General features: G+C 36.0%; 3 protein-coding genes and 2 pseudogenes across 4 annotated transcripts; all 5 read right to left on the reverse strand.

Annotated features, from left to right (window-relative positions):
• Window positions 1-23,945: 23,945 nt before the first annotated feature.
• On the reverse strand, window positions 23,946-24,683 carry LOC113735736 (probable polyamine transporter At3g13620; annotated as a pseudogene).
• A 5,507-nt stretch (window positions 24,684-30,190) lies between these two features.
• LOC113735737 (putative F-box protein At1g47730) lies at window positions 30,191-31,039 on the reverse strand. The gene has a single exon (XM_027262730.1). The coding sequence runs from the start codon at window positions 31,037-31,039 to the stop codon at window positions 30,191-30,193; it is 849 nt and encodes a 282-aa protein (XP_027118531.1).
• A 220-nt stretch (window positions 31,040-31,259) lies between these two features.
• LOC113735738 (uncharacterized) lies at window positions 31,260-31,970 on the reverse strand. Its single transcript, XM_027262731.1, has 2 exons — window positions 31,736-31,970; window positions 31,260-31,684 (listed from the first exon to the last, which is right to left on the reverse strand). Exons 1-2 carry the CDS (start codon window positions 31,968-31,970, stop codon window positions 31,260-31,262), a joined length of 660 nt encoding a protein of 219 aa, XP_027118532.1.
• A 2,830-nt stretch (window positions 31,971-34,800) lies between these two features.
• On the reverse strand, window positions 34,801-54,839 carry LOC113735739 (PTI1-like tyrosine-protein kinase 2; annotated as a pseudogene).
• LOC113734862 (uncharacterized) lies at window positions 52,547-54,887 on the reverse strand. Of its 2 annotated transcripts, none has more exons than XM_027261610.2 (2): window positions 54,747-54,887; window positions 52,547-54,557 (listed from the first exon to the last, which is right to left on the reverse strand). In XM_027261610.2, exon 2 carries the CDS (start codon window positions 54,252-54,254, stop codon window positions 52,917-52,919), a length of 1,338 nt encoding a protein of 445 aa, XP_027117411.1. In that variant the 5' UTR covers window positions 54,255-54,557; window positions 54,747-54,887; the 3' UTR covers window positions 52,547-52,916. The 2 variants fall into 2 exon arrangements, with proteins under 2 accessions (XP_027117411.1, XP_071938602.1); XM_072082501.1 differs by having other exon boundaries at window positions 52,547-54,409; window positions 54,747-54,881.
• Between the last annotated feature and the right edge of the window lie 17,202 nt (window positions 54,888-72,089).

Below are 72,089 nucleotides of genomic sequence, written 5' to 3' on the forward strand. Positions count from 1 at the left end.
CGTTGAAGCAAAACAGAACCAGAAGACAGCAACGGAAAACAAGTAATAGCTAAAGGAGACAGCTTTTAGCTATAAAAGATGAAAACAATACCTGGAGTGATGGTAACTCAGATGATCTTCCCGAGTATTGAACGCTGAAGATGGCTCCGTCACCTTCCCTTTCTGCAATCCCCTAGCCGAGAATCCTTCTTGCTTCGCTCTTTCGTTACCTCTTTTGCCAACTGCCGCCCAGATTTTTCAGTCTATTTCCCTCTCTCTCAAAACTGCGTTTTTTATGCTCAAAGCCTAGCCGCCACCTCTAGTTTTCTTTTCTGGTTTCTCTCTGTCTGGCTTTCCTTCACTCAGCCCCTCTCGTTTGCTCTCTCCTTAATCCACAGCCACCCATGTTTCCTCCCCCTCAGGTTTCTAGCTTTTTTCCAGGTCTTAAAACCCTCAGCTCTCCTTTTGTTTCTTGTTCTCACCCAGCCTTCATCCAACCTCCTCCCTTTTTAGGTTTTCAGCCGTCAATTTTTAATCCTCTCTCCTCTTTTTCGGCCAACCCTAGCTATCTCATCAAACTCTCGACTCTCCCCTCTTGCTCATTCTTCAAAAGCCTAGCCCTAATCTTTCTTGCTTCATCTGCCGTCCCTCTGTTTTTCTCCCCAGAACCCTCATAGCTCTTTTTCCTCTACAGCCGTCAACTCAAAAACTCTCCGTTGCGGCTGCCCCTTCAATCTTCCCTCTTGCTCTGTTTTCCTTCTCAAGGCTGAAGCTCCCTGCTTGGCTCTCCAGATTTTCCATCGTCCCCCGCTCTCTGTTTTTTCCTTCACTTTTCGTCGCCTCCCTCCTATCAGACTCCAACCACTATTTTTCTCTCCCCCTCGATTGGTTTTCCTTGCTTTCTTCTCCGACTCTCCCCTTTCCTCTGGTTGCCTTTTTGCTCTCAAAACCCTTTCTTTCTAGCCCGTCCGAAGCTCTCTGTCCTCTATGCAGCCGTCCGTCTCTTTTCTAGCCACTCCCTCAAAGCTGTCTTTTTTCTCTAGCCGCCCCACCTTCACCAGCCGTTCCCCCACACTTCTCTCTATCTCCCCAAAACTCCCCTTTTGCGGCTGTGTTTTCTTTTCTATTTATATGGGGCACTCCACCCTAAAACCCCAGCCATCTCTCCTATATTTGCAGCTAAGGGGCTCACCGAGCCCTCCCTTGCAAGCTGCGAAAAAACGCAGCTTGCACGTCGCGTATCACTTTTTTTTTTTTAAGAATAATATAAATAACAATAAAAATAATAATAATTCAAATAAACTTAAACTTAAATAAAATGTACAAAATATGCAACCGAAAGATAAAAAAAATAAAAACTAAGATTTTCCTCTTTTTCTTCTTTTTTTCATTTTCATTCATTTTTCCCTTTTTTTTTTCTTTTTTTCCAAGAAATTCTATGCTAAAAACTTAAAAATAAAAATAAAACTAGAAACTAAAAACTAAAAATCGAATAAAACTAACACGACAAATAAAAAACTAAAAATAAACAGTAAATGAAATTACACCAAAAATTTGGTGTCTACAGTTTGCCCCTCTTTGTCTGAGTTTTGAAAAAATTTGAGACAAAGAAGTAGACACCAAATATTTACCTGCATTATTCAGCTGCGAATTACTCAAACGATGGGGACTGACCCCTGACAGGAAATTTTAAAATCGGGACTGATCCGAGACAGGAATTTAGACGGGACTGACCCGAACTGGAATTTAGACGGGACTGACCCGAACAGAAATTTAAACGGGACTGATCCGAACAGGAATTTTAAACGGGACTGACCCGAACAGAAATTTAAACGGGACTAACCCGAACAGGAATGTAAACGGGACTGACCCGAACTGAAATTTAAACGGGACCGACCCGAACTGGAATTTAAACGGGACTGACCCGAACTGGAATTTAAAACGGGGCGGACCCGAAGCAGGAATTTAAAATCATGGGACTGCACGCTAGTGGGACTAACCCACGGCTAGCGGCAGGGGAAAATGAAAGGCGCACTAGTGGGACTGACCCAACGGCTAGTGGCGATGACAATGAAATGCACACTGGCGGGACTGACCCACGCTCCAGTGGCTGTGAAAATGAAATGTACACTGGCGGGACTAACCTCACGCTCCAGTGGCTGTGAAAATGAAATGTCTTGACAATCGGACAGTGGGATCAAACCCGAGCCTGTCGTGATGAACTTGATTGGATTTTTGATTTTTTGATTTTTTGATTTTTTGATTTTTTGATTTTTTGATTTTTTTGATTTTTGATTTTTTGATTCTTTTTTTTTTTTGATTTTTTTGATTTTTTTGATTTTTTTGATTTTTTTGATTTTTGATTTTTCTCTTTTTCTGATCTTTTGAGAGAATCTTTTCAAAATTTGCCCCAGTATGATGAATTGGTCAGTGGGACAACATCTGAGCCTAACGGGGTGTGGACGGTCAGCGGGATAAAACCCGGTCCTGCCAAGGTTGGCGGGATGAAACCCGGTCCCAACGAAGTAAGCGGTCAGCGGGATAAAACCCGGTCCTACCGAGGTTGGCGGGATAAAATCCGGTCCCAACGAAGTAAGCGGTCAGCGGGATAAAACCCGGTCCTGCCGAGGTTGGCGGGATAAAACCCGGTCCCAACGAAGTAAGCGGTCAGCGGGATAAAATCCGGTCCTACCGAGGTTGGCGGGATAAAATCCGATCCCAACGAAGTAAGCGGTCAACGGGATAAAACCCGGTCCTTCGAGGTAAGCGGTCAGCGGGATAAAACCCGATCCTGCCGAGGTTGGCGGGATGAAACCCGGTCCCAACGAAGTAAGCGGTCAGCGGGATAAAACCCGGTCCTGCTGTCCAATTGGTCAAGAAATTGAATTTGATTTGTTAAGAAACAAGAAATTAAATTTGACTTTCCAAGAATCAAGAATTTGAACTCGATTTTTGATTTTTGAATTTTTCTGATTTTTCGAGAGAATTTTTTTCAAAAATAATTTGCCCCCAGTGCAGGGCCCTTTTCCTTTCTTTTTTCTCTTTCCTCGACATCGGCCTTCCATATCACCAGATGCTCTTTCGTTGATTTCAACTATGAATACCTGCACAGGGGGGCTTAACAAAGCATGACATGCACTTAAATTCCATGAAAAGAACAGAAGGATTGATTCGAAAAATGTTATTATTTGATTTTTGGACAAAAATCTCAGATGTATTACAAAAAATTTGCCCCAGTATAGACTTATTTCATGAAATCTCACAAATAAAATTTTTGCCCCAATGTGGGCTCCCTTGATTGCAAAAATTTGTTCAGATGATTTCCCATTTATTTGAACAAAGAAAAACCGCACTTTCTAAAATTTAGAAAAGAATGCACATATACAACAATGTGAAGAAACTTTAAACGTCAAGTTTGAACTCATGCAGAAATTTCATGATGAATTCCTCGAAATAACACCAAATTCAAGAAGATTTCTTCCTCACTTTTAGCATTGGTGCTTAGGGTAACGGGTTACCACTTCTGGTTGGCTCATCTTTCAGGACCAATCAAGTGACTTTATTTTTGAAATGGCTAAGGAAATGGGAGGTCAGAATTTGTCTTATTTTTTGTGCCCAATATTGTATGTAATCCCTTCAATACCACATCTTAGTGAAAGCAAATAGTTTGTCACCCTTATTTCTTAAGAAAACGTAGTCCACATATGAGCTTTATAGGCTTGCAACAATATGGATAACGATAGCTAAACATGTGAAAACTGGTTATACCCCCATGATCACAAATGATTGATGGATTTCTTACGAGCATAATCCTCACTTTGGATTGTCATGAAGGAATAAGTCAACGATGGACTTTGTTAGCTTGTAATGTAGCTTGAAAACGATAGTTAAAGAAATAAGATTTTAAGGACATTGCACCGAAGATCGCATTTTTCTCAAAATTGCCCCTACGTTGGAACTCAAAGATCTCAGACTTTGATTGCATTTTTCTTATCATTCACCAGGGACTTCAGCGTCGAATTTTTCTGCATTTTCTTTTCTTGCTTTTCTTTCGCTTCTTTTCTTTTCCCTCGAGCTGATGGGTTTTCACATGGTGAGTAGCGTCAACCTCATACTCAAGCAATTCAGAAATACAGCTAAAATTTTCCGACATCAGAAATTTTCTTGACAGGGCCATTGCAAAGAACAGAAGTCAGGACTTTCGGCTTTTGTAATGGGTCTGGTGGGGTGTTTAGAAAAGTTAAGGCTTGAAGGCAGATTTCAAGAGTGGTTTAAGTAATCTGAGATCGCATTGTTGTGCCAACCCTATTTTAGGGTTAAATCAAGACTTGCCCCAGAGTTTATGCTCAATTGAGGCTTTTTCTCTTTCATTTTCTTTCTTCTTTTGATTTTCGGCCTTCTGCCATTCTTGAACTTTCACAAAATTTGCCCCAGTTTATTTGTGAACTGAGGTTCTCTTTTCTTCTTTTGCTTTTGATTTTGTGACTTTTCACTTTTTCACTTCTTGAAATTTTCCTTTTCAACTCAAACTTGCCCCCAGTGTGGGGTTTGCGATTCTCAGGGGTTGCCAAATGAAGTATTTTATTCTGAAGGCTCAAAAGGGATAACTAGGGATAGAATGCTTGATCTGAAAAGAAGAGGGCCTGACTTTTAATCCGTTCCTTACAATAACTCTGAAAGGAAACTTTCATTAATGCGAAATTTCTTGCATGTATCTGAATTAATTGACTGAGGAAGACCCTATTCATCGAAATCGGTGAAGCATAGGTGATCCACCGGACAAAACTCTTCCTTTTTCTTTTCTCTTCTTTTTCTCAAAATTGAAGCTCAGGTAGAGTCAAATTTCCCCAATTCGCGATTCCCTTTCCCCTTTTCTTTTTTTCTTTTTCAAAATTTCCCAATCTCCTTCCCCAAAGTGGGGTGCGATCATATGTGCACTCGAAAAGAACCACTAATTTTTTAGCTCAAATGAGGATGCAAGGGATGATCAGTGTTTAGGTTGTAGAAATGACGGCCAAAACATCATTCTTACACTTCATGACAATCAACGTAACACAATGCTCATTGAAAATCCACTCCCTTTTGATATTCGAAAATTTTCCATGTAGGGTAGTGATCATCAAGGCGCTTATTTGAAACGAAATTATTCTTTTAAAGGCTCAAACGGGAGAACAAATGATAAAATCCGTATAGGTAGAGAAATGAATGCTCAAAGTATCATTCCAAATTTTCAAAATAAACAAGAATAATGTACATTTTTGCTTTCACTTAGATGTGAATTGACCCGGGTTAAACCAATGGGCATTTTTCTAAGCAAAGTTCGCTCCAATTTGCCATTTATCAATCAATGTGACTGATTTTATTCTGGGCCAATAGAAGTGGGCAAAAATATGAATTGTACAGTGAAAGAGAAAAGGTATCTCATTGGGCCTTTTGAGTGACCTCTTTCAATCTTGAGCACTCTTATTGTGTAGCTCAGATCACCAATTTAGTGTACACAAGGATTTTAGAAAACATACACTTGCGAATTTTCAGGCTGGAGGTTGAAAACAAGTCCCAATTTAGTCTTATTTCTTAAAATTCATCATGAAATCTCCAATGAGCTCAAAAAAGAATGAAATGTACACGAGTATTATACAAAACAAATAATTGTCTGAACAAAAGCTTCATTATTGCCAATGTTTGAAAAAATTTTAAAAGTAATACATATGAAAAACATTCTAAGGAATTTCTTTACACATGTATACACACTTTTCCCTCTTAACAGCCCCCTTCTCCCTTTGAGCAATGAAATCTCTTAAATATTTTACACGAGCGGCTTCAGATGAATTTTCGAATTCACATTGTAGGGTCTGCCTAAGAATCATGTAATTTTCAAACTTTATCAGATCAGAATTGTTTTCAGATATAGAAAAATATTTTCACCTTATTGAAATATTTTTATGAATGCAGGGGGGAAGGAAAAAACAAAAGGAAAAATACCCAGAGTCAGTAAGTAAGAATAAAAAATCGGTATGCATGTCCTATGGGGGAATCCTTTTATGCCAAGGGTAAGTCTAGCATGAAAATGCAATCCTATAGGGTAGGCACTATACCATACCTGATGAATCCGATCAATTGATTGAGTGAAAAATGATTTGAAAAATTTGATCAATTGGAGTGACGAGAGACACTTGTCAAAATGAGGTCAACGTCCGAATGGATTGATCACTTTTGATCGATACAAGAATTTGCAAAACGCACGGGTTTGACCTTGACGAACTTCCTATCGAAGAGATTGGAATTCGTTGACCAAATTTTTCAGTGAAGCACGGGTCAAAACCCCAACTGATCAAATGGCTGGATGCAATGGATGGTTTTCTCAAAATCGACTAGATTTCCCAATTTGAAATTCGGCATTGAAACCCTGATCGGTCGAATGGGTTGAATGAAATTTATTTAAAATCGACCGCATTACCCTAAAAAGGGAAACGGGTCAAATGAATTGAGTAAAATTTAAAAACTTACTCAAAATTGACTGAATCATCCTAAAAAAGGAACTTGATTGACTGAAATTGAGAATTTTATTCAAAACGGACCGGATCATCCTAAAAAGGGAACTTGATCAAATGAATTGAATGAAATTGAGAATTTTATTCAAAATCGACCTGATCACCCTAAAAAAGGGTAACTGATCAAACGCATTGAATGGGAATTTGATAATTTATTTGAAATTGACTAGATCACCCTAAAAAGGGTAAGCTGGCCAAATGATTTGAATGAAATCGATGATTTATTAAAAGAATGACGTGATTGCCCTAAAAAAAGGCAAATTAGTCAAAAGAATTGAATGAAATTGATGATTTATTCAAAATTGCTCGAATTGCCTTAAAGTGAATGAATTGGCAAAATGGATCGATTGAATTGTCCAACCATTGGTGAATTCAAAATTATTGAGATGCATTAGTCTATGAGCCTTCTAAAAATTAAATTTTGGCCTCAATTCACTTATTGTCTCAATAGTGAGGAAATATTGGTAAATGTCTTCAAATTAATGTCCTTTACGCAAGGGATTTTTACCAATTTTGATAAAATGGCCAAAAAGTGATTATTAGACGCTCATATTCCAAAAAACGCTCTATGAAAATGATCGGATCCTACCTTACCTTGTGCACTACCCCTTTGGATGGTACAAAATGTAAACGTTCAAGTCTCCTTGGATTAAATATCCGAGACACAAGGTGGCTTATTCCTAACACGGGATCCCCTAAATGGCATTCCCTTCTAGGGTTTATGCATGATGCCAGTTTATTAAAGCAGTAAAACATGCAGTTTGAAATAAAATATGGCCTAAGGGACCCTTTATTTGCCAGGGTAAGCCTAAAATAATATGCAATTATTAATCTATGAATACCAAAATCTTTAAACGTGCAATAACTTATCTACAAGGGTAGGATCTAAAAGAAGGTCATGCCAGATCTCTTATTTGCTAGGGTTTATGAATGCAATGGGGACACAAAACCAAGAAAAGTTAGTTCAGCCAGATAAATACACATAACACATTGTGACAACGAGATAAAGTAATAAAATCAATACAAAGCAATAAAAGGGAAAAAGGGGTTGGATCCCTCCCCTCGTGAATAGTGTCCCTAATAGGCAAGGCAGACTCTACCCTAGGCAAGCTATCATGGATGCATGAGGTTAGGGTTTACTAATGCATCTAGACTCGATAAGCTCAGGTCCCCGAGCCTTCAGACTTAGAAACCAAGGGTCATCAATCCCAAGGTTCTTTGTCGGTGGCTCAAGCGATTCCCCAAACACCGCTACGCACACATCGTGTCGCGGCTACGTGTTTGAGTGAATCTATCAAAATCCTCAACCTTCGACTAAAAGCTAAAGGCTATCAACCCATAGCTTAAAGCGGAAGATTGAGTGACCCATCGGATCATGCTACACACACATCGTGTCGTGATCACACGTCCAAGTGGGTTGCCTAATCCTAATAGGGTGGAGTGGAGTGACAAGTCACTAAAAGAAAAATAAAGGAGGGATAAATAATAAAGCGTATGCACGTATGCTAGTGCTCGTTTGGAGGGGAGGGATCAAGAACCAACGCGAGGCTCTAGGGTATGTCCCCCCACCCAAATGCAATGCAAAGCGCGAGATAAAACAAACACAACATACATCCAAACAACCAAACATACATACGTGAGTGAGGGAATAGTTTGATGCGTACGTGAGACAAAAGGTCCCAAAAATGGAAGATGCAACCCTAATATCCACATGCCATGCATAAAAAGGGTAGAAAAAGGAAAAGAATGACTAAATCAAATGCTTGGACCCACTTAGGAAGTCGCCAGTGGAGTCGCCAACTGTCGCGCCCCACTTTTTGATGGTGGTGTGTGTGAAAGTAGTGCGTATGTGAACGTGTGTGAAAAAATGAAAATAAAAGGCCGTGGGACTTGAAAATGCGACGATTCGGCCAAATAAAGTTCAAAAAGAGTTTTGGATGAAAAAATGGAGTCGCCACTTGGTACGGAGTTAGGGTGTACCAAGTCACCCAAAAAATGATTTTGTTTTGTTTTTGAAAGAAAAAGTAAACAAACCCTTTTGAAGAACTTTTAGGTCTACGTAACCAAAGAAAGGAATCGGGGGTCACATTTGATAAGGGAGAAGGCAAAGGCAAATCTTAAGGCACTCCCTTACCCTAACCAAAGATAGTTGCGTGACTTAACCCCACTTTTCCTAATTTTTCTACCCAAGGTATGTATCGCATGTTGGATATGACTAATGGATGCGAAAAGAAAAGAAAAATGCAATTCTAAATCTAAAATGTTTCTTATGAGGCTTTTAGGTCCCAACCACATGAATTGTGGTGGCCAATGAGGAAAGCTCTCATGGAAGTCGTGATTAATGCAAGTGAGGACTCAAGTGCAAGTGTGCAAATGTGAGAAAATAAAGGTGTTTGTGTGTGCAAATGAATGAAAATAGGATATTAGATACGTAGAAGTGCAATTTGAGTGCCATTTGTGAGGTTGAAAATAAATGAGAGATAGGAAAAAGGTGGTGAGAAAATGGATTGAGAAAAATCTAAGTGGTGAGAAAACGTGGCTAAAAGAGTGTGAATGTGATATAAAAAGAATGCAAGTGTATGATCCTAAGGGAATGCATCAAGTCGGGTACGGGAAGGACTCCTAACTTTACGACTTTGATTTTCCCTTGGATTAGAAGGAAGAACTAACGTGCTAAGGCTATTTTGTAGCCAAACTCGCTCGTTTCCCCTATCGAAAGGGGACTCTCAAGCAAATGTACCTTATAACTAGCATGAGATGCAAAAACCTAAAATGAGGGGAAAAAGGGTTCGAGGAGCATGCCAAATGATAAAAACTAAGAAAAATGCATGAAATGTAGTGAACATGCAAGTATGCACTAACGAAAGGGGGACGGTCTATTGGGTCTAGCGTTGGACTAGCCCTTTCTATGAATTCCTAACGAAATAATGAGCCACAACTAGCATTGGACTAGTGTGGTGACGTACATTCATCCATCACATTCATCTACGACTATAGAAAGCAAGTAGACATGCCAAACACTCATAAACACATAGCACATAACACTTAGCATGCTCGACTAGATGCAAGAACCTAATAAAGCAAATTAAACACATAGCCACAAAAGTAAGCAACCAAGCTAATAGACCTATTACATTTGCTAGCTAGGCACACGTCTTCAAAAGGTCTTCATCAAATGCTCTCCAAACCCTATCTATTACAAGCCAAGAGGTGTACACATACCCCATAAATAAAAGAATGACTTAATAAAAGCAAAAGTAAATGAAATGAATTAAAGGAATTAAGGAAAGGCAAGGAAAGCAAGTAGACATGCAATTCTCACTTAGCACGTTGGATCACATAGGGGAGAAACAAAAAGATAAAAGAAGTTATACCTCCTTTGGAATGGTGCCCAAATGAAAGAAAGATGGCTTATTTATCCTTCAAAATAAAAGAAATTGTCAAGGTACCAATTTATTTGAGAAAATTAAAGAAAATAGGCAATCACAAGCTCACTTGGTCATAAAGCCCCCAAAGTCATGACTTAAGTGCAATTAATTAATTGAAACAAAGCATAGTAATTAATTGAAACAAACAAGCAATGAAGTTGTAGAATTAAAACTACCAAGGACCAAATTGAGGAGATTATTCAATTGATTGGGTCATAGCAGCATTAGTTGGAAGCCAAGGGGTCAAAAATGCAAATTTTTCTGGAAATTATTCATGCAAAATGCATGCAACCCACGTAGGAGACCTGTTTCTGCAACTAAGACATGAAGTCTACTGCCTTTTGTTTCCAAGCTTGTTGTTTCATCATGCAAACAGATTTATCAAACCAGAAATTACTGATGACCTTTGACACCAAGTTCCCAATCACGCACAGGACATTTCAGTCAAGCTACAAACCAAATCAAGCGTTTGAAACAAAGCCAAAGCTTCGGCCATCTAAGGAAAAGAAAAGGTATTCGCGCATGCTGCTGCAACAGGACCAAGAGCTTTAAACTCATTGCAGCAGAAGTCATGCGCAGGTTTCTGCAACTTGTGTCAAACAGAATCATAACTTGCGATTCTAACAAGTGAAACCATCCTAATCTTCTAACATGATTTGCCAACATCAACTCAGTCAACTAGCGTTTGTCAAACAGAAATTCTGGAGCAAAATGTGCAAAGAAAGAAAAGAAAACAACGAGAGGATGGGGGGAAACATTTCTGCAATGGTGGACCGGCCATGCTTGCTGCAGTTTTACATTCCAATCAAAACTCATTGACATGGAACAACTCAAACCAAGACCAACACCCATGTAATGGCCTTAAAACCATGTTGTTAACATCAATCCAAATATCATTATTTACCCCAAACATCAAGCAGGGAATTGGGTATGAAATCAGCAATAAGAAATGAACTTGGAACATTGAAGGTTTCAGTCATTGTCATCAACATCTCCTAAAATGCAATTGCCTATCCCCAGCAAACCCATGAAGCAAATGAATATGAATAATGCAGCAATGATATAAAGAAAGCAACTCCAACATTCTAAACCAAAAACCTAACTCCAAATCTGTTTCATGCCGAAAGATAAAAAACAATCAAAGTTGGAAACTTTTCATTGATCTACTTTCGGCTAAGACCCAACCACACAAGAGCTGACTTCTTACTCCAAACAAATGCCATCAAACCCAAGCAAAAGCCATCAATCAACGTTGAAGCAAAACAGAACCAGAAGACAGCAACGGAAAACAAGTAATAACTAAAGGAGACAGCTTTTAGCTATAAAAGATGAAAACAATACCTGGAGTGACGGTAACTCAGATGATCTTCCCGAGTATTGAGCGCTGAAGATGGCTCCGTCACCTTCCCTTTTTGCAATCCCCTAGCCGAGAATCCTTCTTGCTTCGCTCTTTCGTTACCTCTTTTGCCAACTGCCGCCCAGATTTTCAGTCTATCTCCCTCTCTCTCAAAACTGCGTTTTTTATGCTCAAAGCCTAGCCGCCACCTCTAGTTTTCTTTTCTGGTTTCTATTTGTCTGGCTTTCCTTCACTCAGCCCCTCTCGTTTGCTCTCTCCTTAATCCACAGCCACCCATGTTTCCTCCCCCTCAGGTTTCTAGCTTTTTTCCAGGCCTTAAAACCCTCAGCTCTCCTTTTGTTTCTTGTTCTCACCCAGCCTTCATCCAACCTCCTCCCTTTTTAGGTTTTCAGCCGTCAATCTTTAATCCTCTCTCCTCTTTTTCGGCCAACCCTAGCTATCTCATCAAACTCTCGACTCTCCCCTCTTGCTCATTCTTCAAAAGCCTAGCCCTAATCTTTCTTGCTTCATCTGCCGTCCCTCTGTTTTTCTCCCCAGAACCCTCGTAGCTCTTTTTCCTCTACAGCCGTCAACTCAAAAACTCTCCGTTGCGGCTGCCCCTTCAATCTTCCCTCTTGCTCTGTTTTCCTTCTCAAGGCTGAAGCTCCCTGCTTGGCTCTCCAGATTTTCCATCGTCCCCCGCTCTCTGTTTTTTCCTTCGCTTTTCGTCGCCTCCCTCCTATCAGACTCCAACCACTATTTTTCTCCCCCCCTCGATTGGTTTTCCTTGCTTTCTTCTCCGACTCTCCCCTTTCCTCTGGTTGCCTTTTTGCTCTCAAAACCCTTTCTTTCTAGCCCGTCCGAAGCTCTCTGTCCTCTATGCAGCCGTCCGTCTCTTTTCTAGCCACTCCCTCAAAGCTGCCTTTTTTCTCTAGCCGCCCCACCTTCACCAGCCGTTCCCCCACACTTCTCTCTATCTCCCCAAAACTCCCCTTTTGCGGCTGTGTTTTCTTTTCTATTTATATGGGGCACTCCACCCTAAAACCCCAGCCATCTCTCCTATATTTGCAGCTAAGGGGCTCATCGAGCCCTCCCTTGCAAGCTGCGAAAAAACGCAGCTTGCACGTCGCGTATCACTTTTTTTTTTTAAGAATAATATAAATAACAATAAAAACAATAATAATTCAAATAAACTTAAACTTAAATAAAATGTACAAAATTAGCAACCAAAAGATAAAATAAAATAAAAACTAAGATTTTCCTCTTTTTCTTCTTTTTTTCATTTTCATACACTTCTCTCTATCTCCCCAAAACTCCCCTTTTGCGGCTGTGTTTTCTTTTCTATTTATATGGGGCACTCCACCCTAAAACCCCAGCCATCTCTCCTATATTTGCAGCTAAGGGGCTCATCGAGCCCTCCCTTGCAAGCTGCGAAAAAACGCAGCTTGCACGTCGCGTATCACTTTTTTTTTTTAAGAATAATATAAATAACAATAAAAACAATAATAATTCAAATAAACTTAAACTTAAATAAAATGTACAAAATTAGCAACCAAAAGATAAAATAAAATAAAAACTAAGATTTTCCTCTTTTTCTTCTTTTTTTCATTTTCATTCATTTTTCCCTTTTTTTTTCTTTTTTTCCAAGAAATTCTATGCTAAAAACTTAAAAATAAAAATAAAACTAGAAACTAAAAACTAAAAATCGAATAAAACTAACACGACAAATAAAAAACTAAAAATAAACAGTAAATAAAATTACACCAAAAATTTGGTGTCTACACAGTGCCAACACAATGCACATTCAAGACATGCATCAAATTTCAAATTGAACCACCATCAATAGAAACCCTAACCAGGGATTTACTCACCTAGGCCACGAAAACCTTCATAATACCAATCTCTTCAATTTGTTCAGCCTTAGATCTAGCACTTAGATCTCTCATGTCCTAACTTTCTCCATTACACTTTATCAAACTTTAGCCTCTCCATTTTATCTCTTTGCTGTCTTTCCCTTTAGTCAATGCAGTTATAGAACTCGTAGAACTATCCACGAAATCATTAGTACACTTGCTCCTCAATCACACTAACTTCAGCCTTTCGGATGCGATCACTCTACATGTTTAAATCTTTCTTAGTTCTTACACCTGAAGATAGGCTCTCTCCTTGAAAATCAAGAATTTCATATTCAAATTTTGGATAAATTTTTTTTTTCAAAGCGGAAATTTTTTTTCCAGTAGGTAAATAAGTGGAAAATGCATTTTATTTCTTTGAAAACTCTTTTGTTTTTATTCAAAACCATCATATGTGAAATTAACTAGCAAATCTCAGTTTCTTATCTCTGATAACTAATACCACTATTTGCACCGATTCCTTTTATTCTTATAAGTATAAAGATAATTCGAATCTCATTCAATCTTTCACTACTAATCTCTCACATAATGTTTCCTTTCGATATAACACCACATAATTCCTCAGTTTTGTTTCCACCAATGCCATATAAGAAACTCTCAAGTACCAATTCTTTTTAACCACTATGACACAGTAAGTTCTCCAGTTCATGTAATATTCAAGTTAATCCCACAGTCCGGCATCCTAAACTTTAAACCTAAGATACACTACAAGATCTGAAGGCTAAAGCTCTGATACCAACTGTGGTGCCCCCACCTCTCCCTACGGCAAACCCTAGGGTATCAGCGAGGTGTCTGCCCAACTCTCGTCAGGACTCACGTACTCATTCTAGTTTAAAAGAACCACAAGTCAACCATCGACTTATAATTAAGAAATGTTTTGAATATATAAGTCCAAAACTCCCAAGACTGCCATTTACCATTACAATTTAAAATACTCAAATATAACAAAATTTACACTTTAAAAGTCTCTAATTTCATACAAAAGATATACTAACTTCTACCAAAAGCTGCTAGCCTAGAATTTCTCAACTTCCACTTCCAAACCTGTAAAGAAAAACAATTTAAAAGAATAAACTAACGCTCAGTGAGGCCAAGAAAATCAAGCAAGTAAGCAAGTAGCACAAATTAAATTAAATATCACACTTAAAACGATTTAACATGAAATTTTATTTAAGTGCGCAAATAGAAAGCAAAACACACGTAAAAGGATACAGGACCTCTCAGGAGCTATATCCACACGGCTTCACCGATAATCCTGATCCACAATTATCAAGTGTTGACACTCCGTCAACCGAGAAAGTAATAAGTCCATAGAACTCCACTTTTTATTAATTTTCATCCACCGTTACACCTCCTAATGGGCCCGAATATTAAACAAGTTTTGATATTACTCGAGTATATCCAAGCAAGTCAAGTATATGAACCCAAGGTTCACCAAGCTCCTCAATCAAACCCTTGCTGGCTTGAGTTGAATGGCTAGCCATTGGATTTTGGGCGTCCCCACGAGTATAAGTGGTCGATGAGACAATGCTCCAATTAACTTAAAATCGATCATAGTACTAAGTCAGTATGAGAAGCACCTCCCACCCGAATAGAGTGTGGTATATGCTGCCGCTTAGTACTCACGATTACAAGCATGTTCAAGTACAAGTTCAAGTCACGCAAATTCATATACAAGTAGTGAATATTCATGAGGGAGAGGACAAGGGAGATAAAGTACACTCTTGCCTCGACAAGTTCATAAATCATGACAATTTCACATAACACTTGTATACATATCATTTCAAACATAGTACATGAAACATGCACTTGACACTCACCAATTCCAAAAGCAAGCAAGCAAATAAGTCCTTTAATTGTCTGTGCCGGGATTCCATTCGAAATCCTCTTGAACACCTAAGAAAATATCAACTAGCTATCACTAAATGCAAACAACTTTTATACCAATTTCCCCTTAATCCATCACTCACGTATACACTAAGTCACTTGGCATACAAGGGAGAAAATTCATTTGTTTAGGCAACCAAAAAAATGCATCAAGAGAGGCTTAATCCTTTGGAAGTCAAGATTCAAAATGAAGGTCTAAACTCATAAGAAATCTTGTATCCATCCATGAAATCAAACTTAAAGCAGATTAACAATTTCAAAGGAACGTTGGAAGTTCTTAAGAAGGGCATTTTGTTTGAAACCAGAAAATTCCAGCTTTGTACGACAATACTTGAAAAATCACATCTTGAGTTCCGTAAGTCCAAAAATTGAAAACTTTACACCACTGGAAACTAGATTCAATGTAATAAAACTCTCAGAAGACACGTTTTCCAGAGTCAAATCAGAAATCATTCAAATCTCAGTTCCAACTTGCTGCTTCATTAAAACAGGGCAAAACAGTCTCGATTTTCAGTGAACTTTGAAAATTTAGCAAAATTCATAAGAACCAAATTAGCCTCTGAAATTTATAACACTTAAAGAACATCAAATCTAGTTTCAAACGCATAAGCGAAACGAAATTTGGATTTCTCTACACCAAGCTACAACAGTTTTACGAAAGCTGGTTTTTGAAACCTGATCCACGGATTTCCAGCCTTGGAGCATCAACACAGTTTTGAAATCAGGACATAACTAGAGCTACACAAGTCCAAATTTAGTGTAGTTTTTAGCGTTGAAAATTGCATTCAAAGTACTAAAAATCATTAGAAAAAATCATTTTCAAATTCATTTCACAAGAGGAGTGAAAATAAGCTACAAAATGCAACTGTGCAGGTTTCTTAGGTAAAACAGTAAGAGCAAATCAGTCAATTTTGCCGGATCGCCACGGTTCACAAAAAATGAATTAGCAGAGGTACTTTATATCGTTAGAAAGCCCTTGGAGTCTAATTTCAAATACCACAAACAGCACTTGATTTCGACTCTTGGACGACAATTTATTTGCTGTTGAGTGCAGATAGGCAGACTGCCCTGATCAATTTTCCAGATTTAATTTTTCTCTCTTTAGCCTAACTTTCAACCACACAAAAGAAATGATTTTTTAGAGATAATTTTTACACACACAATCCAACACATAACAAGTATTTTTGCAGCAATTTAACAACAAAGTTTGAAATTAAATCAAGAGAAATAAATCAGCAAAATTTCGGACAACACCTCCTCTCTTTCTCTTCAAATTTTCTCTCCAACATTCAAGCCAAAAAATTAAGCTAGAAATAACAAAAATAACAATTAAACAAACAAGAAATCCTCAAGTTCACTATCTAACCATCCACCTCAAGGCATCTACCTAAACAAAAATCAAGAAAACAACTGGTTTCCTCAAGTCATCTAACCTAGTTTTGGTTAAGGTTTCAAATACCCTTGCATAACAACCCAAAACCACTACTTACTCTTGTATAAAATTAAAGATCAAGGGAAGTGAAACTTGTTACCTCTCCAAAACTTCTTCAACCCTAGTTAGAGCCAAGATTTGCACCACCAAACCAGTCAGAAATCACCACAAGGTAAGAGCTTTCTTCTAGTTAGATCAACTTCCAAAGGTTTGAAGGTGTTAGATGAATTCTTGGAGCAAGATTTGTGAATGAAGTTGGAGTTTTTCTCCTCTTCTTTTGGAGCTTGGAGGTTCAGCCAATGAGAGAGGAAAAGGAGAGAAGATGAAGCTTTGAATTGTGATGTGAAGGTGAGAAGAAAGCTAGCTTTTGGTAGTTAAAAGGTCAACTAGGAATAGTAGCCCAAATAGTGTCATACACTACTAATTTCCTTCTTGTTTCCTACTTTCTAATACTAACCTTCCAAGGTAGTTTCCTTTATACTACTAATATTCATTCTTATTAGTCCGAGGTAAATTCTCCAAATCTCCAATTAATTGCGCCAGTGCGATTTTTTTTGAAATTTTTGACACGTAAGCGATAAAAATATGTTTTGAGTAAAATTCATGCTAAAATAATAAAATTAAATAACACCAATGCAAATAATTTTAAAATAAGTAAAATTTAAGAATAAAAATACAAGTCCTCGCAAATTATTAATTTATTTCCACTCTATTAAAATTCTAATTCTTTAAAATTTTTAATTTAATAAAAGTAGAGGTCGTTCCTAGCCTAGCAAAAAAGTTTTTTCAGCCACCACTTTTATCTAATAAATCTATATTTCCTTGCAAAGTTATTTCTCAATTCCTTCTTGCATGTTCAAAATTGCTGATTCCCTTTCTCCTAAATAGTTTAACACCTAAATGAGTATTTTAAATGGGTATTTTAGACACAATATAGAATTAGAAATCTTTCAAAATAATTTATAAGTTTAGCATATGAGATGGTTGATAAGAGGTCAGTTGAGTAGTCAAGGTTGAGACCCTTAGATCTAAAGGGTCTAGGTTCAAATCCCTCATCCTTTTTCCCAGCTAGAAATTTTTTTTTAGTCATATGGTTAAATAAGTTTTTGATATTAGATTATCTTCTTTAAAGAACTAGGTAACATACATGAAATATGATGCATCTATCATAATTTATTTGAAAGAAAAATATATTAAACTTTTACAAGAACTTGCTTACAAAATCAATTGATGTCAATTCTTACTACTTGAGAAGATTGTTAAATTGAATCTTGAAATATGTTGAAAAGAAAATTCTATTTATTATAATACAAATGTTACTATTCCAAGCGATTCGGGAGTTTATGTGCGGGGTGCCAATCCATAAGAGTTTTGCTAGCACGCTACTGATCTTGATCCCAAAGAGAGACTCGCCGCAGACTTTTGCCGATTTTCGACCCATCAGTTTGTGCACGTTTGTCAGCAAGGTTTTCACCAAGATCCTATGCAATCGGCTAAAGGTGGTCCTGCCCTCTATTATCTCCTTGGAACAATCAGTGTTTATACAGGGCAGAGAGATATCAGACAATATTTTGTTGGCACAGGAATTAGTGGGTGCAATTAACAAGCAAGTTCGCGGTCATAATACTATTTTCAAACTAGACATGATGAAAGCCTTTGACCGAGTTTCCTGGGACTTCTTATCTCGACTTCTTCTCAAATTTGGCTTCCATCCACGGTTTGTCCACATAGTGATGAACAATTTAACCTCCTCATAGTTCTCAATCCTAATTAACGGAGGACAGCATGATTTCTTCCAGCCCTCCAGATGATTGAGGCAGGGCAACCCCCTCTCTCCTTTTCTGTTTATCTTGGTGTCAGAGGCTCTTAGCCGGGGATTGATTAAGCTGGTAGATTCGGGTGCCGTCCACAGCTACGCACAGTCAAGGGGTACCTCGCCAGTGTCTCACCTAGCGTTCGCCGATGACATAATTATATTCATCACAGGAGACCGGCGATCGGTGAAAGTTCTTATGCATTTCTTGGACGTGTATTAGGATGGCTCGGGCCAAATGGTAAACAAGGACAAAAGCTTTTATATGACCTCCTCTAGGTGCCCCTCCTCCAGGAAACGCCTCATATCTAGATTGACAGGCATGCGACGCCAAACCCTACCCTTCGTGTATTTGGGGTGCTGACCACATATGTGATCCTTCCACCTGTTTTTTTTTTTTTTAATAATAGCACATGTTCCTACATTCTTTATCTAAACCTATTTTCTTTTTGTTAATAATTAATCTATTCTCTATAAATTCATTAAATACTATACATAAATGTTCATAATATTCATCTAGATTGTTGCTAAAAACTAGATATCATCTTTAATAGAATAAATAATTTTTATTTATCAAATATTCTATCCATCCTTCTCAAGAGTAGATGAAGCATTTTTTAATCCAAATGATATGATTATCCACTCATAATGACCTTCACTCATACCTTCAAGACAAGTGAAGAAGGTTTTCCATTAGTTATCCATTTTTATTTACCAAAATTCAAAAAAAATCAAATTGACTAAATACTCTTGCTTCTTGTATGCAATTTATTAATTGATATTTATCTAATATCTTGTACTGATCTTTATAGGAATATCATTAAATCTTTTGTAATTTGTTACAATTCTAACTTTCTCTCTTTTCATATTAGCATGATTTTTTACCATAATTGTTGTACTAATGTCTGCTACTATTTTGTCTAATTATTTCTAATTTTAATTCTTTCATTTGTATGCTAAATTCTATTATATCTTGGGAGCTATAGTGCTATTTTAATAGTAAAATCTACATTTTTAATATTTTTTTCGAAACGATTCTTGTTACATATTAATAATAAATTGAGCTTTACAATTTGGAACAAAGGCCCCTTATTTCTATACATAAGTGCTTAATAACACAGAGGATTGATCCATTCCTTATCATGTAAAATGCCTAAAGTATAGTCACCAATTCTATTACTAACATGGTTAATATTTTTAGTCAAAAAACAAAAAGAGCACATGGGAAATAGATCTTTCAAACTAAGTATATCCTCAACTAAAGTGTGCAGTTTGATGTTTGATGCACTTCTAGAATGGATTTGCTGGAGTAGTTGCTTATTGCAGCTCTGTATGATAATTTTCCTCCATTCCTTCACTGCTAGTTTACTCATGGCTAACTTGATTGCTTCAATTTTGTCCAATTGTGGATAATTGTAACTTCTATCGTATATTGCCCAAGCTGCCACTATAACATCTTCTTCAATCATAGCAGTCACTCCTGTACCAACCTCATTACTATTCGATCTCTACTTCTCCACTTCTCGACTTCTGTCTTTTTAATATCAAGGTGTGCTCGAAATTTGTTTCTATCCCAATATTTAATAGGATTTTCCCCTAAAACTTGAGTTTCTTTTGCTATCCTAATAAAAGCATTTGCATCTTTCTTATATTTAGGTAATATTTTATTATCTTCTATTATTTTACTCATAGATATATAATGTAGTGTATTTTCAAGTTTTGTAAATTCTTCAATTTCCTCAATTGTAAATCCATAAAGCTACTATTTTCTAATTCTTCCATTTTGCCTACTTCTTTTATTATGGTATATTTTGGAAAACTGAAATTTTTATGATCAAGGCTACTAATTTTATCAAGTCCAAATTTTATTACACCAGTTTTACCACACTTGATAGGCAACTGTGATACTAATTATGATATGTAATAGTCAGTAGGGTTAAAACACACCCATTTGAAAAAAAAATTGTCAATGTGGTGAGAAGTAAAACATACCACCTAATATAGAACGAATAAAATTTTATCCAACAATAATTTTGTATTGGTGATTATGGTTACCCAAGCCTATGGAGAATGAAATATTTACTCCAAAATGACCATCAAATGTTCTAAAAAAAAATTAGAGTATTTTGAACATAATAATCATATCAAATAAGAGTTTTATCCATTCAATGGACACTATAGTTAAGTTTATGTTTGCAGGCTCCAGATACAAGAAAACATCGATATGAGATTTAGTGCATTCAATATCAATTATTTCAAATTCTTTCATGATAATATTGTTCTCAAATTTTTTTTTGGTAAATTACATTAATTAAAGAAGTATAATCCTGGTTTTTGAGATATTAGTATTAATTTCTGCTTTTATTTCCTTGTATTCACTTATTACTATTTGTTTTCCCATATTATTAGTTAATTTCTCAATTTCTCTTTCTAAGTGTTTGTTTTCTAGACTTAATTTTTCTACCTATGTTTCAGAAAGAATCTTCTATTTTTCTTTTTCTCATCTTGCTTTTTCTATTTTCAGCTTTTTTTCTCTAATTCTACATATACCTTGTACATGTCTAATTCCCGCTTCATTTGGATTAGTTGTTTTTAGGGGTGTTTTTGAAATATTTTACTGTAGTAGTGTATATAAAAAATTTTTACTATAGATTTTTTTGAAATATTTAATAAATTGTATAGAAAAGATGTTTTTTGAATTGTTTTTGTTTGTGTATTACTGCAGCATTGTATTTGAAAAACTTATTTTTGAAAAATAGGCCAATCCATTTTTAATGTTGCTAATTTTATTTCTAAAGTCTCCTTTTTAGTATAATGTTCTATTCTAGAAATTTCTATTAGAAAATGCTGATACATACAATATTTACACATCATAAAATTGCAGTTTTGACGCCAAATGTTTAAACTATCAGCGACTTTAGTCAGTACAGTTTGAACAAAAGCAAATCTAGTACTAGTTATTTCAATTTCTAAGTACATTTAGTCCAATTGACCAATCTTGACAAATTGTTATGGGAATCTAGCCACGTGAGTAGCATGTGGCAGCGACTAATTTTTAGAAAAAAATTAGAAAGAAATCAAATTAGGGTGATTGTTACTTGATCTTTGAACTTTATTATCTTTTGACTTAAGCATCAATTCTATGTAACTCATGTTTTAGCAAATTTCAGAGGCATGAAGGATCAAATTTGCTTCTTTCATGACCTTCAAAAACATATTAGAGCCTCTAAACCTAGGCTCAAAATTGACAAAAAAAATTGGCTTCCTATCCTTGAAGTTTGAACAGTTTATGCAGCTATTTTTCATCCTCTTTGAGGATGCTGTTTCTCAACACAATCCTAACATATATATGTCACAAGTAATTCTAGAAAAACCTCATTAAGGCTAGGTATCCCATTTTTTGTTTTGGCAAATCCCCTAAATAGGAGAAAGATGTCAACCCTAATTTTATTAAGAGGTAATAGAAACCATGAATAAGGAAGGCCTAAGCCTTTTTCTCCAGTACAGGACAAGATGCAAAAAGATTAAAAGAGGAGTACTACTTCTTTACAAAATAGGACCTCATATATGGTAAAATAATCTTATCAAAACAAATAATAGAGCTAAATTGTTGTGGTAATTTTGAAAGTGATAAAAAAGTATGCTGACCCAATAGTGAAAGTTACGCAAGAAAGTCTACTACTAATTTTGCCTCTCTATAAACATGTCAAATTTGCTGGAAAATCTAAAACAGCAAATGCACAATCCAATTCTGCACATTACAAATCGGCCAGCTAGAAGACATCTTAGATAAAATTAGATGGATCAAGACTTGTGAATACACCTCAACCTCAATCTCTCTGATTCCATGTTGTTGATATAGTTGCAACCCAAACAAAAGAGCTTTCCCCACTGCCAAAAGGACATAACATTTTTACCAAACTCCTTGTAAAAAGCAAAGATAAGTTTACTATAATGATCACGCAATAGACCATCACTAGAAGCATAAAAATTCCTCATATTAACATCTATATTGACTTTAAATTTACCCACCAATGGAGGAATCCCAAAAATAGGCATCACTCTAAATTTCTTTGAAGGCTGAATCTTGAATAAAGAATATAGATAAGTATCTTCATATCCTTGTAATTGCTGGACTATTAAAAAAGAAGCCACCTCCAACAATGTAAGAAATTTGTCAATTGAAAATATGCTCGTAAATTACTCCCATATACCTAAACTCATTTCTTGCACACCATAAAAATCACACAATAACAATTGGCATCAAACACCTGATATTGTTTGCACATAACTTCAGCAAAGGAAATAACAATGTCATGATCATAGAAGATATAAATGATCATAGTTTAGGTGTCCATTGTTTATGTTGTGTTTTATTTTTTTGTTTTTATTTTTATTTTTGTGCTCTTGTTTCTTCATATATATGTCTAGAAATTTTGTCAAGAACTTTTTCCTTTTGGTTGCTTCTTGACTTTAATTTGACATCTAGGGTACCAAAAATACATGTTTCATCTCCTTTTGTTAAGTTCTGAACTTAAACTATTCTCCCCTAGTTTAAGTTGCAACTACAAATTAGGTTTCTTTAACCATTATCTGAAGATGAAAATAAGATAAAAAAAAAAGTTTCTAATGTCGACGTTCCTTAATAATCAATTAATATGAAGAGCTCATAGGAAACTTGAAATTTTATAGTATGCACATGCAATTAATATGTGAATATGTAGCAAATTTTCTTTTTCTATCATACATTTGTAATATGAAAAATGAAGTAACTTAGTTTTAAAAGTTTTCTTTTGAAAAACCACATGTGTAAGTAGCCATATGTAATCATTAGGTTTGATAGAATTACAAACTTCTTTGAATTGGTCGTTAAATGAATCCAAATTATAGTGTAAAGCAGAAGTCAAAAAATAAGGCATTGTTAGACAATATGCATCGGTGGACAATTGACTAGTTGATACAAAAAAAAAAAAAAAGAATTTTATGCAACTAAGAAACTTTTCTATTTAAAAATATGGGAGAGGCCCGTACATTGCACGGTAATTGATACCTATGGAATAAAACTCTGTTTAGAGAGCAAGTAATAAACAAAGTTTGACACTTTGAAGTGTAAAAGTGTAAGTGCAAAAACTACTAAAGATAAAGCTGCATGGATAAGAATTTAATAACAGCTATATAAATTCTAAGTGTAGCAATTAGTGATGCTTGAAGTAATACAAGAAAAGACAAAGCCAAATTATGAAATTTTCCAAAACATGGAATCAATGGCAAGAGTAATAAAATCTTTGGAAACATGTGTCTCACTCCATGAATTCATGGAGGTAAGCTGCTATAGACACAAGTAGAAAAGTCTTTAACTTGTTTTTTCTATAATTACATTGACAAGAATTTTCAAAAGATAGCAACATGTTTGTGCTTATATTTCTTCCTCAGCACTAAATTTGAACCACTTCTTTGTCATGCACAACTTCATTAACAAATACCAAGCAATCACATAAACATTCATCAAAATATTTTCCAAAACATAGAGTCTTGGTGACTATAGTCATTATAAACACCAAAAAATCCTAATATAATTAGGCACGTAACCACCAAATCTAGCAGCTTTAGCGGAACTTATAAGGCCGTTGCATGGTGGGAATTTTCTCCACAACCAAAGGAAGGATAGAAATTCCAAAAGCATCCCTAACCTATACAAGAATTTGCTGATGATATCATGTCTGTATAGCTCATATACGAAAGATCAAGTGAAAAAGCAGTTCATAATAATATCAACAGCCAAGGTGTATTGAACCATGTTGACATTACTATAACAAATTTAAGCAAGAATCCAATCTCAGTTGTTCCTTCAACCTGCTCAACTAAGTTTCAGCCAATTGCTGATAAAATATCTCCAATTTCAATCCAAATTTTCAACCATTTACCTGAAATCATTTGTGTTGCATAACTCATAAGACATGTATCCAGTTTCTCATGAACTTTATTCAACAAATATTGGCACATTGATAGCTATTTATTCAACAAATAATGGCACATTGATAGCTACAAGGGGTATAATATAGTCTAAACAAGTCAAAATAACAACACACAGAAGTGCTAGAGGAAAAATCTTTCGTGACTTATCAACTTTACCTGTGATAGTACTAACATCTTCCTAAAAAATGAGGTTCCAAAATAGTGTAGTGAAAAACAAAATTCCAATCTTTTTACACCACCCTTTAGGCCTAAATTGATCTGTGAGGATGAACTTGTGGAGTTGGTATCAATGATATTAATATAAATCATGCTAATGAGATTATGCCAAAAACAACTACTATATACCCAACCACATAAACCTGTCTCATTACTATATAAAAAGTACCATGAGTCTTGGTATTTTGAAGTGTAAGTATAATTATTGTTATTATCTTAATTTTTATTATTCTAATTATGCCCTTATTATTGATGATGGAAGTTTCATATTATACTCTTTTTAGTTTTTAATTTATTATGATGATTAAAATTCATTATGTCATATCTATTGATTTAAAAGAAAATAATGGTTGATGACAAGAAAAAAATGTTAAGCATTAGAGACTAAGTAGGATTGGATCTTTGTTTTCTATTTGTCCAAAATGCCCATCTCCCTAAGACTTAGATTTATTGAATTTCAATAGTAGCAATAATTGTAGCAATTAGGAAAAACAACTGTAACCTTAATTAAATTAATTTGAATTATCGTGACAATAAACAAAATATAAAACTCCAATTAGAACCAACAGTACTGGTAGGCCTTAATTCTATTTGTCCCTAACAGTATTGGTCGGCTTGATGAAAAGATTGTTAGGATCCAGGTGCTGAACAAACAACTATTGAGATATCAAGTGTACAACAATTTAATGAGGAACAAGCTACAAGCATGAAAGATAAACGACACACAATATTTAACGTGGTTCGACTCCACCATTGAGCCTACGTCCACGGAGAGAAACCTGTTCTTTATTATGAGAGAAAAACTCTATACAAGAATACAACTTGAACCCAAGGCCAACTCTTGTATACCATCTCTCATCTCTCAAGAACCCTCTCTCACACCCCATGTATAAGGCTACATGATACCCCTTGTGTCTCCTTGTGTGCCTCTTGTGTCTCTTTGTGTAGTATGCCAACCTACCTATTTATAGAGAACATTACTGCCCAAAAAACCAAATAACAATTGGAAACCAATACTATTTCCTAAACTCATATAGAATAGAAAATAGTATCTAGCTAAATAGGAATTTACTTGACTACTACTTCAAGTAACTAAATCCAATTAGGAAACTAGTTACTTCCCACACCAAATAGGAATTCTACCTAAAAGAAATTAAGCCAATTTCCTAACAAATCTCCACCTTGGCGAAAATTTCTTTTAGCAACCATTTGCCTTCAACTACCAAATGATATGGTACCAAACTACACACCCGAATCAATACAGTCCTGACACCAAATTGATTCAATCGGCAAATGAACATGTGTAGTTACCCCGAGTCCAACCTCCAGTTGACTCGTGCGAAGGTGCCTCAATTCGCCATCTCCCTTTGCAGGATTTCTTCTCACCACCATTTGCAATCCGGGATCCCCCTTCTGTGAGCGCTAACCCTAACCATTGAGGCAACTAAGTGGTAAAATCACCATAATTCTTCCCATCCTCTGGACTGTCTTGCCACATGTGGTTTCCAAGACTCCACCTAAAACGAAAAACTCGTACCTGTCAGAGTCTTTGGCGCATAGAAATTAGATCTCCTTGTTTCTTTGGGACACGTGCCACACCACCTAAAAAACATAACCAAAATCTAAAATTCACCGGGATGAAGAATCAACCGTTGGAGGTGTGAGAAAGTCTCCATCGATTCATGTCCAAAATCAAAATTGGACTCCATTTTTTCCTTGACCTTTGAATCACCTGCCTAGATTCACCGTCAAGTATTTTCGTACTTTTTGACTTCTCATCATTCACCATCAATGCTTTTTGCCAAGCTATTGAAACAAGGATATCACCCATTAAATTGTTCAATTGGTAACAACTACCAATCCACTTGATCTCAGTAGTTAACTAGGATCCAACTACGAACCTTGAGCAGCCCAGTCTCACAACCAAGCTCTGATACCACTTGTTAGGATCCAGGCGTGAAACAAATAACTATTGAGATATCAAGTGCACAACAATTTAATGAGGAATAAGCTACAAGCATGAAAGATAAACGACACACAATATTTAACGTGGTTCGGCTCTACCATTGAGCCTACGTCCACGGAGAGAAACCTGTTCTTTATTATGAGAGGAAAACTCTATACAAGAATACAACTTGAACCCAAGGCCAACCCTTGTATGCCATCTCTCATCTCTTAAGAACCCTCTCTCACACCCCATGTATAAGGTTACACGATACCCCTTGTGTCTCCTTGTGTGCCTCTTGTGTCTCTTTGTGTAGTATGCCAACCTACCTATTTATAGAGAACATTATTGCCCAATAAACCAAATAACAATTGGAAATCAATACTATTTCCTAAACTCATATAGAGTAGAAAATGGTATCTAGCTAAATAGGAATTTACTTGACTACTACTTCAAGTAACTAAATCCAATTAGGAAACTAGTTACTTCCCACACCAAATAGGAATTCTACCTAAAAGAAATTAAACCAATTTCCTAACAAAGATGGGGGCGGTTTTCTTCAGATAATCAATGTAGAGAGCTGGAAAGGTAGCAATGTTGATGACATCACTGAGAAATTTTCATATTTCAATGAGAGAACCCTAGAAGGGGCCAAAAGCGTGATCAGCCAAGATGACAAAGTTACCATTTCCAAGAAAGGCAACAAGGAGCTCAACTATGAATTGATGAGAGTTTCAGGAGTATTCCGGATAAAGGAAAAGATGAGAAAGCCAAGAATGGCTAGTAAAGGCCCTGCAACTTGAACTATGGGCTATTCCTTAAATAGCAGATATGAATCTCTTCATGTCAACCTATTCCAACCAGAAACCACAATCTAACAACAAATACAAATTAATAGAGCAATCCAACTTTCCAAGAACCTATGCTCAACTAAAACAAAGACATTAGAGAGAGTCATATCTGTACTGAGCCAAGTAGCAAGCTCTTCTGATTGCACCACAAACATTGAAAGACCAAATTGCCCATAATATGGTAGACGAAAATTAGTGAACAGTAAGCCTACCAACTAATTTTTACATACAAAAATCTTAGACTAAATGATTAACGACGTAAGCAAAAAGATGGCTCACCCCTTGACTTTAGGAATCCTGATATTTGTATCTATTACTTAGAAATATCGTGATTTTAAGTAACTTTTTAGAGATGGACTCATATATATACTCATAATAGGTCACGTGTTTTGCATGTGATTATAAAATCATAAAATATAATATTTCTCATACATTAAAATTTATTTGTGAAATTTTTTTAACAAATTTATTATTTGCATATTTTTTTTCTTTTTTATTTTTTTAATAAATGGGAGGTTTTGAATCCAAGAATTCATATTTATAATATCTTTCACCTTACCACCCAACCCAATCCCCTCTTTTCTTTTTTATTTAATTTTTCATCTTCTTTAATTAATTGTCCTTAAAACCATTATTTTAAAATAAAAAATAAAGGATGCATTCAGTCTCTTTCAAATTACAATAATGGCTTTAAGGACAATTAATTAAAAAAGATGAAAATTTAATATTTAAGAAAATAAAGATTTGACCAATATGAAATGATTTGACAAAAGTATCAATATTTTCAATGGTATGTACAATATCGATACTTCTAACTATTTCCTTTTTCCAAGACAAACAAAATATAATAATACCACTAAAATTCTTTGATTCTTAATTAGATATATGAACAATTTTTATTTTTCTTTTGAAGTTGAATGACCTGAATTTGCACGCTAAACAAAAGTTAATTGTTTGCCAATCATTGGGGTTAGTATAGTGGCAAGATGAGAGCTCTTAGAGTTCTCTCTAATGTTAAAGTTCAGAACTCAAATCCTGTGCCTAATAATTGAGGATGAAAAGGGTGTGAAATGGGGTGAGAGGATCAAAAAAAGAAAATAAAAATAATTTTTTGTATAAATATTGGTTGCATGCTCTACCATTATTATTTTTCATGTTATGTAAGTTGAATTTGTTAGTTGCATGATGAAATCCCCAATATAATGTTTTATGCACCATTTTTTTAAAAATGAAGAGATATATATTCTTTGAAGCTGAACTCGTTGTATTATTTTGTGTGTTATTTCTATTAATGATGGAGTATAAATGATCCACACATATATAAATTTTTTATGTCTAATTATTCATTTTTTGAAAATTGAAATTTCATTGGTAGAGATAATTGAGTTTTTCTTTTTTTTTTTTCTATTTTTTGGGCAGAATCTGACATGAAGCACAAACGACAAAGATTTTATCTCCTAAGAGCACTTTCTTTTGGTATCAAAATTAATATTTTTGAAGATTTGATAATTTAATTAGTCTGTAAGTAATCAAAAATTTTAATGGAATCAAAGAAAATAGAATACAAAGAGACACATTGGTTTGGAGTGTTATATTTTGTCTATTGTCTTCATAATTCAAATTTAATTCAGCTTACAGTTTTTTTCCGAACTGCTACAATTATTGCTATTATTGAAATGCAATAAATCTAATTATTAGAGAGAAAGGTATTTTTGGACAAATAAAAAGCAAAGATCCGACCCTGCTTAGTCTCCAATGCTTAACATTTTTTCTTGTCATCAACCATTATTTTCTTTTAAATCAATAGATATAATATAATGAATTTTAATCATCACAATAAATTAAAAACTATAAAAGAGTATAATATGAAACTTCAATCATCAATTAATAAGGGGATAATTGAAATAACAAAAACTAAAATCGTCAAGTTTCCTTGCTTAGTCACACCGGATGCTCGGAATAGAATGATGAGCTTATACGTTATGCATCCTTTCTGGAGAGTATCTTTGTTAGAAGTAGGCTTTTCCCCCAACCAGTAGGCTGTAACATGTTCCCATAAGCTGATTGAATTAGTCATGTTGATTTCGAACGATCTTAATTTGATAAATATCAGATTTTAGGTTGCTTTATTATGCTTATGTTGATTTTCCTATCTTTTTCTAATCTATAAATTAATACTAATAAGTCCAAATCCCAAACAAAACCAATCTTAAGTTTTAAAATTTCCTGTGTTTTGTGGATTATCATCCCAACTCTGCCATAATAGCCTTTATTATCAGAACCAGACAATGCCATCTTCTTAAAAAATTTGTACTACTTTGTTACTAGTGACTACTACCTGCTGGCAAGCGATATTCAGAGGTCCCTGTCTTTCTTCTTCTGCTTTTTGATACATCTATAGCCTGAACCGAGGGACGATTGCATCCGCTGGTTGTCAATGTGCAATGTTGAAGAATCCTTGGACACAACATCTTAAACAAAGAAGCTTTCAAGGATCTTTTTTTTAAAAAAAAAAAAACTTTCAAGGAAAAGTTGATTAGTTCAAATGACAAAAGTAATGAGAATCCAAATTCTTGGTCATTGGAGCTAGTTATGGTTAATTTTTGGCCTCTCAGCATTAAAACCAAAATGCCCACCTCAGGGGCTGGCAGTCAAACAGCTTAACGGATAATTTTCTCCTCATTATACAGTATCCTGTTTCAAGACTGAGGATCACCAACTTTACGGACAAAGGTTCACCTTAACGCTCAGCAATGACAAACTTTAAAAGGCAAAATCCACAGCAATCTAAACCCTTGTTAATTAAACCAATCACCCTTAGAATTTGACTCTCCCAACTATAAGACAAAAGCCCCGATATCATTCAGGGTCTTGCAATCAAACAGCTTAATGGGATGATGTTCTCCTCATAATAGGACTTGTACCCAAGAATACCTTCATCCATGAAGTCTGAGGATGAAGGTGATTTGCAAATCACAGTCTTTTCAAGATTCCCGTCGGTTGGATCATATATATAAAATTTGGAGGGACAATGGATGTCCGCATCTTCGTCAAACAACACCACCTTTCCATCAGGGAGTATACCAACCGGTCCAAATCGATACTTCCTTGACGTTGGAAGGTCAAGTTTATGCTCAGTCCACATCCCTGACTCTTGACCATTGCCGTAATAACAAATCACTGCCTCATTATGGGACCACGTTCTGACTAAAGCTAGACCAGGTCCAAACTGCAGTGGATAGCAAAACTTAGGCGTGGGAATAATCTGAAACTTCTCATGATCAAGTTCAAAAGCAATAAGATGGTTATCTGAATTCGTAGGGCCTAAGTTAGTTGGTTCCATCCAGTATAGAACTCCAGTGAAGCATATGCTACGTGATCTGATTTCCCAAGGTGCAGGCTTAATGCTTCTCCATGATGAGTCAACACCGAGGGTCAGAATCTCACAATCTAGATTAAGAACGAACTCGGAATTGTCCTCAGGATACAGAATATTATCATCATAGTCCTTGTATACTGGACAAATCTTGAGTAACTTGTACAATCTACTAGCGGGGTCAAAACCAAGATGGTAACTACAAGAACTGGATTCATGTCTAGAAACAGGGAGTCGTCTGCATTCTCGGGTGGCAATGTTGCACAAGTACGAATAGTTGCTGTAGTAAAAACATAGAAGGCCCTTGACAGTGTCAGTGCAGCCCATTCCCTCCATGCCGTGATCCAAGGTTAGGTGATGAGAAAGGTACTTAACAGGGCCATCAAACAGGCTTTGATAATAGAAATCTCTTGTCGAATCTTTTCTCCAGTGGAAGGGCTCAGAAATAAGGAGACCTAGAAATCCACCACGGCTCCCTGGCAAAGGACGGATCCTTAATAATTGATTGTCATCGCTTGGAAACGCACTTACATCGCATCAGGGACTTGGTTGGAAGCTATGTCAGGATTTCCCATATCATCTCATTAGGAAGTACTTGATTTGGAATGAGACAAGGATTAGCACGGCAATGGCTTCCCACTTTCTTTGAAATGCCTATTGGTAATCTAGGTTCTTCAGCAATGAGCTCATTCACAGCATCAGCTACACTTGGAAGTGGTGACCTAACCAAAATCTGTTTTCTTAAAGGCTCAAATTCTGGTTTCAAAGGCACAAGGAACTGGAACAAGCGTTGCTCTTCCCGGAACTTTACATAATAGTCCAAACTTGTTAATTCTGGTGGCTCCATCGTAGCCAACTGATCCCATATTCTTGTCATCAGAGAGTAAAATTCTGGAACGCTTCTGTCGCCCTGAACTAATCCTCGCAAGAAATTCTCCAACTTGTACTTCCGAGCAATATTGACTTTAGTGAACGCTCTTGCTAAATGATGCCATACTTCCTTAGCCAAACTGAATTTCTATCAATGCTTGCCGATTGACGGTCCCACAGAGTCGTTAATCCAAGTGAGTATTTTAGCATTGACCGTGTCCCATTCAGATAAAAGTTCTGCATAATTTTCAATCCCTTCAACCGGTTTCTCAAGAGTTCCATCAACATATTTCCAAGCGTCCTTGCTAATAAGATAATTTTTCATCAAATAAGCCCAAGTTGTGTAGTTGGACCAATCAAGTTTGATAGCAACTACCTGACTTCCCTCAGCATCCATAACCTTGTCGCACGGTAGTTGTAGTACTAGCAATGCAGATTCTCAGAGACAAAATATCAAACAACTGGTGAGCACAAAAATATACAAACTCGGAAAATAAACTTTTCTTTCTTTTTAAGGGTAGAGGAATTCAGGAATGTAGAACAAATGAGGAGTATTTCGTTAATGGTCGATAAAAGGGAAGAAGAGAGAAAATTTCCACCCACAAATAGATTCCAAAGCCGCAAAATTAGAAGCATTTGAAAAAAGAAGAGCATCAATATGGAATGGCACTTTAATGCCTAATTTATATCAGTTGTAACAAACTAGACGAGCGGTTGCTTAGTGGCTGAGTTGCCAAGAAACCAGACTTCAAAAAGAGCAAAGCGTTGTTTTGGCTCCACGAGCAAACAGGACGCCTTTAAATGAAAGCAGATTTTTTTTTTTCCTAAGGAAAAAATGTAGTTTTGGTCCCCAAAGTTTAGCATAGGAGCCATTCTAAATACCAAATTATACTAGTGATTCGTTCAATCTGTATTTCATTTTTGTCATTTTTTTTTCTTTTACTTTTTTCTTTTTTTCTCCACAATTGGCGCCTATTTTTCCTTGTAAAATTAATTTACATAAATTTTGTTTTCTAATTCATGTTTAGTTTCTAAATTAGCCAGCTAAAATTTTTTCGTGTCCTTCACTAATTCTGGAATCTATTTTTAAAACTCTATTCCAGATGGAAATTTACATCAATGCGTTTATTTTCCAAGATGGAATTTAAAGGCCGGGATTTAATGGATAACCACAAAAAAAAAAAAAAAAACGATCTTGGGAACATAATTTAGTTATTAAGCGGTCACTTATTCTATTAAAATTAATCTAGAATTAGATATATGTTAGCAATGTCTACCTTTGAACGTAACTAAGAAGGTAGATATACACAAAATTAGTCAAGATTTTTAAGAATATAGCCTAACTAATGCCTGGTCATTAAATTTTAATGGAAAAAATTTTCAAATCAATTAACCTATAACCTTTCTAAATCAATTTCTATTTCATAAGGGATTCTAATTCTAAAACAAAACTTAAATGTTGGTAGACGTTAAAAACCCCAATAATGCTTAGAATCACATTCATGTTTGGAAATAGATTAAAATCATTAATATTAATAATATGGGCATTATTGGAAAACGAAAACTAAACCACTAGGATATCTAAATGTATACCTTCATCTTTTTAGTAACTTCTCCCTTTCATTTAGTTACACATATGTGATTATGTGAGCGGTTAAACTTTAGTATCATGATGATCTTTTTTTTTTTAATTTTAGACAAGGGTCACGTGACTCCATTCCGATAATAATTGAAAAAAATTGGTCACTTATCCTAGAAGTACTTTAAATTTGAAAGATTAGGGACCAAATTTGTTTTAACCCAAATTTCGGGAACTTAAATCGCACGTATGCTAAATTTTGAAAACCAAAACTGTATTTCTCCCTTTTTTTTTTTTTAATTACTTGATAACAATAATAGCAATTAAACATGGCAAAACTGCAAGCAAACGACACTATAAAAAACTTGACCAAATTTTGAAACAGCATTATGAATTCTCTATTATTGATCATTGGGCAATCTATCCCATTCTCAAAGTAATCATCTTTGTGCTACTACATACATAAGCTTGCATCAACTCATACTTTTATGGTTGGCAAATCCAATGGAACTTAACATTAAAAAAAAAAAAAAAGGAAAATTGAACACCGTGCTCAGTTTGTAAGCAAAAAGTGATGCTGGTGGTGAAAGTTGCACACGATAAAGTGGAATTTGAGTAATTAGTATTGAAACAATAGCTCGAAGATGATTGCTGCTGCCCCTGTTCGGTGAATATATTCTTGATGGATGGAGCAAGATATGGTGGAACTGGCATCTTCGACGGGAGAATTGGCAATTCAACTTCAAAATTTAGTGCATGAATTAAAGTTTGCTTGCATATGTTGGTTTCAGCAAGTGGTCATCTTAGAATTAAATTTCATTTTCCATTTTTGTATTGTTCGTTTTCTATACGCTGCTGATAGTTCTTCCCCAATACCCCTCCAAAATATCATTCAGGAGTAAAAGTGCAGCAGTTAGATGAATGAACCAAAAATTTTGCTCTCTCCATTTTTGGGCAAAATCCACTTTTTGTCCATTAACTTTGAACTAGAGACACATTTCGTCCCCAAACTTTTAGGCACGATACATTTAGTACATGAATTAATAATTTTTTGTCACATTTATTCCAAAAACGGTAAATTGTTTAATTTGAACGGAGAAGACTTGCGTGTCTTGCATGTGACCGCTAGGTAGAAACAATTTTTCAGTCAAAATCAACGACCATGTGCTAAAACATCCAAATAATTATACCGTTTAGAGCCGAAGTTTGATTTGACAGCATTTCCCTCTTTCCTTGTCCCGCTCCAGTAGAAATGGTTAAATTCTACTGTTCCTGCTAGTGGTTACTTGTGTCTTTTACCTGAAATAACTGAAGTTGGATCAAAGTGAACAGAGCAAAAGCTCTTTGGATATGTTCATCAATAAAACAGTAGGATAAGCTTGAGGGCATAATAGAAACATTCAAATAATCCATGAACTCCACAATTAACAAATTGGAAAAATAGTAACATTCTTTTTAAACTTCTAACAGTCCAAAACAAATTCAGAAGCCATTATCATTTAAAGGACATTACTACCAACTCGAAGTTCTCAGAGAACTCAATTACATATAAAGAAGAAACAACATGGTACTCAACCCAACAATGAAGTCCCAAACAGCCAGAAATAATGGAGAAAAAATATATATTTTTTCAGATGCAGAAGCCGATTCAAGCCACAAACAAATATAGAGGACAATCCAGATCACGAAAACACACAGTCACTAATATTCTAATAAAAGATCTAGAAGAATAATAATAATGGGCTTGGGATTTCAGGAGTGGCTGGAGAGCCTTGACAAGAGTCCTCGTATTTGGCTGGAACTTAGCCTCATACCGCACAGAGACCGCTGCCACTGCTGCTAGCTGCATCAACAATAAAACAATGAATTAATCTTTCCTACACTGACAGTGTATATACCGTCAGCATTGGATGAATAACAACCATATAAAATTTGAATTTAAAATCTAACTTTTGCATAACTGTCATGAATCCAATGATGATAGTGTATACATTAACAGTGTATATAAGATTTACTCTAAAACAATAAGCATTATTAGATTCTCGGTACCCAGCCCCAAGAAAAGATAAGGGACTTCTGAGGGGCCTGGATGAAGGTAGGGATTTCTGTCACTGTATAACCAAAAACTAAGCCGGATGCAAGACAGAGAAGTTGCAGAAAGGACAAATGGTATGGAGATAGTAAGAGGAGAAGCACGGGAATGAATCTTAACAAACTCCTTTTTGGGGTAAGTAACTGAGCTTTGGATCCATAGATTGTTTTACTTTGTCCTCGCTTAGTCTTGGAGTTGCCTAGAAACACAAAATTAGTCATATGTTGCCACAGAGATGGAACCTTGGCTGAAAGAAAGCAGAGGGTGATAAAAAATGGAGACGGTACTTGACTAAAGGCAGTAAAAAGGGCCAATCCAAGGGACAAAAGACTCTTGTCCACGAGGCAATGCTGTGATGAACAGGCTTCATTCTAGTTAAAAGCTCAAGGGAAACCACTCCAAAGCTATACATATTGCTTTTCTGCATCAGTTGCCCTGTCATTGCATATCCATGTTCCATATCCACCAGCGAATTAACTGATGAAAATTCTTCAAAAAAGGAACATCTAGCCACAGATATGTACCAAAAGTACACAAACAAAGCCCCTAGTGACTTAATTTACAAGCATGATGACTTGAATAGATTGCGATTTCAAGATAACTAATTAACTATGATAACTAGGAAGGACAACTTTGCCAAAAGAAAGAAGGTGCAGATTCAACCCCATCCAAGACAATAGACAGTCACAATTTCTTCAAGTTATGAGACTATCCAAATGAAGCACCAAGCATATCAAAACACAACAGTAACTAGCTCTAATAGTCAGAAATATGATTTGGTTTTTAAAGTTCAGATGGCAGTTCTATGAGATAAGCTATGACTCTTCCAAGAATGTGCTCTATTAGGAAACTAAAACTGAAAAGCAGGCGTGGCTATTTACTATGTAATTGAGAGTATAACTAAATCAAATGAAGGAGATCTTTTCCATTGTTTTACAATTCAATGTGACAAGTCAAAGGCCCAATAATATATGTAGGATTTAGCAAAGACAACTGTCACTTTTGCCCATATTTTTCTGCTAGCTTTTAAGAAAAGCAGCTGTTATACTTTGAAAAGGAAACCAAATTAAAGATGTCATCAACCTAACTCAGTCCATGGTTATTAAACTACTTACCTAGTAAACTGCAACGGTGAAAATTTGAAATCCTGAGAACTTTTTGAGATGTAAAAGCTATAGAAACCAAACAACTTCTTTATCAAAATGAATGAAATATTCATCAACAATGCTCAATATTTATGTGTGAACTCGTTCATTGTTGCTACTTGAAACTTGAAAGTGTTGCACACTCGCGTTGCTGCTTGCCGCATGAAAATTTTGTTCTCTATGTTGGATCTAATGCAAATGTTCAGCGAGAATTATTGACATCTATTTAGGATTCATAATATATTTTGGTCATAAGAACTATAGAACTCATAGGGTCAACTCAAACTCTCAAATCAATCCACATATTAGCGTATACATCATCTTTCACTTTCCCTAAAAGTGAAAATGTAATTTATTGAACATGCACCAGACAAACCTGCAAAGATTTGTTTAAGAGTTGCCTGAGTTAAAATTCTAACAAACGCAACCAAAACGACATGCAGGTGCCCATGTACTATATCCTGAAACGGCGATCAGATGTGCATAAACCATCTACTACAGAACCAGAATCAATATGAAGATCTATCTCAATGTTCAGAATTTGATCCCAACATCTTGTCTTTAACTGTTTGCAAGTGAAAAGAGATTTTCTTAACATGAGCTTAACAAACCCGCAAAGATTTGTTTAAAATTTGCTCGAGTTAAAATTCTGAGAGGTGCAACCAAAACTACATCCATTTATAGGCTTACTGTATCCTTGGCAACATCAGATGCATAAACTATTCTCCATACAACCAGAGTTAATATCAAGAATTATCACCAAATTTCGGAATTTGTTCTCAATATTTAAGGGTTACTCAACCATTGTGCTGCTTAGCTTGAACACTCGCAAAACAGGGTACATCCACCCGGAGAAGCATCAGCAAGATGCACTGCTTTCATTTTGCAACAATTGTTTGAAGCAAAATTAGACAAATAGAACAACTTATGTTATCTTTGTTAAGACAATTAGCACACCTATTAGAATTCCACAGACTACACATCAGAGCCAAAGTCCAAATTACAAGACCTGAATTTAGGTATGGCATTGTGGTGTTGATGAAATTGGTAAATCTGGCTGCTTTAGTTTATGAGATATAATCTTGATTGTGAACAAGAACCTGCAGGAAACTTTCTATAGCCCTCATCTATCAATTAAAACATTGCTACGAGTTTCAATTTGTAACATCAAGATTGCATTTGTGCATCTTATAGTAGTTTCTGACTAGACACACATGCAATAAAATTGCTCCGGTGTCTTTTTTTCCGGAAACGTTAAATATTTTTATTGATAATGTGTATGAACTATACACTTGCTGAGCAAAGGCTCAAAGAGAGCTATACAAGTGCATTCAAGCACTGAGGGTGAATCCACTCCTCATCAAAAGATATGCTCAGAGCATAATTGCTTATATGACGATATCTATCACTATTCTCATTTCTAGACAAAAAAAAATGAGCATTACACGAACATAGAGCCTAAGCTACTGATGTCCTCTAGATGAGAATATGAGCTCATTTCCTTGGCTCTATTGGTTCTGATCATCTTCAACAGGTGTTGCTGTCGGATTCTGACTTGGATTTTAGTCCACAGCTGTTCACTTGCCTTACATAAGGCAAGTTTAACCGCCATAACTTGGTCTTCAATCTTGTTTCCTAAGCTAAACTCCTTCAAGGCCCACTGAGCTACCACCTGTCTATTGTTATTTTCTACCAGTATGCCTATTCCCATCATTCTTCCTCCTGTTTCCGCTTTACTGCTAGGCTGATATATATCCTATCATTTTCATCCCCCTCCTCTTGCTGGTCCAGTTCTGCTCTTGTTGTTTCTTGTATGCTCATCTTTCTTTCTTTCTCCCTAACTTCATTGTATTCCATCCATTCACTCTGTGCCTTTTGTATAGTCTTAAGTGGATGTCTTGGAGATGTATGAAAACCCTGTCATTTCTAGCCTTCCAAAGCCACCACAGGATATTGACAGTGAAGGCTATATGTTTCATTCCTTCTGGCCTGTTCCTAGCTTCTATCACTACACTCTACCATCTACTGAAATTCCCTGTATAGTCATCTAGTCCATCCCACTTCACTGGTGACAAATGCCACACTTCTTGAGCTAATCTCCAGAGGAAGAAAAGGTGTTCCATTGTTTCTATGCCTTCCCCACAACTTTTACATATCGGATCTCCCATCCTGATACGAACATCGCCAACTTTGTAACGAAACCTGTAAAAGATTAGCTTCAGGATCGACAAGAGGACACCAAGTTTGGAGCGAATGACCTCAACCCGTTAATCACGTGGTTAACGAACTTTGGTATAATGGTAGAAGATGCCACAACCTAGTGTGATTCTAGATTGATAAGTCACGAACACCTAGAGAAATTTTAAGGTATTCAAGAAGTCTTGGAGAAACCAAGAAAACTCTCAAATTCTAATTTATTGATTGAATGCCTAAATCATTGGAAGTGTGGGCTATTTATAGCCTTACATAGAGATGAAAAACTAAATAATGTGGAACTAGTCTAGAATTGTGGGCTTGACTAAAACTAAGAATTGTAGGCTTGACTATTTCCATAAGACTAAGAATTGTGGGTTTGACCGAATCTTATGAGGTCATCCCTTAGGTAAATAAAGCAAAACTATGGACCATTAAGCCCTTATTACAATGACATAACTAAAACAGCAAATGTGATTAGAGAAGGGTCATACATGGTTCTCTTTGACATGCACCACACGGATGACCTTCATTCCTTCATGCTCAAGTCCCTCAATGACCTTGGAGACAATTTCTTGGGCTTGTATCTCATGAACAAGCCCTTGGAGTTCCTCCCTCATCTTCTTAACTCGTGCTTGAGTCACGGGTTCTAGGGGAACTCGAATAGTTCGCAATGGTGTCTCTTGGTTCATATCATCCCCCTCCTCTTGAAAAGGATTTGTTCTCAATCAACTTCATCGTCTGCAAGAAAAGGAGATAGATCAGAGACATTGAATGTAGCGCTCACATTGTACTCACCGGGTAGGTCTAGTTTGTAAGCATTGTCATTGATGCAATTGATGGTTTGAAATGGCCCATCTCCTCGAGGGAATAATTTATTGCACATTTGGACTGGGAACCTTTCCTTGCGTAGATGTAACCACAGCCAATCACCAGGTTCAAACACAACGCGTTGGCGTCCCTTGTTAACCTGTCGAGCAATTTGGTCCATTCTTCGCTCAATGTTTAGGCGTACTTGCTCATGTAATTTCTTGACAAAATCTGCTCATTTAGCACCATCTATGTTAATGTGCTCAGAAGAAAGTAAAGATGATAAGTCTAGCGGTGTTAAATGATTAAAACCATAGACTATTTCAAATGGTGAAAAATGAGTAGAACTATGCACCGTGCGATTGTATGCAAACTCAACATGGGGTAAACACTCTTCTCAAGTTCTAATGTTTTTTTTTTTAATGATGACACGTAAGAATGTAGATAGTGTACGATTGACAACCTCAATTTGGCCATCAGTTTGTGGATGACTAGTAGTAGAAAATAGCAATTTGGTACCCAATTTTTCCCACAAAGTTTTTCAAAAGTAACTCAAAAATTTGACATCCCTATCAGAGACAATTGTGCTAAGCATGCCATGCAATCTAATGATTTTTTTGAAACCTAAATCAGCTATGTGTGATGTATCATCTGTTTTGTGATATGGTATAAAATGTGTCATTTTTTAAAATCTGCCAACAACAACAAAGATGCTATCATTTCCCCTCTTTGACTTAGGCAACCCTAAAACAAAATCCATGGAAATGTCGGTCCAAGATTCCTTAGGTACAGGTAAAAGACTATAAAGACCATAGGGTTGAAGTTTAGACTTAACTTTGTGGCAAGTGATGCATTTAGCCACCATTCGTTCCACATCTCACTTCATCCTTGGCCAATGGAAGTGCTCTTGAAGGATAGCTAAGGTTTTAGCCACACCAAAATGCCCCATCAAGCCACCTCCGTGTGCTTCCCTAACAAGTAAAGAGCGAATAGAGCAATTAGGTATACACAGTCGATTGAGGTAGAAAAGAAATCCATCAAGAATGTAGAATTTACCTTGAGTTACTGAACCACAAGAGTCATAAATACCTGAGAAATCTGAGTTATTAGTGTATAACTCTTTAACTAATTCAAATCCTAACAACCTTGCATCAAATTGAGTGAGCAAAGAGTACCGGCGTGATAATGCATCAGCAACAACATTAGTTTTCCCCACTTTATACCTAATCACATAAGGGAAGGTTTCAATAAATGCAATCTACCTAACATGACACTTATTCAATTTGTGTTGTGACTTAATGTGCTTAAGCGACTCATGGTCAGTGTGTATGACAAATTTCCTTGGTCTCAAGTAATGTTGCCAAGTTTCTAAAGTACGGATTAAGGAGTACAACTCCTTATCATAAGTGGAATAGTTCAAAGCTGTCCCATTGAGTTTTTCACTAAAGTATGCAATTGGTTTGCCTTTTTGCATTAGGATAGCTTCAATACGTACCCCAGATGCATCACACTCTATTTCAAACATCTTGTCAAAGCATGGCAATGCAAGTAGTGGTGCGTGTGTGAGTTGATGTTTAAGCATTTGGAAAGCACGTTCTAAAGCATCGCCCCACAAAAATGGCTCATTTTTCTTAATTACAGCAGTTAGAGATGCAACAATGGTACTAAAATCTTTAACAAATCGTCTATAAAAACTAGCAAGACCATGGAAGCTGCGTACCTCACCTACCGTGTTTGAAGTAGGCCATTCTCGAATTGCTTTAACCTTCTCCTCATCCACTTTGATTCCCTGTTTACTCACAACAAAGTCTAAGAAGACAAGTTTATCAGTACAAAAGGAGCACTTCTTAAGGTTAGCATAGAGCTTTTCCCTTCGAAGTACATCAAGAACAAGCTTCATATGTTCAACATGCTCATCTAGGCTCCTACTATACATCAGGATGTCGTCAAAATATACAACTACAAATTTTTCAAGGAATGGATGAAGTACATGGTTCATCAATCTCATGAATGTACTAGGTGCATTAGTTAGTCCAAATGGCATAACTAACCATTCGTACAAGCCATGTTTGGTTTTAAAGGCCGTTTTCCATTCATCCCCCTCTTTCATTCTAATTTGATGATAACCGCTTTTTAGATCAATTTTAGTGAAAATCACGGCACCATATAGCTCATCTAACATATCATCAAGTCTAGGAATACGGTAACGATATTTTACCGTTATTGCATTGATGGCCCTACAGTCAGTGCACATTCGCCAACTTCCATCTTTTTTAGGCACCAAGATGACGGGAACCGCACATAGGCTTAAGCTTTCTCGTGCCCATCCCTTTGTTAGAACCTCTTTGATTTGGCGTTGGAGCTCCTTTGTCTCATCTGGCCCCATTTTATAGGCTGGTCTGTTAGGAATTGGGGCACCTGGAACCCAGTCAATTTGATGCTCAATTCTCCCTATTGGTGGTAGTCCATTTGGAATCTTATCGGGGAAGACATCCTCATAATCCTGCAAAAGAGAGACAATACTAGATGGTAGAGTGTTAGTAAGATCACTTGTAACAACCAACACCTCTTTGCACAAAAGTACAAAGATTGATGTATTAACACTCAAAGCTTTTGTTACTACATTGGCTTTTATCAATAGATTTTGCCTTTTCTCTCTCTTTTTAATTTTGGCCGGCTCACCATATGTCTTTTTCCTTTCAATTTTCTCGGTCTTATCATTTTCTGTTGAGCTCTCGACTTTTTCTATTTTTTTCTTCTCATTCTTGAGCTCACTCAGCTTGATCAAGCTTTCTTGATCTTCACGAACTTGGATAGGAGTGAGTGGCACAAGCACAATCCTCTTCTCGCCTAATGCCATCAAATGTAACTCCCTTGTCGAATTGCCATGGTCTCACCAATAGTATGTGACATGCTTGCATAGGGACCACGTCGCATAACACCACGTCCTCATACTTTCTAATTCGGAAAGGTACTTGGACTTGCTTGGTCACACGAACATCCCCACTATCGTTCAACCATTGCAAATGATAAGCTGTTGGATGTCGTAGAGTGGGTAGTGCTAGTTTCTCCACCATCAAGGCACTAGCGACGTTAGCATAACTACCTCCATCTATGATCAAACTACATACCTTGCCTTTGATATAGCAACGGGTGTAAAAAATGTTCTCCCTTTGTGCATGGTCGGCGGCTTTCACTTGGGTTGCTAAGGCTCGTCTGACAACAAGTCCAACTCGTTCATCGACGGGCAATGCTTCCTCTTCTTCCTCAAGGGATGGCAACTCCTCCTTCTCATCTTCATCATCGGTGAGAAACTCACCATTGGGTAAGATGATCATAGTGCATTGGTTTGGACATTAGTTAGCAATATGCCCTCTGTCTTGACATTTGAAGCATCTAGTATTTCGATTTCGCCCATGCTCGACTCAATGGCAGTCTTTGGTATTGCCTTAGACTCCCACTTAGTCATATCCGGCCTCGGTCTTGAAGGGGTGGAATTACTCGACCCTTTATCCTCCTTCTTTGGTGGTGTAGTTCCAGGATAAGAGGGTGAAAAGTTGGAGTAACTCCGAATCGAACCCGTCCTTTTAATTCTCCTTTCAATCTTGATGGCCTTCTCCACCAAGTCCCCAAGTTCCACATAGTAGTGTAACTCCAATTGGTTAGCGATTTCGAGTCTTAGTCTGTTCAAGAAACGTGCCATTATTACTTTTCGATCCTCCATGATGTCTGCCCGTAGCATGAGTATTTCCATTTCCTTGTGATAGTTCTCGACACTTCGTGCTCCTTGGTTGAGAGTTTGAAGCTTTTGATACAAGTCACGGTAGTAGTGGCTTGGTACGAAACGCTTCCTCATTGGTCGTCTTAGCTCCGTCCAAGTTTGTACGGTAGGTTCACAACTCTTCCTTCAACTAGTGGAGAGTTGATCCCACCACACAACGGCGTAGTTGGTGAATTCGACCAGGACCAACTTGACCTTTTGCTCATCCGAGTAAGTATTGCAGTCGAAAACAAGTTCAATCCGCTTCTCCCACTCTAAGTAGGCATTGGGGTCTGATCATCCTTGGAAGGGCGGAATTTTCATCTTTATACCCGGAATGTAGTCATTTGAAGGCCTAGCATCTCGCTTGGACCTACCTTGCTTATGCTCATAGTTGTTGTCCGAGTTAGAGTCGCTAAACTCATGTGCATAAGCCTTTCCACGGCTGCCTTTAGAGCTTCCATGAAACAACTCTAAGCTGTCAATGCGTTGGTGCATTAGTTCAAGTTTTTGGTTCATTATACGTCCCAATTCGCTTTTGATTGCGTCTGTGAAAAGTTTACGATCAAAAGTTTGGGAGCTTGCTCCCCCCTCGTTAGCCATGGTGAAGTATAGGGTAAAAATAATAATGGAAAGAAGCAAAGTTTACCTCGCACACTTCTTCATGTGTTTAATCTCACTCTCGTGTTTGAACACTCTAATGAACTCACCAAGGTGTTTTCAAGGCTTCTCGATCAACTCTTTGAAGAAGTTAGAACTCCCTCTAGTGTGGTTTGACTTACCAACCAAGGTCACAAGATTGTAGCACTTTGAATGAAAAAGAACAAAAGATGAAGGGGTTGACCACAACTCAATGAATGACTCAAAATTGAATTTTAAGGATCCTAGACAAAACTCTACCCGAAACTGAAATTTTGAGCTGCTGGTTGCTGCATTTCTGGTCAGTATTTTGGTAGGTAAATGGACACTTAGAGGATTTAGAAAGACACTTAAAACTGACCTAATGATGCACGAAAATTTTCAGAATCAATGATTGGACAGAAATTCTCCAACAGTTGCAAAGATGGAACTCGAATGGAAAAGAAATTTGTGTTGCGGTGGGACTGTTTTGGAACCCCAATGCTGACTTTTCCTCCTTAATCCTTTGGAAACAAGGATTAGTCTTCCTATCTGCTGGTTCCCATGAATTCTAAGGTCAAGATCAAGATTGGAACTGATACGGTTGTTTTTTGGGAACAACGCTGAAAAATTTGACTTGAACAGATTGGAAAATTTGACTTTGAATAGGTTGGAAAATTTGACTTGAATAAGCTGAAAAAAATTTGACTCCAATATTTCGATAGTCAACTTTTATGAGGGCATTTATCACAATCAATGGTCAAATTTGGAAGCTTTCAAGAGTCAAATTTCGTGGTTTAGGAAAGTTGGTTTTCATGGCTGAATGTTCTTCTTCATATCAATGGTCAATTCTGGAGGCTTTCAAGAGTCAAATTTTGTGGCTTAGGATGGCTGGCTTTCAAAAGTCCCAACTAAAGTTCCAAGAACTTCAAGATTGTGGTTTTAAACAATCAAGAACTTCAAGAAACCTAAGTTTTGATCAAGACAGATTTCCAAAAATTTTGTAAGGTCAGCCAGCTATATTCTTCCTTTTTTTTTTTTTTTTGTATGTAAACAACAAGAAGACAAGGTAACAACTAGATAGGACTCTAAACCCCTTGCTACAAACTGATTTTTTTTGGATGAACAGTAAACTCAGATGATCAAATAGAATAAAAGACTGGAATTAAATGGATATAACAGAATAGAAACAAGACACAAACACAAACAAAGAGTCAAGAATAAGACACAAAAAAAAGGTTGGACCAAATAAGTCTAACCACAACAATTAACAACAACTAGACGCAAGTTTATGACACGACAAATCTGAAAAAATAACGCAAGACCACGATACAACAAATCTGAAAATTGCGGATAGCAAACTTAGAACATAAAAACAGAATTTTCGTCAACTTGACTCGAAAAGCAAATAAATAAAGGGATATAACGTGATACCTCTTAACTAGCTCTGATTACCAACTGATACGAACGTCGCCAACCTTGTGACGAAACCCGTAAAAAATTAGCTTCAGGATCGACAAGAGGACACCAAGTTTGGAGCGGATGACCTCAACTCGTTAATCACGTGGTTAACGAACCTTGGTATAATGGTAGAAGACGCCATAACCTAGTGCGATTCTAGATTAATAAGTCACGAACACCTAGAGAAATTCTAAGGTATTCAAGAAATCTTGGAGAAACCAAGAAAATTCTCAAATTCTGATTTATTGATTGAATGTCTAAAACCGTTGGAAGTGTGGGCTATTTATAGCCTTACATAGAGATGAAAAACTAAATAATGTGGAACTAGTTTAGAATTGTGGGTTTGACTAAGATTAAGAATTATAGGTTTGACTATTTCCATAAGACTAAGAATTGTAGACTTGACTGAACCTTATGAGATCATCCCTTAGGTAAATAAAGCAAGACTATGGACCATTAAACCCTTATTACAATGACTTAATTAAAATAGCAAATGTGACTAGAGAAGGGTCACACATGGTTCTCTTTGACGTGCACCACATGGATGACCTTCATTCCTTCATGCTCAAGTCTTTCAATGACCTTGGGGACAATTTCTTGGCCTTGTATGTCACGAACAAGCCCTTGGAATTCTTCCCTCATCTTCTTAGCTCGTGCTCGAGTCACGGGTCCGAGAGAAACTCGAATAGTTCGCAATGGTGTCTCTTGGTTCATATCACATCCTGGTTCTGCTATGAATTGTTTCATTGACAGGTAGTGCCAAGTTCATGCATTTCCATATAAACAGCTTCAATTTGTGCTTGACCTTGAATTTCCACAGATGTTTCCATAGCTTCTTTTTCTCCCAGCTTGTCTCCTCTCCTGTTGCCTCTCTCTGTTGTTGTTGAGTACATCTTTGCCTGTTAATTTCTTTATATGCAAAAGTTACTGTGTATTGGCCGTTCCATTGTATAGCCAAAAAAGGCAATCCTCCCTGTTTGTCTAGATGATTGGGATTCTCGGGATCCTCTTTACCTTTTCTTCCTTAAACAATTTAAAGAATAGTGGCCTTTTCCGTTTGAAGTTGTGAATCAGGTCCTTTACTTTTTAAACTCTGCATTCATGAGGTTTAATTGATCTCGGCTTCCCTTGTGGATTCTCAGGTAGCCAGTTATCCTCCCACACCCTTGTACTTTTACCATTCCCAATGTTCTTTCTGGTTCCTTTTTCCACCATCTCCCTTACTCCCATTCGGCTTCACCAAATCCAAGAAGCATTTTGTGGTACTTTGCATCTGAAAATGGATTCTTTGTGGTAGAACTTGGGTTTTAAGATTTTTCCATTGTCACTAATTTCCACACTTGTTTCCCCAGCATAGCTCTGTGTTAATCTTTGCCATGAGCGTCAATTAACTTTCTTTTTCCCATTTCCTCTCCCCACCAGAAGTTAGACATCATAGAGCTCAAATCCTTGCACAATCTGACTAGCAGCTTAAAGCATGACATGCATGACATAGCATATGCAGGGAGTGCCATTGTCACTGCTTTGGGAAGCACTTCTTTTCCTGCAGCACTAAGCAGTTTGTTCTTTTATTGTTTCAGCCTCCTTTTACAATTGTCTCTAATGAAGCCACAAATCTGTTGTTTGGTCCTTGTGATCACCATTGGTAACTCCAAGTATTTACCCTGAGACACAACCTGGATATTCTCAAAATTCTGGCAAATCTCCTTCTGTGCTGTCTGTGTTACATTTTTACTGAAAAACACTGAGGATTTTGCTAGATTTATCATCTGTCCAGATCCTATCTCACACTTAGAATCTCTTTCAACTCAGATGCTTCCTTAGGGTCTGCCTGGCTGAAAATCAGTGATTAAAACCACCAACATATTAATGTGATAATAGGTTTTACTTTGAATTCGACTACAAGGTAATAGATGATGCAGGCTCCCCTCGAAGTAGAAACAAATTCATATCATAGAAAGAAAATTCAAACGTGGCATTTACAGAAGAGATAGAAAGACAAAGGAGTAAAAGGGCATTATGTTGGTACATGATAACAAAATGTTCCAAGAACTCGAGTGGAATGAAGATGAGTCAGCCATGTCAGCAGCCTGATTGGAAAGGTTAAAATCTGGAACCTTTGCTCCATAATCTTCGAACACAACCATATTGCTGGATCTGATACTCCGTGAATTATAGCAGGTAGAACTTTCTCATGCAAATATTCAAGTCCTCTGGCAACATGAACAGTGATTCTTGGACCTATAGTACAGCTGAGTACTGATCCCTTCGAAGTTTGCCCCCTTACCATCCTGTAAGCACAAATACAATTCAAGAAACATCTTCAAACCATTCATGGTTTCAAAAGATGACTTTGACTCAAATCAAACTGAACAACGCATTCACTAGATGATGTATCAATTTTCTTAGAATGCAGTATGTCACACAACGATCCCATGGTTGCAAAGTCATAAGCTACCACACAAAGATTCACTTGTACACAGTAACCAAGCAGCTCCACAAGATTCTCAAGCTTTAGCCATAAGGCATACAAACCTTTAAAAGGCACAACCTACCATTTAGTTGCCTTGAGAAAAGATATGGCAGCATGAAAGGATAAAGAATTGCATACACGGGTACGTGATATCAGCACTGAATTGCTTGACACTTACCTGTGTCAAGAACTCAAAGTTTGATTTTGGCTCAGATGACACATCAAGCATTTTTGCAGTCTCAGCTTAACCACTTTCCAGGTTGAATGGTACTCTTCCATAAGACTGTTCACCAGTTAAAAGCCTTTGCCAGAAATTACGCGTCTTTTCTTTCAACTCATCCAGAGATGAAGCAGGCATTTCAATAGGTGCAATTGCCTTTTGCTGTGACATGACAGGAGCTGATACCTTGAATCACTTTGGTGCGAGAGAAGCCCAAAGGAAAGTATGTTAGAAACAATGCCCCACTGACAGAAGTCTAACTAGAAAAGTGATCTTACCGTACTTCAATCTAGTAAAACTGGTAGTAAACTCAAAGTTCTCCTGTAATTGGTGCACCCTTCTTAGTTTATTGAAATTGACCTAATCCAAAAGAGTGGAAAAGGAGGATAAAATTACTACAAGTGCTTGCGTTTTAGCCGATACTCTATAAATAGACTTAAAATATACCACACAACTGGATATAACTTGACGTATGGATCCAAAAGAATCTAACTCCCTCAAAATTTTTGGCTAACATTTGCAAGTAATGCATACAAATCACATCAACATTAGAGTACCGTGCAATGTATAGCATATTAGAAGTGAGACATTCAATTCTCTACAGACAAGCAATTTACAAAGTATACACTCCTTAAAGCAACAGACTAAACAAAGCATACAAAAACATTGAGGGACTGGTCCACTTTGACCAACCAAATTCATGACAAATGTGAATCAAAAGTTAAACTTCTTGGGAGGAGCTTTTCCTTTCAAATAAACTAATATCTCATATCACATTCTCATCTGCTATATAATTCGTGAAAATACTCATTGCCAAATAGCAATAGCAACACCAATCTGTTTTCTGTTACAACGTCATAAAAAAAATCCCTCTACAAGTAACTTCAGGACAAACTAAAAGTAGATAAAACATGGCAAAACAACCAGTGTGGAGGGAATCAAAGACACAATATTCACATGTAATAGATATAGGCATCCTTCATATCTTTAGCCATCTTCAATCTTTGTGCTGGAAGAATGCCCACAGTATCAAACAATCAATGCACCAAGGAAGCACCATACATCAGAAGCAAAAAGAGGCTTAAAATGTAGAAAGACAAAATAGTTTACCCAATCTTCTGGAACAAAAGCCATAAGAAATCCATTGCAAACACCTAGTATCATTACGTCCCTAAAGCTGTAATATTTCACCAGCCTAGATAGAACTTACTTATCAGTCCATTAGAAGGAAGAATAGTAGGGAGTCACTTCAAGGGGAGCTGTGAAGAAGTTCCAACGAACAAAACACAACCATGAGCAAACGGCCAACAGCAGAAAACAATATCTGTCATGTTAAAACTGCATAAGAGAGAATCATAAGAACATACAGTCAGCATGATTCTTTGAGCTTTTAAAGGGCTCATGCTCATTTGATGATAGGACTACTCAACTCGACAGGTACGGTAAAGCCATCCATGCATCCTAGTTCTCTTCCTCAGATAAATATCACCATCAGCAGTTCTATTTTCCAGATGTACAAAGTAACCAGGAGGACAAGCATATGCATGAAATTGGCAGTCACTTCATGTATCTACCACCATCACCAGATAGACCATATACAATCATTTCAAATGTGGGTTTGTAACATCAATACATATTGCCAAGGTTCTCTTATAGTTTGTATGGGATGCCGAGCTGACAATCAATGACAGATGCATAAGCTTAAATCCAAATCAAGAGGTTAATCAGAGGGAAAACATTTCATCTTTCAAATATATTGCAACACCATTCTGTATCCCTCTAATAATAAGACATGATGAAACTTATATTGACGGAAAATTCAATTGAAAACTGTAAAAACTAAACGAGTGAAAGCCGCTTTCTGCATCCAATCCACTAAAAAACAAATTAATTGCACTATGAGCACTTCAAAAATTTGAACCAAAAAGCACAAACAAATGCCTTCAGAAACATATTTGGCTCAGACACCTGCGTATTTTTATGCATCAAAAGCAGACCAAAGTCACAATTTGACACTGATGCATAATCCTCCTCAATTGATCACAGGTTTCTACAAATATACACCCTTACAAAGTTAAAATACACGCACAGCTATGGAATCATATCATTGAATAAAACCTTATAAAACTATTTCTGGGCTATAATCAATTTAAACACAGGATCCAATTTCATATCCTTTTCTGCAAAAAAAAAAGCATAGCATTATCTTTTCAAAAATGCCAATTTACAGTTCCCAAATGCACAAGTTTTCATGGTTATTCATATTTATATCTCTGCATCATCAAAGGAAGTGGTACTGTACAAAAATAAACAATAGATAAATAAAGAAAACAAAGAAAGAACATGTCAGAGGACTTCTATCCCAGGATCCAGCCAGAAAGATGATAAGAATGAGTGCCAAGAATAAGACTTAAACACCTACCAGACTTAAACACCTGCTTCATTTAAGACTTAAACACCTACTAGACAGCAGGAAGTAAGGGAGCTTTATAGCAACCAACAGTTGATGTACATAGACTATGTATATTCCGACTAAATGAAATGGCCAAAATGCAACCAGCTGAAATATCATACCAGCAAGATGAGAGAATGGTCACGATATACAGGCATATCAGCCAAGAGAGAAAACAAATGGCAATAATGTCCACAAAAGCAAATCAAAACTGCCACAAAACAGAGAATCCATATGAAAGGCAAACTTTGGTTGTGCCAGATTTCCATATAAGACAGGTGAACAAGGAAGGAGGCCACTTCAGATGTTATAGTAGGATATAGGTGGATAAAAGGACGAATTTACCACTCACACATCGTACAATGCAAGGCATTCCTATGAATGAGCTTTATCGGAAAGATAAAATACCAACCATTCAAAGTACCACCATCCATACTGTTTAAAAACTAACACTGATACTGATAATTGAAATCCATGTTGACTTTACATGCAAACCAGGTTAGACAGATCTGCCATCCCCAAGAGTAGGCTTTCAAAGGACAAAAACCGAGAATTCATATTTTCCCATTTGAGTTTTACTTGTATGCTTATTGATCAGTGAAAAAGTTCATGTTTCCATCTGAAAGAACTGTAACTGAAGCAATGATGCAGCAGCATCTAACTCAGAAGTAAAAGGTCACAGTTCAAGTGGTGAATTGATATTTGCTTCTAAAATAAAAGGTTGAGATTTAATCACGATTCCCTTAAAAAGAAAATAAGAAAAAAGAAAACAAATGCTATCCAAACGAAATCTTGTCGAGGAATAAAAATAACAAGTTCTCTGGATAATCTTTGCACTAACTTTGTACATTCATGGCCTGCACTCTAACTACCAAAAGATTGATCAACGCAAGTGTATACCACAAGGTATAATCAAAACATAGATACAGCGATTTTGTCTTTTTCCCAATTTATATACTTCCTTCCTAAGATTGCTCTCCAGCAGCAAGTCATAGGAGAAACTGAAGGTTGGGAACTCACTAGCAAACATACTTAAGCCATCATAAAATAATAAAATCTAATCCAAAATAGCCAAATTCCAATGGCACTCTTCTACACAGTATCCTTGGACTTTACAGTCCATAACAAGTACCAAATTATGTAATGCATTCTTATTAAACAAGTGCAAAGTAAAATGCTTGTATTCTTTTGTCTAAAACAAGTTGATTATAGTCATTAGAAATAAAAACTATGAGGCTTTCTTGTTTGTAGTAACTTCTACTTCTACTAAACCATATTATGAAAAGATACTTTCACAACAGAAGTGAAAGCCTCATGTTTTTTTCTAGTCAAGTAGGTAAAATAGAAATTCACCAAAGGCAAGGAAACAGTGGCATTACAATTACTGGCATGCTTCTTTACATGGTACCCTTGTATCATTCCACTCCTTCACAAGACCCTGCCAAGTGGCTTTAAAGTGCAAACGTACTGCTTCAGCCACTGAAAGAGGTACCTGTCTGTTGTTGGAAGCCATACCAATGAAAAAAGGACAGCTTACTAAGAAACAGAACATTGAATCCAAAGACGTCCTAGGTTTAAGAAATTCTTCGGGCACCAAATGCATGGCCCTTCGCAATCATAACAAATCAGGATTGCATACCCTGCTTCAATACTAGTCATGACTCAAGAGAATAGGAAATTCAATTTCAGAATTTTTCTAGAGTTCGGAGGGTAAGCCATCAAAACTGGCATTAAACAACCTAATCATAAAAACTATAAAGTATCTAGCAAAGAAAAGGACAAAGAAAAAGGAAAATTAGCTAAAACAATTCAGCTTGTACTGCTGGATCTTTATACTGGTAAGAGAAAAGCTTTTTCTTCTCAAGTACATCAGCAGAATGAAACTGCAAGGAATTCATGGCCTCAAAAGGGATATACTGTTTCTAATCTTAAAATAGAGAATTGCCCTAGTTCAGAGATACCTACAAAACCATCACGAGTCTCCAATGTGCTAATTATGGTGCATCTGCATGAACCAAATAGATGTTTCCTGCTTGTCCTGAAGAGTTTTGTTTGTTTGAATTTTCCATTTTCTAGCTCAAGACACACATTCCAGCAGTGGGGAGACCGGTGTCGCGAGGGAAGTCCACAAACAAGAAACTTACAAATAATGCCAACAAACTCACTGAAGTGCATAATGTGTGTTCCATATGAATTAGAGTAGGACATTTGACATACAAATATTTTCACTGCAAGAAATTCTTTTAACAACAAAGTTCTACCTATTATTAACTGGTCAATAGTTACAACGGCAAATATGGCTAACTAACGCATTACAAGGTGTCCAAGCCCGATATTCAACAGCATTTAAAGCCAAGCAGTGAGTAAAGACAGCCCTCCAATACAAGCATCTAACACAAATATGTCAGCCAACGATGGTCTACAAAGATGGTCTACAGCCAACTTCTTTACTTCTATCAAACATGAAGTCAGGTGGCAGCTCATGAGGACAAAATAACCCTCCTGTATGCTCAAACCTTCCTTCCCAATACAATTGTAGCTTAATTACTCTCAATACCCATCTCCTTTCTCTTCAACTCCAATGCCATGCGTTCATTTTCAAGTTTCATCCTTTCATTTTCTATCTTCATTATTTCCAATTCCCTGTCCTTTTTCCTGCTAAATTTTTGCCATTTGAAACGCTCTTTCTCCAATTCCAACATTTGGGCCTGAATTTGCAGCTTCTGCTCTTCCAATTGAAGTGACCGATGACTCATCCACTGCTTTTGCAAAAGATTTGCTTTCATGCCTTGTGGCATCACTTGGTTCACATCAGTAGGTGCACTCTGTGATGGAAAAATTAAATTTCTGCTACAATCTAAAGCACTAAAAGAATGACCATAACAGCCATCTTCATTGCCATGACCATGCTTTATCCTTTTAGAGGAACTCCCAGAAATACCATATGGCATTCGTTCCACATGCAAAGCATGACTCTCCTCGTAGTCTTCACGATCATCCAATTCAGCATCCTGATCATCCTCTTCATTATCATCTGCTGGGTGCTTCCTAATATTATTCTCATCTGGATCCTCTCTACTTCTGAGAGCCAAGCGCAATGACCGTTGCAATTCAGGGTCATGAGGCAAATGTAAACGGTTTCCGTTGTGATAAGAACACATCTCTTCATAATGCAAATGCTTTGAGCTGAGGATTTTCCTTACCTCCTCCTTTGCTTTCTCGGATACATGATCCATCATGTCCAAAAGTGCAGGATTCTCAACCACCTCACAAGAAGTTCCCCTTCCAAGTATCTCATTAAGTCTCTTATACCTTTTGTTGAGGTCATTGAATTTATCCTCACATTGCTGAGGTGAAACAAAGTGGCCCCTTTCAGCCATGACCTTTGAGACTGACTTCCATTTTCCTTTTTTCTGCAAATTAGCAAATTTCCTTCTGGCTCCACCATAATCTGCAGCAGCCTCCTCCCCTATGTAGGAAACAGCAGTAACTAAGAGCCTAACCATTGTATCAGTCCATTTCACACGTTGCCATGGAAACCCCTTCTTCCCTTTACTGCTCTCATTGTGGCCATCAGCAGCATCTTCAGTAAAACTTGGCTCATCCTCATCACTCACACATTTAGCCTTATCTCCCTTGTTAAAATCCGCCAAAGAAATAGTATGATCATGCTCTTGCATGCTTCCAATTGTGAGTGGAAAATTCTCATGGATTGTCTGATGAGCCATTGACCCTTGTCTGGAATGAGATTGATTATGCTGGTGCAGGGAAAAAGGGTTTGGTTGTTGATGATGTATTCGCATAGAACCTTGTAAATCAAGACCACCAAAGGAACCATTTCCTGGCATCATGCTCCCTGATGCTAAATTTCCTTCCATAATTACCAATAAACAAATTTAGATCAAACCCACAGAACCAATCCCTTTAAAACAGTCTATACCACTTTACCCTTAATAAAAGGTTCTTTTCCAGAGTTCAGTTATGACTCAGATTCTCCGCAAAACCCTGGCCGACTAGCAGTAAATCCAAAATCCTGCGAGAGCTTCAATTCAACTTCCTCGAACACATCTAGATAAAAGATCCCTTTTCACTTTTATTTCCTCATAAATTACTTCAAGAATCCCTATATGAAATTATGCATCTTTTATTCTGAAACAACCTTTTCTACAAACAGGTAATAGCTGCAAAGGAAGATCAGGGATATCAACTCATACAATGAAACCCAACTTCATAAACAATCCAAAACTTATACCAACACCAAAATCCGAACAAGAACTCAAAAGACAGCAATCTTTAACAAAAACCATAAAAGCTCGAACCTTTCCCAAGAACCCACAACTAAAATATCTATGTTTAGTCGAGAAACTTACACTACAGCAAATGACCAGAAAGGCGAACCAGCTGCTGTTAGGGCGAGGACTTTGGATGCAAACGAGACGAACATTACATCTGAGACAAGGCGAAGAAAAAGACAATAGAAGGTGTATTTGGGTTTATGGGTACGCATAGAAAACCTTAATAGTAGCCAATGAAGAGATGCTGCAGATACAATGTATGGGAGGATCAAATGGGTCCACTTTGCAATTGATTTCAAGTATCATGCTGAGAGAGACGTATTGGTGCATAGCAAAAAGTCAAAATAATTGCACTTTGCACCCTTTAACGAAATTCAAAATTTCATTTTAATTCTTAAAATTTAAATTGGGACATTTTGGTTTTTAAAAAATGCGACATTTTGGTTTTTAAAAAATATAACTTTGTTCCACTATAGTAAAACCAGTTGCCAGAAGTGAGACACATTTGATATTTAGGTGGGACAAATTTTTGTTTTACAAATAGAATTTTCGCTTAATTTCCAATATTTATTATAATCAATATTTAGATGTCAAAATAAGATACACTAAATATTGATTTGACTTAATTGCCTTGAATTAGTTTATAAGACATAACATGTCTTACTGTATATTGTTTTATTTGTTTTACAATAGTATTTGTAAATTTTGATATTTATGTGAAATTTTGATATTTTTAATGAGGATTGGTATCAAAATTTTTCAATTGTAATACTCTATTCATTCTAATGTATAGACTTTTAAGTTAAAATTTTGCATTACTAGTAACATAATTAGTAACATAAAATATAAATTACTTGAAGTCAAACAATTATAACTTAATTTTAATCTATTTCCAATTTTGATATGAGATTCAAAAAAAATTCTTACACATTTGTTCAAAAGTGAAAGAATAAAGCATCTTAAAACATTTGTTTCCTAGTATAAGAGAAAAAATTATTTTAAATACAAGAAAAATTAATTATTATGTAAAACTACGTTCAAATATTAATTGATTTTACAAATAACCTAAGATATCATGATGCAATATAAAGATTTATAAGAATAAATATAACATGCTAATGCACGGTTAAAACTATACTACTCTTTTTACCCACCCGTTTTCTTTGCCTTCTCTCTACTTTCAACCTTCTCTCCATCGTTCTTACACCATAGGAGGGAGATCTTGGCCCCAAGTCAATGTCTACTTTCTTCTTCCTCTATTTTTTTTTTGTTTAATAAAATCTATCCTAAACTATCTTAGTGGGAATTTTGTTTAGTTTATTGTTATTATTTTCTCAAATCTAAAATTTTTTTCATATCTACATGTTAGATCTAAACTTTTTTGGACTTGCTTTTTAGATTAGATCTAAAATTTTTTGAACTTTCTTTTTAGATCTCAACATCAGTTTTGAATTTGAACTAGTTGGATAGCATATTAGAGAGAATAGACATACGCATATATTTATGGAGTAGCACGTGCAACTGATCAGATTTGATGATTTGTGATTCACAGTGTATTCTTTTTTTATTTGTAACTCTGTTAAATCTAATAATTTTTCAAATCAGATATATCTGTAACATGTTCTATATATTTTCTACCATCAGTGCAGTTTTTTTTGTCAAGCAAATCGTGCTAGATGATTTTCAACCAGTTTATTAATAATATTGACTTCTATTTTATCAAAAAAAATTGACATCCTATTATTTAGACATTTTAGGATGATGGTAGAAAGAGATTTTTTTTTTTTTTTTTTGAAGAATGGCATTCCAGAAAAAAGGTTGATATGAGCATTCAAGGAGGAAAGGGGTTTCCCACTTAAATAAATCATAACAAATATTGAAATGTAATGGACAAGTTGAAAAGATCTTTCCTTTCCAAACCATTCTTGTGTACCAAACAAGGGCTTAAGTTTTGAATAGATATTAAATAGGGATAAGATTGATCTGATTAGGTATTGATTAGGTTAGTTACTAATTTAAATTTTCACCTTGTAAACCTATAAATAGGCCTTGTATCTTTGAGTTTGATATATATAAAAATAATAATTTCCCATTTTTGTGTCTACTTTTACATGGTGTTAAATTAAAGACCCTAGGGCCTCTACTTGAAATGCTACTTTTACCCCCCCCCCAAAAAAAGCTTGAACTTGAAGTTCTGGTGGAATCATGTGAAATGGTGCAAGGTGATAGGGGTTCTACTAACTCGATCTTAGAAGACTTCGTCCCCACTTCTCCCAAGGGCGAACCCAAGAGTATCAGCGGGACGCCTGCCTAACTCTCGCCAGGACTCGATGTCATTCTAGTTCAAACTTAAAAGTAAATAACCAATAATAAAGTTCGAACTGAAAAGAAGTTGCTTCCATACATAAGTGTTCAATCTTACATCACAAGTTTTCAAAATACATCAACTTTCCCAAAATATAAAACTTCCAAAAGTCATCTAATCAAATACATTCAAAACCCTAATCAAAAGACCATCGAGTCGGATTCTCCACAATTCTTTCTATTCTAACTCCTGTTAAGGAAAACAAAGCTAATGGGATGAGCTAACGCTCAGTGAGGCCAAGAAAATCATGCAAGCACGTAATTCAAATAGTAATAAAACTTGTACGAGAAACATAGCTATAACATTCAAGTAATTCATGAATAATCACATAACACATTCAAGAAGGATACGGGAGCTCTCAAGAGCTAGATTCCACTTGCTTTGCCGGATCTTGATCATATACCTCCACATGATAACACTCCGTCAACCGGACAGGTATATTTTATCCGTAGAACCCCACTTTACTTCACAAATCCCGTTCACCGTTACACCCCCTGTTCCGGGCCGGCTCATCATTTAAAAGGCGATACTACTCGAATATGCCAAACAAGATCTCTCAAATAGATCAAGCTTTACGAAATCGCATGGTTCACCAAGCTTCTTGACAAAGCCCATGCCGGTTCGAGTCACAAGGTTAGTCTATGAGTTTGGGCGTCCCCCAAATACGAATATGAATATAAGTCGATGAGCAGCGCTCCAATCGACGATTCCAAATACGAATCATAATTACGAATCATGAATACGAATCACGATAACAACACATCACACGAGTCGAATATCGAATCACATAGCACATTTCAAATATGGTTTCATTTGAAAGAGAACGAGTGCGATAAAATAGACACTCGTCTCGACAATTCAAAATTCACATAGCGGATAAGAAACAATTCAAGTACATAGCAACAAATTCATGCACTTGGACTCACCAAGTCAAAAAATGAGTAAACGAGCAAATATGCTTTTAGGTGTTCGCTCCGAGACTCTCTTGAAGATCCTCTTGAGCGCCTGAGTAAATAACGAGTTTTTCTATTATTCACAACCATGCATCAATCAAGAGTGAACGTATACTTATTTAGACTAAGTTAATGTCTTAAAAGAGAACTTTAATCTCTTGAAAATCGAGGTTCAAAAGTGAGAATTTATTAACACAAAAGAAACTGATTTTCTCCATGAAATCGAGTTTAAAATGATCGATCAATAACAAAGGATAGAGAAAAGTTTCCAAAAACTCACTTCCCATCAAGTCGGAAAATTTCAGTTTTGCGCGTCAAATTTTGAAAAATCAGATCTTGCCCTCGGTAGATCCAAAAATGGAAAACTTTGTACTGTTGAAAACTAGATCTAAAGTACTAAAAGTTCCTAAAAGACAATTTTAGTGGCTGTTCCGAACAAGCAAGGGAGTTTTAGTCATGTTTCTCGACAATCTTTGGAAATTCGGAAAAATTCATAGAAAGTGAACTAGCCTTTGAAATTCGTAACACATTACGAGTTCATAACAGAGTTTCAAATAGGAAAACGGAACTAAATTCGAAGTTTTGAACATTGATACATAATAGTCTAAAGTCGGCTGAAATTTGAACACTGATCAGGAATTTTTCACATTTGAAAAGCAAACTTTGGGATATCATTTGGGTATCGAAATGGTCTTAGAATAACACCAAATTTGATACACTTAAACCTATATATATGGACTACCCTTTATCAAATTTCACGCAAAAACTTACGTGGGAAGGCAGTTAACAAAGTGACAAAAGTTCGGAAAATGTTTCAAGGACAATCTGTCTTCTTGCTTTTATTTCTTTTCCAAACATTTTGCACAGTGAAATCAATCCAAATTCAATCCATTTTTGAAACCAAGGTCCTAGAAACCTTTAATAAACACTTGATGGTTTATTGACGTCAAAATTTTTGAAATAAAACATCCCACAACAAAATAGACCAATCGGCCAGCAACAAGGAAAAGCTTTCCAGTTTTCCATCTTTATCGCACTTTCAAAATCAGGCCATAACTCACTCAATACAAGTTCAAATTAAGAATAGTTGATGGCATTGGAAACTAGATTCAAAACTCTACATTTCATCAGAACAAGTCATTTTCAAAATCAGTTCACAAATGAGAGAAAATAGAGCCACAAGATGCAGCTTCTACCTTTCTCTCGGATAGACAGTCAAAACGGGACAGCAAACTTTGAGGAACCACTACGGCTCACTCAGTTCGAACTAGAAGGTGAATTTTACATCGTTGGAAAGCTACAAATGTCTATTTCAAATGCCACAAATGGCACTCGATTTCGACCTTTGTACAAAGAGTTATGTTCGATTAAAAGTACAATGTTCGGACAGCCAGAACCCATTTCCAGTTTTCTTTCAATTTCGAAAATTCGATTTTTGCTCAACCAAACCAAATAATTTTTGGTGGACACTTTATATACACAATATACAATATATGAGCATCAATTTCACAGACAACAATCATCAAAAATTTTGAAATATCACAGAGCACCATGACCAGAAATTTTCGGCCAGCTCAAGTCTCCACTTCCTTTGATTTTCCTTTCACTTTTCTAACCATAATCAACTCACTTAACATATAAACAACATTAATCAAGCATTTAATCCTCAAGGCAGCTACCTAAAGGTCACACCAAGTCCACTAGCTTAGCATTAAAGCAAAATAAATTGGGTTCCTCAAGTCCTCTACCTAGTTTTATGCTTAGGATTCAAACCCTTGCAAATCCAACCGTAAATCTTGTATTAAATGGAGAGATTAGATGAGTTGATGGTTACCTCCTTAGTCTTTGAAGAAACCAGAAATTTTCACCAATAACCCTCCAAGAAATTTCCACTAGATGATGTCCTCTTCCAAGCTCAAACTAATCTCCAAGTGATGTGTGAGTTGGGTGGTGAATTGTGAAGGAAATGGAAGCAAGATGAAGTGAGATGGAGTAGAGCGTTTCTCTTCTTTTCCCTTGCTATTTTCGGCCAGCTATGAAGTGAGGAAAGAGAGGGTTTTATGTTCTGAAGCTTCCTTTGGAAGCTTGAGGAATTTGTGGCCAAAGTTTGTACAAAAGTCAACTAGGAACAGTGTCGCGCGCGGGTGTTGTACCACCGTTTTCTCTCTTGTTTGTTATATCTGTGCACTAATCCTCAAATGTAATTCCTTTAACACTATAAATATTCACTCTTAGTAGTCTAGTATAAATTTTCCAAATCTCCCCTTAGTCGTTTTGACGCGAAATACGTGAACTTCCAATTCGCGCGCGTTAAGGCGAAATTTAAAAGGAATTCATGTAACAATAATATAATTAACTAATTCACATCTAATCCCTCAATTAACTGTTCTTAGTCTACTATTGCTCATCCTTAATTTTTCAAAATTATTGTACTCTCAGATCGAATATTGCCTCGAAAAATGTGTACTCGTTATTCCTTACTAAACGAGCCTCCGAAAAATTAAATTTGTTAACGGGATGTTTTAAAAATATAAGTGAAGCATGGTTCCATGTAAATGGATTTAAAATGGTTGAAATAAATTATTCGGAGAAAACAGGTGAATAAATATTTAAATAAGCCAGTAATTGAAGATAAAAATAAGAAAATTTTCGAGTTCTCACAACCAAAGTCTTGACCAGAAGTTAGATGTCTACACCAAGTAATGATTCTTCCACATCATAGATTGACATTAACTTGGATGAAACCAACAACGCCTTAAGGTCCAAAATCGTTGAGATGTATATTTTGAGCAAATACAATTTGAGATACATTAATGGAGAGCTTCCACAATCATCACCAACAAATCCAACACCTTTTTACAATAGCAAACTGAAGATTCAACTGTAAAAAGGATGGATGATAAACTCAATAGATTCATCATCGATTGGTACTTCCATCTATTTTCCTGTGGTGAAAATGGTGTAGGATACTGTTGCTACAACCTATTTTGATAGTATTGATACATCCAAAGTATATGAATTATGCAGAAGAGTGACCCAGATGAGACGTGCCGTAGACCAATTGAAAAATATTATAGTGACTTTCAAAATTGTAGAGAAAAATTGATTTTCATCGATCAAATCCCAATTTGAAGGTCATGGTATCTCAAACACCACTAAAACGCATGCCTGATCTTGTAGCAAAGGCAAGTGAAATTATAGAAGAGGTGTGTAACCTCAACGCCATGGATCTCTCACCTTTGCCAAAACCTTACAAAGGGTTTTTTTTCACAAGTGCAACTCGCTGTCACGCCCCATTTTTGAAAATAAGATTAGTTTTTATTTGAAAATTAGTTTTTTATTTATAGAGTAAATAAAGAAAAAAGTCTAAAATGGGACTTTAAAATATGCGACGGTTTTGGGGCCAAAATAATAGTCTAAAAACGATTTTTAAGAAAGAATAGGAGTCGCCATTTGGCATTGAATTTAGGTGTACCAAATCACCAAAAATATATTTTAAATAAAAATAAATAAAATCCTTTTCATACGACTCCAAGTTTTTGAAAATAAGAGAAAAGAGTTCGAGAGTCATGTTTAAAAAAAGGGAAGGCAAAGATTTGATCTAAAACACCCTTTCAACCTAGTCAAAACTAGCTGCGAGATTTAGTCGAAAATTTTCTTAATCTAACATATACAACTTATCACATTTGGATATTTCTATATGGATGCAAATTTAGACCTAAAGGATATCGGGAGGGTGGAAATGTCTCTTCAAAGTTTAATTGGTGCAAATCATATTAATTATTATGCCCAAGAATGATTTTTAAAAGATGTTACGAATATGCAAAAGATGAGACTCGAAAAAGAAATTACAATATATAAATATACATGACTAGAAAAGGATAATGCAACATAATGGGTATGGGATGCTAAAATTCATGACTCAAATTTTCTTTCTTATAGAGGAGATAAGAGCATGCTAAGACTAAAAAATCATACTCGTTTATTTCCCGTATTTGAAGGGTGACTCTCATAATCTAATCAAGCAAATGAACTAACATATTTCTAATTTTCTAAATGAAATATAAGTCTAAATGTCATGTTTCACATGCATAAGGATAAGAGAGATAATATAAAAAGAAATATCATACAATATGAGAAAAAAGATCCTAAAATGAAAATATGCATGAAATGCAATAAATGGCATGTAAAAATATGATTCTAGTGCATAGGCGGTTCTAAAGGTCTAGTATTAGACTAACTCATGTCTATAAATCCTCACTAGTATTGGACTAGTGAGAAATCGGGAAAAAAGGTCACAACTAGCATTGAACTAGTATGGTGACGTCATGGCATTTATTATGAATAAATCATATAAAATATAATTAAAGCAAATAAACACATAAAGCATATAGAAAACATAACACATAAGTATAATATCTAGATGCAAAAGCTCTAAAGAAAGTGAATAATTACATAAGCACACAAACATGTAAACACACAAGCAAATAAACACACATAAAGACCTAACTATTATATTTGGGGTCCTAACTACAATCTAAGAGAGAATTTGAAAAATAATAACCTAATTATTACATTTATCTAATTAATTACATTTTTGACAAAATTAAATATATTTATTACATGGCTTAACTAAATACATTTTTGGTCACCTATCTATTACAATTTGGCATTTAAATGCCTCCTAAATAATCATCAATAAATAAATAAAATAAATGAAAACCTAAAACAATAAAAAATAAATAAAAGAAAAGCACTCAAATCATGCAATCACACATAAAAAATACATAGGAGTACCCAAAAGAACTTAAAATAATAATAGAAGATACCTCCCTTAAAGTAGTGATTAAATGAGGTGGAACTTGCCCTATTTGTACTCCAAAATCAATAAAATACTCAAGACACTAATTTAATTAAAAAATAATGTAACAAATTCACTATAAAGCAATGCAAATAAACATAAAATTTCTAAAATTTACTATCTAAATGCATTTAAATGAGACATAATTAACAATTAAAGAAGATAGACAAATTATATTTAAGAAATCAAAGCTTTCAGGGACTTAATTATAAAAATTGAAAAGTTTTGGGGTCAAATTGCAATTTTCAAAAAATTTAGGAGTCAAAATCGAACAAAAGATAAAGTTTAGAGACCAAATTGCAATTAAATTAGGGACCTAATTGAAAGTAATCAAAAGGTTCAGGGTCCCAATGAAATTACTCCAAAGGCCAAGGACTAGATTGCAATTTTCATATCAGATTTCTTAAGAGAAAAAGGCCAATGGGCCATTTTTATTTATCTTCTGGGCTCGAAATCCCTTGGCCCAGTGAAAGATCCAAAGGATTCTTTTGACCAAACAAACCCAACTGAAAATGTTTGGGTTTTAACCACAAATCCCATGTCATAACCCAAAAAAAAAAAAGAAAATTCATTTACCAAAATCCAACGAAATAACCTTAGCCCAACTCTTAAACTATTTTTCTGAACCCAAAAATGATTAATTGAATAAGTAAAAGCCAACAAAAAATGTTTAAATCCTAATTATGTACTAAAATCAAGAAATAAATCACCCAAAAACACATAAAATATGCAAAAGAGGATCAAAGTTGGAAAAGAGAAGATTTGATTCATTTTCACAAACTTTTGGGCCTTAGTGTAATTATGCAAAAGTTAAGGGGCAAAAATGCAATTTTTGACTCTTCCATGCAACCTTGTTTGAAGCTCTTGAAATCGGAAACTCACCAACTTAGATATCGCATCTAATGATTTCTAAACACACAAGACCATATGGTCAATGTACTCACATGAAATCTAAACATCCGAACACAATATTACGGAGTGGAAATCTGGGCTAATGACTTGCGAAAAGGAAGGCGAAAACCATAGGAGAAGAAGGGAAGGAAAGGAAGAAGAACAAGAAGAACAAATGCAGCAGCAAAATTTTACATATCCAGTACAAATTTGAGAATATACGAAGGGAAAAGGATGAAAAAGATTACCTTTAATACTTTATCGCACCAAATAAATGTGGAGAGATTCAAAAACTTTGCATTCAAACGCTAAAATAAGCCTCAAGGGTTGTTATGAAAGCTGGTTCTGGAATTTTCTTGATGAATCCTGTTGAGGTGAGGTGGCTCTTGTACTAGGGAGCTTGAAGGAAGGGGAAGCAATATCGCATCAAAATTGCCCCAAAAACTCTAGCTACAATGTACTGTTTCTATTACAAGAATGCAGCTGGAGGAGAAGATCCCACGCGCGTGAAGCAGCAAAATTTTTTTTTTTTTAATACAAAAATTTGATTTTTTATTCCCATTTTCTTTCTTTTCCTTTCTTCACTTTTCCTAAAAATCAATCAAACAAAAAAAAATGATCTTGTTTAAATAACTTCTTCTCTCTTTTCTATTTTTTTCTCTCTCTTTTCTTTTTTTTTTTAAATAAAAGATGTGAGGACCCGAATTTTTATTTTACTTATTGGCTTATTTATTTATTTGCATTTTAATTACAATTACATTGTACATTATTCTAAATTATATTTTAGCACATTTGTTTTAAAAGTTAAATTTTCTGCGGCTCAATTAGTGAGAAATAGTGAATACACGTTTTTCGAGGTAAAATTCGGTCCGAGAGTGCAGTGGTCTTGGGGAATTAAGGATGGTCAATAGTAGACTAAGAAAAGTTAATTGAGAGATTAGAGGTGAGTGAGTTGAATTAAACTAAATTTGGAGCACTAATGGTCTACTATTCAACTGTTGACTTTTTGCACACAAAATGGCTTTATGTCATATCACCTTTCCATCAAGTCATTTCACTCCAAAAGCTACCAAAACCCTTTCTTTCTCTCCTCTCTTGGCCAACTCTTCCTCCCCATTCCTTACCAAAAATTTCAGCTTCCTTTTCTTCCATTTGGCTCCCAAAAACACCCTCCAATCTTGCTCACTTTCTTGGTTTATCACTCAAGCTTGAAGGGAGACTTGAAGAAGGAAGGAACCTTGGTGGTTTAGAGCTTAAACACTAGTGGTTTGGTCTTCATCTTTTGAAAGTAAGGTAACACTCCAAAGCTCTCATTTTTCCTCCTAACTTATGGTTAGTTTAGTTAGTTTTAACTAGTTAAACATTGGATTGTTGATGGATTCTAAGAACCTTGACACTAGGTAGATGTCTTGAGATGGCTTTTAGGTAGTGGCCTTGAGGAATTGCTTGTTTGGTTGCTGTTTTTGTGAATAAAATCTTGGTTTTGGTAGTAAGAGTTGAAAAGAAAAGTTGAAGAGAGAAAGGAGCTAGCTGTCCGAAATTTCTGCTGGTTTTTTCCTTCATGTTAATTTCAAATTTTGTGGTTATTTTGGTGCCAAAATGCTTGTTATATGTTGTGTTTATGTGTGCCAATTATCTCCTTAAAAGCATTTCATCTGGTTGAGTGAAAGTTGGGTTAAACTAAGGCAGAAAATCTGGAAAATTGCTGACCAGATTACCAAACCAGTGTGTACATTTCAGTCCATAACTTGTCGTCTAGGAGTCAAAATCAATTGATATTTGTGGCATGTGAAACTAGACTCTGAGGGCTTTCCAACGGTATAAAATTCACCTTCTAATTTTTTTTCTATGAGCTTTAGTGAACCGGCAAAGTTGACTGATTTTCCTCACTGTGTTCATCTGAGAAACAAGTGTAGCTGCAATTTGTTGCTCGTTTTCACTTATCTTGTAAAACTAATTTTAAGATAGTTCCTTCTAGTGATTTTTATCATTTTGAATCTAATTTTCAACGCCACAAACCACGCTAAATTTTGAGTTGTGTAGCTTTAGTTATGACTAGATTATGAAACTGCATTAAGTGCTTCAAAACTGGAAATTTAGTGAAACAGGTTCCAAAAATCAGCTTTCCTAAAACTATTGTATCTTGGTGTAAAAAAGTCCAAATTAAGTCTCATTTGTTGCATTTGAAACTAAACTTAGAGTTCTTTCAGTGGTATAAATTTCAAGGACTAATTCTATTTCTATGAATTTTGCCAATTTTCCAATATTTACTGAAATTGCAAGCCTGTTTTGCTCTGCTCTGTTTGGAACAGTGAATTTGAGCTCAAATTTGAATGATTTTGGATTTGAATATGGAAAAAGTGTCTTCTAGAGAGTTTTAGTACATTGAATCTAGTTTTCAACGGTATAAAGTTTCCAATTTTTGGACTTACAGAACTCGAGTTATGATTTGTCCAAGTGGTGTCACACAAAGCTGGAATTTTCTGGTTTCAAGCAAAATGCTCATTTAAGAACTTTTAACTTTCCTTTGAGATTGTTAGTTCATTTTAAGTTTGATTTCATGATTGAATACAAGGTCTCTTTGAATATTAGACCTTCATTTTGAATCTTGGTTTCCAAAGGATTAAACTTCTCTTGATGCGTTTCTTGGTTGTCTAACTTTCCTTGTTAATTGCCCCTCATTTCATACTTGAGAAATGGATTTCAACCCCTAGTCTTATGCCCTTGATTTTCATGAGATTGAACTCTAAAAATGGAGTGTTTTAACTAGAGTAATTCTTGGAGAATTTCACTAGTTTTAAACTCGAAACTTGGAACCTTTAGGTTTGACATATACTATGGAAATGAGTGGAGTTTTGATGCATTTTAACTCCATTAGTTTAGAAAATGTGAACGCTCCTTATATTCTAAAACTTGGGCATAAGACTAGAAGTTTTGAGAGATAAAAACTATCTACCCTTTTCTCGATTTTCATGCCAAAAGTAAATATGGTACTTTCTTTTGGAACTAAGAGTTCTTGCCAAGACTTAAATCGAAAACGACTTTTGAGTTCTCTTTGAGTATTATTTCAATGATTTAGCGAGAAAAACTCCTTTAACTTGACTTAAACTTGTAACCTTGAGAGTGGATAGCAAGAAAATATTTTTTGTATTAGCCTTGGTCGAGTACCTAGGTAATCGTGATTGTGCATATCTCAGGTGGTCACGAGGACGCCAAAGAGCTTGTTTGATCTTTCGCTTTGCTCTTGTTTTGCTCTTGGCTCTTGGTGAGTGTCAAGTGCATGTTCAATGTTCCTATAATTGAAATGATATTTGTACAGTTGCTATATGATACGTGAATTTGTCGAGACGAGAGTGTACTTTACCACTCTTGTTCTCTCTCTTGATTGAATGATACTTGTTAAATGAATGTATATGACTTGCACTTGTACTCGAACATGTTTTTACTCGTGAGCACTGAGTAGCAGCATGTACCACACCCTATTCGGGTGGGAGGTGCCTCTCATATCGACTCAGTGTTATGATCGATTCTCTGAGCGGCAGCATGTACCACACCCTATTCGGGTGGGAGGTGTCTTTCATACTGACTCAGAGCCATGAACAATTCTAAGTCAATTGGAGCGTTGTCTCATCGACCAATCATACTTGTGGGGAAACCCCAATCCATTGGCTAACCTTGTAACTCGAGCCGGCAAGGGTTTTGTCGAGAAGTTTGGAGTATCTTGGGAAATGATATAGTTTGATCTTTTGAAATCTCGCTTGGCATACTCGAATAGTATCGCCACTACATGAATGTTTGGTTCCGGATCCGAATGGGTGTTATGTTGGATAGAGGAAGTAAGTAGAGCGCAATCATGTTACTACTTGAGTTGACGGAGAGTCAACCTCAAACGGTTGGAATCAGGCGAGACGTGGAATATAGCTCTTGAGAGCTCTCGTATCCTTCCATGTGTGTTATTTTCTACTTGTGCACTTAAATAAAAGTTCATGTTTAAAAGTTGCTTTCAAACATGTTATTTGATTGATTGGTGCTACTTGCTTGCTTGCTTAAGTTTTCTTGGCCTCACTGAGCGTTAGCTCATCCCTTTAAGTTTGTTTTTCTTAACAGGCTTTGGAGGTGGAAGTTGGAAGTTCTAGACTAGTGACTTTTAGTGGAAGTTAGTATACTTTTGTATGTTATTGGAGACCATTAAAGTGTAAATTTTGTTATACTTGGGAGTGTGGTTTGCAATCATAAATGGTTTCTTGGAAGTTTTGAGTTTGTATATTCGAAATACTTTTTAATTAAATCGATGGTTAATTATGATCATTTATTAATCTTGAACGAGTGAGTGAGTCCTGACGAGAGTTGGGCAGGCGTCCCGCTGATATCCTAGGGTTTGCCCTAGGGAGAGGTAGGGGCGTCACAAAAGATAACAATAATAATGAAAATTAAATTAAATAACTAAAAAATAAAGTTAAATAAATCAACAAAAATGAATGATTTAGCAAATTTTTTGGTGTCTACACTTGCTATGCCTCAATAAAATCTACCATTTTAGATAAAATCCTGGCTAAAATAATATGATGAATTGATTTCTTCTGCCACTCAACATCTCAGAGATGTCGAAGATATAGAAAAGCAACAAATTAGAAAAATTTTATAACATATGACTAAACTTAAGAAGATCAATCTTGACGAAATAAAGTTGAGGAAATGGCTTGACCTTTTGGATGATCTGTGAGGACCCGAAAAATTTTCTTATTTTATATAATTTTATTTTATTTTTTTCGAATACATTTTCCATATTTTACTTTAATGTCTTAATCTCCTAGATATTTTACAAATGAATCACGTTTTAAATCATTTTTCATGTATAAATTAGTGCATGTTAAGTTTGAAGTGCATTTTGGAAGTAGGACCCGCTAATGCGATAAGTGCAATAAATTTTTGAAGATTAAAAGGAAGTTTTGTACAAAAGAATATTATTTTATAAGGTGTTAAGAGATAATTAGAAATTGATTAGATATTTTAGTGATTAGAAGATAATAGGATGAGGATTAATTTTTGGAAAGACAATTGCCACACATTCATGGAACCTTGACCTTGACTTGATCTACCCTTAACCCTTAAGTAAAAGAAAGTTGACCAAACAATTCCATTTCCTTTCTTTCTTTCCTCCTTAGCCATGCGCATCATCCTCCAAATTAGCCAAGGAAGTCCCAAATTTCCTTCTCCTCTTGGCCGGCCCTTCCCTTGCCATTTTAGCCAAAAAATTTCAGCTTCCTCATCTTCCTTTTTGCTCCCAAGACTCACTTCAATCTTGCTCATCTTCTTGGTTCTTCACTCCAGCTTAGAAAGAGACTTGGAGGAGGAAGACTCTTGGTGGTTGGAGCTGGTTTCCGTGGTCTTGCTCTCTATTCTTGGAGAAGGTAAAAACTCCTCAAAGCCCTCATTTTCTTTCACCTCTTAACTAGATTTTGGTTAGTTTTAACTAGTTAAGCATTGGGTTGTTGATGGGTTCATTGAACCTTGATTTTAGTTAGATGTTTTGAGGTGGTTCCTTAGGTAGTGGCCTTGAGGAATTATTATGTATTTAGTTGGTTGTTTGATGCTTGTTTTGATGAATTATGGCTTAGTTTGGTTTGGAAAGTTGAAAAGAAAATTTGAAGAGAAAGAGGAACTTGCTGTCTGAAATTTTGCTGGTTGATTCCCTCATGTTAATTTCGAATTTTGTGATTATTTTGATGCCAAAATGCTTGTTATATGTTGGTGTTTATGTGTGTAAATTATCTCCCAAAAAGCATTTCATTTGGTTGAGAAAAGGTCAGGTTAAAGTGAGAATGCAAACCTAGAAAATTTCTGATTAGGATAGCAGACCATAATGTGTGTTCAACAGGCCATAATTTTTTGTACAAGAGATGAAATCAAATTCCATTTGCGGCATATGAAACTAGACTCCGAGAGCTTTTTAACGGTATAAAATACCCCTACTAATTTGTTTCTTATGAGCCGTAGTGAACCGGTAAAGTTGACTGATTTTCACCTACTGTTTTACCCATGAGACCCGCATAGCTGCAGATTGTAACTCAATTTTGTCCCCCTTGTGAAACGAATTTGAAGACAGTTTCTCCCAATGATTTTTAGCATTTTGAATCTAGTTTTCAACACCAAACCACGCCAATTTTGAACATGTGTAGCCTTAGTTATGACATGATTTCAAAACTGTGTCAAGTGCTCCAAAACTGGATTTTCGTGAACCAGGTCCCAAAAATTAGTTTTCCAAAAACTATTGTATCTTGGTGTAGAAAGGTCCGAATTGAGTTCTTTGTATTGAGTTTGAGACTATACTCGGAATTTTTTTAGTGGTATAAATTTCAAGAGCTAATTCTATTTATATGAATTTTGCCAAATTTTCAAAGTTCACCGATAATGCAAGACCGTTTGCCCTGTTCCTGCTAAAACAGTGATTTGAAGCTAAGATTTGACTAATTTTGGATTTAAATCTGGAAAAAGTATCTTGCAGAGAGTTTTATATTGAATTTAGTTTCCAACGGTATAAAGTTTCCAAATTTTTGACTTACAGAACTCGAGTTATGATTTTTCAAATTGGTGTCATACAAAACTAGAATTTTCTAGTTTCAAACCAAATGCTCTTTTAAGAACTTTTAACTTTCCTTTGAGATTGTTAATTAGTTTTAAATTTGATTTCATGGATGGATACAAGATCTTTGTGAACATTAGACCTTCATTTTGAATCTTGGTTTCCAAAGGATTAAACCTCTCTTGATGCGTTTCTTGGTTGTCTAACTTTCCTTGTTAATTGCACCTCATTTCATACTTGAGAAATGGATTTCAACCCTTAGTCTTATACCCTTGATTTTCATGAGATTGAACTCTAAAAATGGAGCGTTTTAACTAAAGTAATTTTTGAAAAATTTCACTAGTTTTAAACTCGAAACTTGGAACCTTTAGCTTTGACATATACTATGGAAATGAGCGGAGTTTTGATGCATTTTAACTCCATTAGTTTAGAAAATACGAACGCTCCTTATATTCTAAAGTTTGGGCATAAGACTAGAAGTTTTGAGAGATGAAAACTATTTTCTCTTTTCTCGATTTTCATGTCAAAAGTTAAGCGTGGTCCTTTCTTTTGGAACTGAGAGTTCTTGCCAAGACTTGACTCGAAAATGACTTTTGAGTTTCTCTTGAGTAATATTTCAATGATTTAACGAGAAAAGCTCCTTTAACTTGACTCGAATTTGTGACCTGAGAGTGGGTAGTAAGAAAATATTTTCTTATTAATCTTGGTCGAGTACCTAGGTAATCGTGATTGTGCATGTCTTAGGTGGTCACGAGGAAGCCGAGGAGCTTGTCTGATCTCTCGCTTTGCTCTTGTTTTGCACTTGACTTTTGGTGAGTGTCAAGTGCATGTTTCATGCTATTATGAGTAATATGATAATTGTACAAGTGCTACGTGAACAGTGAACTTGCCGAGGTTAGGGTGTACTTTACCGCCCTTGTTCTCTCTCTCTTGATTAAATGATATATGTTACATGAGTGTTTGTGACTTGTACTTGTACTCGAAACTGTTTTAACTTGTGAGTACTGAGCGGTAGCATGTACCACACCCTATTTGGGTGGGAGGTACCTCTCATACCGACTCAGTATTATGACTGATTTTAAGTCGATTGGAGCGTTGTCTCATTGACCACTTGTTCTTGTGGGGATGCCCAACCCTTTGGCTAATCTTATAGCTCGAGCCGGTAAGGGATTGGTCGAGAAATTTGGTGAACCTTGAGAAATATTATAATTTGATCTTTTGAGATCTTGCTTGGCATACTCAAATAGTATTGCCACCTACTGCATGTTTGGTTCTGGATCCGAGTGGGGGTTATGTTGGATGGAGGAAGTAAATGGAGCACTACGGTCATGTTACTTTTTTTTTGAGTTGACGGAGAGTCAACCCCAAATGGCTTGAATTGATCGAGACGTGGAAATAGCTCCTGAGAGTTTCTATATCCTTCACTGTGTATTTACTTCCTGCTTGTGCACTTAAATGATAGTTCATGTTAAAATTGCTTTCAAGTATACAATTCGATTGATTAGTGCTACTTGCTTGCTTGATTTTCTTGGCCTTACTGAGCATTAGCTGTGACACCCCCACTTCTCCCTAAGGCGAACCAAAGGGTATCCGCGGGACGCCTGCCCAACTCTCGCCAGAACTCAAACAATTCCATTCGAGCTTATTACTAATCTAAACGTCACAAGAAGAATAACATAAATACAAATAATGCGGAAGCGTTCAACTTAACAATAGTCATCTATTATCTAACCCGTACATCGGGTGTTCAAAATACAACTTAAAT

Source organism: Coffea arabica, chromosome 3c, assembly GCF_036785885.1.
Source record: "Coffea arabica cultivar ET-39 chromosome 3c, Coffea Arabica ET-39 HiFi, whole genome shotgun sequence".
Lineage (NCBI taxonomy): Eukaryota > Viridiplantae > Streptophyta > Magnoliopsida > Gentianales > Rubiaceae > Coffea > Coffea arabica.

Bases quoted from the DNA above. Each gene is read 5' to 3' on its own strand.
- LOC113735737 (XM_027262730.1), bottom strand. From the start codon at position 31,039: ATGGAGGGAATGGGCTGCACTGACACTGTCAAGGGCCTTCTATGTTTT.
- LOC113735738 (XM_027262731.1), bottom strand. From the start codon at position 31,970: ATGGATGCTGAGGGAAGTCAGGTAGTTGCTATCAAACTTGATTGGTCC. The intron at 31,685-31,735 runs GCAAGCATTGAT...GGCATCATTTAG, and splicing joins CTCTGTGGGACCGTCAATCG to CAAGAGCGTTCACTAAAGTC.
- LOC113734862 (XM_027261610.2), bottom strand. From the start codon at position 54,254: ATGGAAGGAAATTTAGCATCAGGGAGCATGATGCCAGGAAATGGTTCC.